General features: G+C 41.3%; 5 non-coding genes across 5 annotated transcripts; 2 read left to right on the top strand and 3 right to left on the bottom strand.

Annotated features, from left to right (window-relative positions):
* Nucleotides 1-905: 905 nt before the first annotated feature.
* Nucleotides 906-987, top strand: trnas-acu (transfer RNA serine (anticodon ACU)). Its single transcript has one exon. It is a non-coding gene; the product is annotated as a tRNA-Ser (tRNA).
* A 37,063-nt stretch (nt 988-38,050) lies between these two features.
* Nucleotides 38,051-38,124, bottom strand: trnav-cac (transfer RNA valine (anticodon CAC)). Its single transcript has one exon. It is a non-coding gene; the product is annotated as a tRNA-Val (tRNA).
* A 1,486-nt stretch (nt 38,125-39,610) lies between these two features.
* trnal-cag (transfer RNA leucine (anticodon CAG)) lies at nt 39,611-39,692 on the bottom strand. The gene has a single exon. It is a non-coding gene; the product is annotated as a tRNA-Leu (tRNA).
* Nucleotides 39,693-41,348: 1,656 nt separating this feature from the next.
* trnav-aac (transfer RNA valine (anticodon AAC)) lies at nt 41,349-41,421 on the bottom strand. Its single transcript has one exon. It is a non-coding gene; the product is annotated as a tRNA-Val (tRNA).
* A 31-nt stretch (nt 41,422-41,452) lies between these two features.
* On the top strand, nt 41,453-41,534 carry trnas-gcu (transfer RNA serine (anticodon GCU)). Its single transcript has one exon. It is a non-coding gene; the product is annotated as a tRNA-Ser (tRNA).
* The last annotated feature ends 30,555 nt before the right edge of the window (nt 41,535-72,089 follow it).

The following is a 72,089-nucleotide window of genomic DNA, read 5'->3' as shown; positions in this document are numbered from 1 at the left end:
CTTTAAAATTTCATCTTTAACAGACTCAATGACAGATCTCCATTGTGACTCTGGCATCAAATTCCAATTTGTAAACCCCCTCTGAATTCTTCCACCACAGTCCGTTGTTTGGGAAGTGTTCCTCTTGTGGGAAATGCACTTCCCCGTGTGTCAACTGCTGCTCCCAGCATTCTCTCTGGTACTGCACTCATTTTCCTTCTGACACTTGCTCACTGTGTTGCTGTGATCAGACAGTGACTTGTTGTAGCATGGCCCAGGAAAATGACACAGATCAAGGTTTTTTGCATTGTTGAATTCAATTGTCAGTTTAACCTCATTTAGGATTTTGAAGTTGTCTGTTCTGTACACAGGTGCGTGTCAAAAATATCTGAGCAGAAGAAAGGTGTTCCGAATAATGACATTGAGCACTATGCACTCTCCTCCAGTCCGGAAAACAATTCCTTACAGGCAATTTAATCGACAATAGACAATAGGTGCAGGAGTAGGCCATTCTACCCTTCCAGCCAGCACTACCATTCATTATGATTATGGATGATCATTCTCAATTAGTATCCTGTTCCTGCCTTATCCGCACAACACTTGATTACACTACCCTTATGAGCTCTATCCAACTCTTTCTTGAAAGAACACCTCCTGCTTTTTCAGGTTCTTCATTCCGTTGACTTCAAATATTCACAGATTTCAACAGACTTTGTTACATAGTCTTTTCTTCATTTTTGTTCAGATCACTGTGAGCAGAGTGTCACAGTGGGAATGCCGTTGCCCCACAACCCAGAGGTCAGACCATAGTCTTGGGACCGTACTGTGCTATTTAGCATTTCACTGGACCAGGGAGAAATATCTACTGTTCAGCATAATTTACGCAATTCACTTATTCATAAGTTCATACACATGCCAGCATATGTGACGAGGTGGCCGAGAGGTTAAGGTGATGGACTACTAATCCATTGCGCTCTGCGCGCGTGGGTTAGAATTCCACTCTCGTCGCTGTTTTCAATGTTGCTATTTTTGTATGTTGACACCTGTCTTATTGAAATTGGAACTCCAATGGTCAATTTATATGCATCGACGCTATCATAAAATCTCAAAGAATAATTTGAGTCAGTTGCCTAAACTGCATTGAAACGTAGATCACATCGGGATAATGAAAAGCAACGCGATTTTCTTTTTCAAGTCGAGCAGCTGGGACCTTTTATCGTATGAAAGAGATCCAGGAAAACCAAAATACAAGAGATGTGAAGGGCGTGTTTATGTAATGGGATTCTTAATGACTGTTTTGTCAAATGAAATCTGGAACAGGTTGAGTAAAAGTGATTCATCTTGGTGAGAAGAGCACAGAAAAACTGCACAAAATAATGGAAATATTTCAAAAGGGGCAGGGCGTGGGTGTTGGGGCACCGAGAACTGACTATAAATGCACAGTAGAGAATTGCAGATGTGGGTGCCATGCAGAAGTACGGAAAGACTTACACATTGGTCTCTTCCTCGCCCGTTGCTCTCGCCATTGATGAAGGCTGGGAACAAGGCACAGATAAACACAAGATGTGGGAATCAAGCTCCAAAACGTTATGCACACACTGGATGCATCACATTGAACTATGAACAACTGGAGAAGTCAGCATGTTGACTGTAGGGACTGAACCTAAACTGTGGATCAATAATCGCAAATTCATGCAGAATTAGCACGAAAAATTATTTAATGTGCCTTTATATGCATGTCATTAATAGACGTTTCTTTCTAATACCCGTGTGGTTGAAAGAAGAGGACACCACATGTCAAGATGGATGACAACGTAGTTCACCCATGAATGCCCTCTGACTCAGTTCACGGTGAATTAAGAATGAATAACAGATCCTCTTCAGACCAATGATTACAATCCCTGGGAGAATAAGGAAGAATAAAAATACATGGATAATGCGGAAAATGGGAATCGTGCCTTTGTGGACTCGAATTCAATTGATTATCAAACTAAACAGACACAAGAATACCCGCAGTACCAAGCAGTCAGGGCCATGGGGTGTCTGCAGGAAGGGATTCAATTACCTGCTCATGTTAAAACTCACTTGCTCAGTCACAATACACACAGGTCATTCACCACTCTCATACGTGAGAAGTGATCACTCTGGAGACCAACTGACGGAGTCACGAGCAAGTTTACAAATGACAGCAGGAATTAAATTCTACTGTTATTGCAGCTGTTAATCCCAACCAGCAATGAACCCTGTTTGGATGGGTGTTTCCAGTGGAGTTCCACAGTTTTCTGATGTAGACCAAATATTTAGTCTTAGTTATAGGAGCCATGGTTCAGAGGTTTGCTGACGATGCAACAATTGGTCGCGTAGTTGACTATTATGAAGAATGTCAGAGAATGCAGGGATGCATCAATCAGGTGGAAAGGAAAAAAGTCGAACAGAATTGAATCCAGACCAATGAGTGTTAAAGAAATTTGGGAGAAGAAACAATAACAGTGAGTATCCTATGTGGTGTAGACAGACAAAGAGATCTTGGAATGGACATTCATGATCACTGAAGATCAATGGACAGGGGAATCAGTTGTACTGAAGTGCGTACTGTAGATGCTGGAGATCAGAGTCAAGATTAGAGTGGTGCTGAAGAAGCACAGCAGGTCAGGCAGCATCCGAGTTGCAGAAAGAAATGACGTTTTGGGCAAAAGCCTTCATCAGGAATAAAGCTGGGAGCCTCGAGGTTGGAGAGATAAATGGGAGGGCTGGGGTTTGGGAGAATTTGGCTGACAGTGCAATAGGTGGATAGAGGAGGGGATAAGAGTGTTAGGTCGGAGAAGAGGGTGGAGCGGATAGGTGGGAATGAAAATAGACAGGTGAGACAGGTCAGCAGGACGGTGCCAAGCTGGAAGGTTGGAACTAAGGAGAGGTGAAGGAGAGGAAATGAGGAAACTGGAGAAATCCACATTGATGCAATGGGGTTGAAGTGTCATAAGGCAGAAGATGAGACATTCTTCCACCAGGCGTCGGGTGGTGAGGGAGTGGTGGTGGAGGATGCCCAGGACCTGCATGTCCTCGGGAGAGTGGCGGGGGAGTTGAAATGTTCAGTCACGGGCATTGGGGTTGATTGTTGCCGGTGTCCTGGAGATGTTCTCTGAAGCGCTCTGTGAGAAGGTGTCTGGCGGCCCCACTCTAGAGGAAACTGCATCGATAACAACGATTGCAATAAATGACATGTGTGGAAGTGCAGGTGAAATTTTGATGGATGTGGAAGGCTTCTTTGGGGCATTTGGCGGAGGTGGAGGGTGCGTGGGCTCAGGGTTTGCAATTCTTGTGGTGACAGAGGAAGGTGTTGGGAGGGAGGTTGGGTCATTAAAGGGCGTGGACTTGACTAGGTAGTCGTGGAGGGAACTGTCTTGTCGGAAAGTGGATGGGGTGAGGAGGGAAAAATATCTTTGGAGGTCAGTGTTACTGATTTCTTTTGCAAAGCCACTGACTCCCACAGCTATCTGGATTACACCACCTCCCAAACCACCTACTGCATAAATACTATCCTGTGTTCAGAACTCCTCCACCTCAACCGTATCTGCTCCCAGAAGACCAGTTCCAACCTAGAACACACCTGATGGCCTCCTTCTTTAAGGAGCGGAACGTCCCCTCCCATGTGTTTGAAGATGTTCTCTAACGCATCCCAGCCATGCCCTGCACCTCCATCCATGAACCCCACACCTCAAAACACGGCCAGGACAGAACAAGGACAGAGGAAGGGCCTCACCTTCCATTCCACCAACCTCCGCATAAATCAATTATCGCCCGATATTTTCACCACCTCTAAATTGACCCCACCAGCCGGGATATATTTCCCTTCCCCAAACCTATCCACTTTCCTCAAAGACCTTTCCAATGGACGACCATTTCCTCCCGGCACCTTTCTCTGCCACCGCAGGAATGCAAAACCTGAGTCCACATCTTGCCCCTCACCTCTGTCCAAGGCTCCAATGGAGACTTCCACATCCATCAAAAGTTCACCTGTACTTCCACACATATCACTCGATACACCTGCTGCTCCAGATGCGGTCTCCTCTAAATTGGGTAGAGCGATGTATTCTAACAGAGCACTTCAGAGAACATCTGCAGAACACCTGCAAGAATCAATTCCACTGCCCCATGGTCAAACATTTCAACTCCCCTTCCCTCTCCCCTGAGGACTCGCAGATCCTGGACCACCTCCATCGCCATTCCCTCACCACCTGACACCTGGTGGAAGAACGCCTCATCTTCTTCCTCGGGATCCTTCAACCCCATGGCATCAATGTGGACTTCATCATTTTCCTCAATTCCTCTCACCCATTTTACCCCAGTTCTAAACTTCTAGCTCAGCACCGTCCTCCTGACCTGTCCCACCTGTGTATCTTCATTCTTACCTATCCGCTCTACCCTCCTCTCTGACATATCACCTTCACCTACTCCTCTATCTACCTACTGCACTCTCAGCGACCTTCTCCCCAGACCTAGGCCCTCCCATTTATCTCTCCACCCCTAGGCTCACAGTCTTGTTCCTGATGAAGGGCATCTGCCTGAAACATTGAATTTTCCTCAGATGCTGCTGGACCTGTTGGAGATCTCCAGCACCACTTTCATTTTGAGGAGAATCAGTTGAATGAGATGTTTTTTGGATATTTTCGATGGTTGACCACAGGTTGAGGACGATAGTAGAATTTAGCACACACCAGTATAGCGAATAGCTGAAGGACTGAGCACAAGTCTGGTCACTGCATTAATCAACATTTATTAAATTTTAAGATAAAAGATGGAGGTCTGAAGTATGCAACTTTTCCCATCAAGACTGCTTTACTATTCAATGAGTTTATCACTGATTTCTATCCAAGTCAGGGTGCTATGGGCCTTGGAGGGGAACTTTCAAATGGTAGTGGTTCGTTGCATCTTCCAACCTTGTCCTTCGAGTCAGTACTGTTGTTGAGCTTTGAAGGTTCTGTCAAAAATGCCCGGATGACTTACGCCAGTGCATTGTGTAGTTGGTGCATTCTCTGCAATTGTGCCTTAGCGGTGAAAGGACTAAATATTCAGGTATTGGAGAGGGTACAATCAAGTGACTGCATTGTCGTCGATGGTGCCTAGTACCTTAAGTGTTATTGAAGTTACACCCATCTAGGCAAATAGAGAGAGTTATGTTCCACATCTCATTTGTGCCTTATAAACGATGTAGGATTCATGGAGCAATGAGTTAGAACGTAGAGCATAGAACAAGGAACAATACAGCACAGAACAGGCCCTTCGGCACACGATGTTGTGCCAAACAATTGTCTTAGCGTAAGCATCTATCCATGTACCTATCCAATTGCCGCTTAACGGTCACCAGTAATGCTGACTTGGCCACTCTCACAGGCAGGGCATTCCATGCCCCCATCACTCTCTGGGTAAAGAAACTACCCCTGACATCTCCCCATACCTTCAATCCTTCACCTAAAATATATGTCCCCTTGTTACACTCTATTGTACCCGGGAAAAAAGTCTCTGACTGTCTACTCTATCTATTTCCCTGATCATCTTATAAACCTCTATCAAGTCATTCCTCATCCTTCGCCGTTCCAATGAGAAAAAGCCTAGCACTCTCACCTATCCTCGTACAACCTATTCTCCATTCCAGGCAACATATTGTTAAATCTCCTCTGCACCCTCTCTAAAGCTTCCACATCTTTCCGAAAGTGAGGCGACGATAACTGCACATAGTACTCCAAGTGTGGCCTTACTAAGGTCCTGTACAGCTGCAGCATCACCTCACGACTCTTGAATTCAATCCCTCTGCTAATGAACGCTAATACACCATAGGCCTTCTTACAAACTCTATCCACTTGAGTGGCAACTTTCAAAAAGCTATGAACATAGACCCCAAGATCCCTCTGCTCCTCCACCTTACTAAGAACCCTACTGTTAACCCTGTATTCTGCATTCTTATTTGTCGTTCCAAAATGGACAACCTCACACTTGACAGGGTTGCACTCCATCTGTCTCTCCTCAGCCCAGCTCTGCATCATATCTAAGTCTCTTTGAAGCCGACAACAGCCCTACTCACTATCCACAACTCCACCAATCTTCGTATCGTCTGCAAATTTATTGACCCACCCTTCGACTCCCTCTTCCAAGTCATTAATAAAAATTACAAACAGCAGAGGACCCATAACTGAACCCTTCGGAACTCCACTTGTAACTGGACCTCAGGCTGAATATTTACCATCTACCACCACTCTGACTTCGACTGGTTAGCCAGTTCTCTATCCAACTGGCCAAATTTCCCACTCTCCTCGGCCTCCTGACTTTCCACAAGCCACCATAGGGAACCTTATTAAATGCCTTATTAAAATCCATGTACACTACATCCACTGCTCTACCCTCATCCACATGCTTGCTCACCTCCTCAAAAAAATCAATAAGTTGAGTTTATAATCAAAAACTGGCTATCAACGAACATGTTTTTTGGTGACAGAGCGTTTATGTGGAGTAATAGAGTCATAGAGATGTACAGCATGGAAACATACCCTTCGGTCCAATCCATCCATGCCAAACAGATATCCCTAACCAATTTAATTACACCTGCCTGCACCCAGCCCATATCGCTCCAAACCCTTCCTATTCATATACCCATCCAAATGCCTCTGAAAGTTGCAATTGTCCCAGCCTCCACCACGTCGTCCGGCAGAGCACTCCATAAACATCCTACCCTCTGCGTGAAAACGTTGCCCCTTAGGTCTCTTTTATATCTTTCCCCCACCCTAAACCTATGCCCTCTAGTTCTGGATTCCCCAACACGAGGGGAAAAACCTTGTCTTTTTATCTTATCCATGCCCCACATAATTGTGTAAACCTCTATAAGGTCCCCTCCCCCCCGTTAGCTCTGACGCTCCAGGGAAAACAGCCCCAGCCTGTTCAGCCTCTCCCTGTAGCTCAAATCCTCCAACCCTGGCAACATCCTTGCAAATCTTTTCTGAACCCTTTCAAGTTTCACAACATCTTTCAGATAGGAAGGAGACAAGGAATGCACGCAATATTCCAACAGTGGCCTAACCAATGTCCTGTGCAGCCGCAACATGACCTTGCAACTCCTGTACTCAGTACTCTGACCAATAAAGAAAGCATACCAAATGCCTTCTTCACTATCGTATCTACCGGCGATTCCACTTTCAAGGAGCTATGAACCTGCACTCCAAAGTCTCTTTGTTATGCAACACTCCCTAGGACCTTACCATTAAGTGTATAAGTCCTGCTAAGATTTGCTTTCCCAAAATGCAGCACCTCACATTTATCTGAATGAAACTCCATCTGCCACTTCTCAGCCCATTGGCCCATCTGGCCCAGATCCTATTGTAATCTGAGGTAACCCTCTTCACTGTCCACGACACCTCCAATTTTGGTTTCATCTGAAAACTTTCTATCTGTACCTCTGATGCTCGCATAAAAATCATTTATGTAAATGACAAAACATAGAGGATCCAGCACCCATGCTTGTGGCACTCCACTGGTCACAGGCCTCCAGTCTGAAAAACAACCCTCCACCACCACCCTCTGTCTTCAACCTTTGAGGCAGTTCTGTATCCAAGTGGCTAGTTCTCTCTGTATTCTGTGAGATCTAACCTTGCTAATCAGTCTCCATGCGGACTCTAGTCGAACGCCTTACTGAAGTCCATATAGATCACATCTACTGCTCAGCCCTCATCAATATTCTTTGTTAATTAGTCAAAAAACTGAATCAAGTTTGTGAAACATGATTTCCCACGCACAAAGCTATGTTGACTATCCCAAATCAGTCCTTACCTTTCCAAATACATGTATATCCTGTCCCTCAGGATTCCCTCCAACAACTTGCCCACCATCGAGGTTAGGCTAATAGCCAGTCTCAATCCCTTTTTCCTAAATACTAGCTCCGTGGACGATTACTCAGGGGAACTGGGTTACAGTAAAACCATTGAGTGCCAATGGGATACGATTAGGTTCTCATTTGTCAGAGTTATCATTACTCTATTTCATCCTTGTGTGGACAAATCTGATTCCAATCGCTGTCTGATTTCAATTTCCAACTCCCTCTGTGCTTGAAATTTCAACCGTTGCCTTACATAACTGTCTCCACCTGCCTTAATAATATATAAGGCCGCTGCAGGGGACAGCAGAGATTTACGAGGATGTTGTCAACACCGGAGAAAATGGAGCTCAGTGGAATTTTTTTTAGGCTGGGATTATTCTCCTTGAAGCAAAGGAGGCGGAGGGGAGCTCTATAAACACATAATTACGTTTATAAACATTCAATATTCGTGGGACCTTGACAGGGTAGATATGGGCAGGTGGTTTACCCTCAGGTATGAAGCGCACCAGAGGACATGAATTCAGAATTAGTTATTGCCTATTTAGTTCAGAAATGAGGATTAATTTCTTTGCTCAGGGGCCAGTGAATCGGTGGAACTCCTAACCAAAACTGTTGTTGAGGCTGAGTTTTCTGTATTTCCAAACTGTACCAGACTGATATTTAACCAGAAAGACGATGAAGCTCTGTCGAGGTAAGGCAGGAGAATGGAGTTGAGGATTATCAGATCAGCCATGAATTCATTGAATGGTGGAGCAGACTCGATGGGCTCAATGGCCGACTTGCAATTCTACATCATTTTGTCTAACACATTATTTAGTGATAAGTTTAGAATTCTGTGGTGATGGGATGTAGTGATAGAAAAGTTTTCTCAAACTGATCAGACAGATCAGCAACGAGGCTCATAAGCTGATGAACAAGAAATGTGCTGTCGCCTGGAAACAACAAATGGCATTGTGCACACCACAGATGGGTATGTGCAGAAGGTGTGATTGCTGATAAAATTGGGGGAATCTAATGTTGTTGGCAAGATGGTGATCATGCTGGATGATGGATCGCGGTATGAATCACACAGCAATAGTTTGTGAAAGAATGTAAAATTTGTTTCATTAAAGAAGTTTTCTGCAGTTCCAATTCCACTTGACTGTTTAAAATACTGATCAGACCTTTATGTGGAATGTTACATCAAAATATTCATTCACAACACCACTGGATAAACTATTGATCTAATCTCTCCTTATTTGTTTCATTTGATGTAAATTCAGAGAAAGTCAAGATGGAATGAAAGGATGAACGGAATGTTGCACTCAATTTTATTATCCCAATTTAACTTACAACAGAAATAAATTGCTTTATTTCGACTTTGATGTGGTATAGATTTATCACAAATCTCCGGTGCAATGAAGGGCAAGAGCAAATTTCTCCATCCAATGTCTACTAAAGATGCAAGGCACGGAGGGAAACCACAGCTGCGTTTGATAGAAGTAACAGCCAGAGTAGGATTCAAATCCATACATGCATAAAAAAATGCAACCATCGCTTTAACCTTTGGGCCACTTTAGCCCGTGGCAAAGGGCGAATCCACATCATTATGTTTCTGCTTTCAGCGGGACAATAGTACCAGCAAAATCCAATGAATTTACATCGTCCTTGGAAGGAATACCTGTCCTTGATTCTTTCCGATTCGGAATTGTCTCAGAATGAACCAGCGAACAAGAAATTCCCGTCACATTCACACGCACATTTAGTTTTGACTCATAATTTCTTCACATAGTTTCTCTCTCACGTGAAGAAGTATATATGGAGAGAGAAGTGAAGGTGATGTATTAGCTCGATAGTCTTTCTCATATGACTGAACCCGGACTGGGTAAAATTCCCAGAAAAGCAGTTTTGTTCATTTCATTTTATTAATTTTGCTGCAACCTCACTCTGTTCATTGCAATGATCGGAAGTGAATTGGATTTCTATCATTGGAACGTTTAATGTTGTATTCAATTTTGCTCCGAAAATATTTCAGTTGAAATGAAATACTGATGAGAAAAACAGAAGGTTGAACTACAAAAAAAGATATCAGTTTTGATGCTTAATTACTTTGGCAGATTTCAGTGGGTATCAAATGAACCCAACATCACGGCGAATATCCTCCATTTAAGGCATATGATTAAAGCAGGAAATCGATAATCAAGAGACGAGTCACTTCCTGTTCATTATTGAAGATCTTCCCTTGACAATATACCAAATCGGCTCTGTTGCATTTATAATACTTCATGGGGAATATTAATTTAAATCTTTCAAAACTCTTAATTTTTTTGCTGAATCTTTTTTAGCTGCATACGTTTCCGATTTTTCTTTACATCTAAAGTTATCCAAAGTAGACTTTGTTTCCTCGCACCTTCCATCCTCCACACCCCTCTTTTACACTTTTACCTGGCCACAGGCTGTCTCTCTCTCCTGGTGAAACTCACTGCTTGTGTGTCTCGAAATATGCCTTTCTAAATATTTTGGAAACGGATTCTCAGAGTGAAAGAAATTCTATTCCCATCATTTCTTTGTCCTACATCGATATTCTTGAAAGAGTGACGTTCAGATATTTACCGAATTGAAATAGAGAATTTACCACCTATTTCCTCTCTCCAAACCTCACATACTCTGGAAAACTTACATTCGGTTTTATTTTGTTCAGTTTCAAATTTTCAAACACACAAATAAATAAAATTCTATCCCCACTAAACGCTGTCAGCATAATATCTAATGTCTTTGTACCCCAGTAAGCGCTGGCATTGTCCTCTCTCTGATAGAATCACGGATTCCCTACAATGAAGAAAGTACAATTCAGCCAATCGAGTCTGTAAGGACACTCTGAAGAAAATCTCAACCAGACCTAGCTCCAGTCTCTATCCCCGCATACCTCTGGCTTGTTATTTCAAATAAACCTACTGAAATAAAAACCTGGCATCGTGTGACTTTATCACTGCGTTCCCTATGACTAATTCACTTAACTTATTGAATTCACTCCCTGGACACATCAGCGCAATTTAACATGGCCAATCCACCTAACCTACAGACTTAACAGCAGAGTGAAATACTGAGCAAAGGTACCATCACATTGAACACTATCTGTATCATGTTTAATGGCTTTACACACTGGTAACTCAGCCTAGTGAAAGCAAGCTGCGCCCATCGACCCGAATTCAATGCATCCAAACGCGGTTCTACGCTGTACAACCTCATTAGTGCTGCTGGAAATGATTCTGCACTCAGATCTGAATGGGTTTACTCTGTTTTCTTCCTCAGATTCCTGCTTTAAATAAACATATCAGTCAGGAACAACTCTATATAATGGTTTTCATTGCAGCACAAACACAATGTGCAGTTTGCAGAAGTTACGTGTTAGCACTTTCACTGACACACTCTCTCCCCAGGAGCTGCAGTCCTTCCCCAGCTGATTCTGACAGCACTGTCCTTCCTGTGACACGTCCCACCGAGAATGGAAGGCCAGGCATTAATAACCTTCACTGGATAACAGAGTGACGGATTTAAAACATTTTCGATGCCCCCAGCGGAGAATTGAGTCCTGAGACAGGAGGGGACACTAACCACGATACTGTGGAGGACAACAACATCGAAGGAAGCCCTTCAGCCTGTTGTGCCCGCACTTGTCCAACACAACTGCTCAACGACCTCAATCAAGTTTTCCATCGTTTCGCCCATAGACTTACATTCCTTGTCATCACAAATTCACATCTGAATTTTTTTCAGGTTAAAAATGTTTCCGCCTCTCTGACCCTTTCCGCACATATAATCAAACCTTTCTGCCTTTTCCCGAAATCTCTTGGCCCCAGTGTTCGATCCCTCCATCAATAACAAACGCTTCTTTCAGTCTATCCTATCCATATCCGTCATTATTTTGTACATCTCAGTTATGTCTTCTCCAATCTCCTCTGCTCGGCGACAAACAACCCCAGTCTGTTCAATCTCTCCTCATAAGTGAAACTCTTCTGCCCAGACAATATCCCATTGAATCTTTCCTGCAACGTTCGCAGTGACATCACATCATTGCTATACTGTGAGTTGCAGAACTGCACACAGGAATCTAGCGAGAGCTAAATTAACTTTTTTCCTATTCTGTTACAGAATGAGGGCGTGACTGTCTCGGGAGTATTGATTGCGGTCCCTAATTGCACAGCGGGTAGTCGAGACTCAACGGTATAGCAGTGAGTCTGGAGTCACATCGAGGCCTGACCAGGTAAGAATAGCAGGTTCCTTCCTCAAAGGACGTCAGTGAACACGATGGTTTTGTTTTTTTCAACAATTGGCCATGTATTTATAGGTGTTATTAAATTCGTAATTCCAGATATGTATTGTATCCCAATTCTAACACCTGGCATGGTTGGAGTCAAACCCGGGTCTCTGGTCCATTTGCTCTGTATCTGAGTTAACAGTTCCGTGGTAACAGTGCTCGGCCATTGCGGAAAACCCGTGAAACTAATCTGTCTGAAAGAAGTCGCTTTTCCTCGATATTGTCCTGTGTCATTTTCCTGAGCTTGACCGCCCATAATCGCAAGTCCATATCAGTAAAAGCTGCTACCTGAGGATTGGCCTCACAACAGCCGTAACCAAATGGATCAGCTGATCTGCAGGTCCTGATGGTGGGGTTGGGGCATGTTCACCCAGCAACGGTGACCGCAGCAGCGCAGACTGAACACTATCAATGTGAGAGTCTGTGTTCGAATCTGCAGTGCCTTAATGAAATAGGAAATGATTCCGCAACCACATGATGAAAGAGCAGTGCTCCGAAAACTAGTGCTCAGTTAAACCTGTTAGACTCCAACCTGGCGTTGTATGGTTTTTAACTTTTTACACCATAGTCCAACACCGGCATCTCTAAATTAATGTAATGGGGCTGTGGGATGAAAAGTTCAGTTAGTGATCGTAGGAAGGAGTGAAATCTCTGAGAACGGGTGGATTTGAATTCTGACATATGAAATACAGAGATGTGAGCGAGCAGAATTTGAAGGGAAAAGATCATCACGTAACCCAAACAACTGATACCTTTGCGTTTCCCAAGAGATGCAGCAGATAGAGGAATTACTGCCGTGAGTCGGATTCGAACCGAGGTTGCTGCGGCCACAACGCAGAGTACTAACCACTATACGATCACGGCATCCCACAGATGAGAGCGCTGATAAAATGTAATAAATACAGTCTCATAGGACATATTAGGCAGCGCAAATAATGCACAATATCAGTGCTAAGCGAACAGTGGCAGATATGTGGGAACTCAGAATGGGCTGACCGTTTAATATCGGTTCCCCCAGAGGCTGTGGTGAGTCAATCATTAATATGCTGAAGGCTGAGATAAGTAGATTTCTCCAAAACATCAAAAACTCCGGGGACAGTACAGGTGTTGTTGAAATGTATGCTTCAATCGTAATGCAGTTTAACATTGGCTACTTCACCAGTTTCCCCACACAAGGCAGTAACCACTGCTGCCACATAGTCCCAATTCCCAGCCCCAGATTCAGAGGAACTGCGTAGCGCAGTCGCGAAGATGTACAAAAAAGCTTTATCAGCCAGTGGGTGGTTGGAATTTGGAATATACTATCTGCATTGTCAGAGCGACAGAAACCCTTACAACCTGAATAAATATTCAGATGTGAGCTTGTGATGCCAAGACATATAAGTCTGTGGAGTAAGAATTGAGAAATGTGATTCAGTTCATTAGGCAGTTGTATTTGAGAAGTGTGGCCACATTTGGTTGAAGGGCCTCCTTTGACACTCTTGTTCTCGGTAGTATAGTAGTTAGTATCCCCGCCTGTCACAGGGCTCAATTCTCCGCTGGCGACAGTGTAAATATTTTAAAACTGTCGCTCCATTCCCAAGTGCGGGTATTGATACCTGTCCTTCTATTCTAGATGGGGCATGTCACAGGAAGGACAGTGCTGCCTGAATAAAGGTGGGGAAGGACAGCAGCTCTCAGGAAGGCTGTGTGTCAGTGAACGGCCAAACACGTGCCTTCTGCAAACTTCACCTTGTGACTGTGTTGGAATGAAAAGTATTTGACAGACTTGTTCCGGATTGATTTACTAGAAGCAGGAAGCTGAGGAAGAAACAACGTAAACACATTCAAATATGAGTGCAGAAGCATTTCCCGCAGCACGAATGAAACTGTATAGGACAGAGTACCGTTTCGATACATTGAATTTGGGTTCATTTATTCTGATGAGGCTGTTACCAGGGTATAAAACTATTACAAAATGATACAGCATTTAATCAGTATGATGGAACATTGTCTCAGTAATTCGCACTGGTGTTCAGAGGGAGGGTTGGGTTGATTGGCAAAGTTAAGTTGCCCTCTCGTGTCCAGGGAGTGAATTAAGTAAGTTAAGTGAATTAGCCATGGGAAATGTGGGGATAAGGTCAGAAATCACGGGACGTCAGATTATACTCCAACAGGTTTATTTGAAATCATAAGGGGGGAGGGATTCCCCTTCTTCAGGTGAAATATATGGAAATAGGGAGGGGAGGTGGGTCTAGGTGAGATGCTCTTCAGAGAGTCGATACCGGCCCGATTAACTGAAATGCTCTTTACGCACTGTAGGGTTCTGTGATTCCATGAATTGATAATGACGGGGTTTACTGGGGTGTAAAGCCATTAGAGAAGATGCTGATGGGGGTGTACTGAAGATGAGATTTTATTCACTTGTCTTCTTGGAAAACTGAGAACAGTTATCCTTTAACCAAGGAAGACTTAATGTTTTTTTTTGTAGGTTATGAAATGTTTGGTCAGAGTAAATAGGTGGAAAATTCCATCTTTCAAGTAAGTAAACATCTAGATATCAGGTGTTCAATACCTTTAATCAAACCTTTGAAGGAGAAAGAAATGATGAGAACAGAATCACTGCCACTCCGAGAATCTGGTTTTCAAAACATTTGGAAAGACACTTTTGTTGACATACAAGGAATAAATTTCACAAGGAGAGACACAGCGTGTGGGTAGGTAAAGGTGTAGGGATGGGGTGTAGTCGGTCGGAAGTTGTGGGGAAACAATGTCTAGGTTAGTTGACTTTAAATGTAAAGAAATTCCTTTAATGTGTGCAGCTGAATAAGATTCGGTTCCAAAACTCTGCATTTTGAAAGATTTGGCATAATATTCCACCTTAAGCATTGTAAATGGAACTGAGTGGATTTTTATTTATTGTGAAGGGAAGATATTACATAATGAATAGGAAGTGAGCAGTTGCTTGGAGAACGACTTCCTGCTTTCATCACATGCGGTCAGGATGTGAGAACAAACACCATGATGTTTGATCCATGTAGTACTCTGTGAAATTTGTCAAAGCAACGAGCAACAAACCTGGTGGGTTTTCTTTTGCACTTTAACCCTCTGTTTTTCTTAGCAGTATTTCCTTAAGCTGAAATAAAGTCAGAGCAAATTTGAATACAACATTAATCGTTCCAATGAGATATATCTAATTCACTTCTGATTATTAATGAACATTGTGAGGTTTCAACAAAATTAAAACGAAACGAACAAATCAGCGGTTCTTGCGATTTAATCCAATTCAGGTTCAGACAAATGAGAAAGGCCATTGAGCGACAACATCGTCCTTATTTCCCTTTCCATGGCTGCTTCTTCACGTGAGAGAGATAGTGACGGAAGAAATTATGAGTCAAATGTACGTGTAAATATGAAAGAAAATTTTTTTCCTATTTCATTCTGACTCAGTTCTGACTCAGAATGTATCAATGACAGTTATTCATTCTGACCAGCATGGCTATTTATTGGAATTTGCTGTTATTATAATTCTGGTGAAGGCAGAAGCACAATGGTGTGGTCATATGTCACCCCTCTACAAAATGTGCAGAGGGGACCGAGGGATTATGGTGGTGGGTAATTATACCGCTGTGATCCACATTCACAGGTTCGAGTCACACCCTGTCTGCTAACTTTATGTACCGCTCTGGCAGTTTTTATTTGCAGCTCACACTCTGGTATACACTGGATCGAGAATCTTGTTCTTGCCCTTCACTGCACGGGAGATTCACAAATAATCGACACCACATTAAAGTCGAAATGAAGAGTGAGAGCAGCCATTCTATTCAATTGTAGATGAAATTGATGAAATGAGAAAGAACCCATTTTTCTTTCCGCCCTACATTCCATCTTGTCTTTCTATGAATTTACATCGAAAGAAAGAAAAAAAAACCTACAGATCGGAAGCACAGGCTTATCCAGTGGGGTTGTTCATGAGTATTTTAACCTAACACTTCACACAAAAATCTGATCAGTATTTCAAACAGTCAATCGGAATTGGAACTACAGAAAATGTCTCCAATGAAACAAACATTTCATTCTTCCACAAATTTCTGCTGTGTGTGAATCATGCAACGATCCATCATCCAGCGTGATCACTGACTTGCCAACTGTATAAAATCTAGCAACTTCCTTCAGCAATCACAGCTTCTGGACACAGCCACCTGTGCTGGGCCCAGTGTCATTTGTTGCCCCAGGCCACAGCATATTTCTTCTTCCTGAGTTGATGAGCATTGTTCCTGCTGTGTCTGATCTGTTCAATAAACCTTTTATGTCTCTTCATCCCATCCCCTCACAATTCTGAACTTATGAATAAAATAAGGCGTTAGACGAAATATTAAACCAAGTGTAAGTATGCTATTCAGCGCAAGGAGTCTGCTCAACCATTCAACGAACTCATGGTTGATCTGATTTGGAAATGCTGGTGTTGGACCGAGGTGGACAAATTTAAAAACCACACAACACCAGTTTATAGTCCAACAGGGTTAATTGGAAAAACACTCTCTTTCGGAGCGATCACCTGATGAAGGAGCGTCGCTCCGAAAGCTAGTGTGCTTCCAATTAAACCTGTTGGACGATAACCTGGTGTTGTGTGATTTTTAACTTTGTACACCCCAGTCTAACACCGGCATCTCCCAATCATATTTTACCTGTCCAGTAACGTCAAGTGACCTGTCGCACATAATTGAACATTCTAAATATTCCTACAGCTGGAGAAATCGGAGCTAAAAAGGCCAAACTAAAGCAAACATTAGACAAAATAATCAGCTCCAGAAAATTGTGGAAAGACCAGTCAAAGAGGTCACAAAGGTTCGAGAGATCCAGTCATAACCAGCCCGAGAGTTGTGCTTTGAAGAGTTTTATGCAGACTTCCTGGCACCTTGACTTGCAGCCAGTGCCTGAGCGTTATACACCTCGCTTGAGAATGACGACAAGTGAAGGGTGTTTTCATGAAACCCATTGAATGCTTAGAATCCAGAATTTTGGTAAAATGTTGTAAAATATTTCTCAGATCATGGAAATCAGCTCAACATTATTAAAATCAAAGTACTCGTAATGGTCTTCAAAGCCACCAAATTACTGTTCGGTGAAATACGCTTTGTACGTGCCTTATTGTTCTCAGGATGAATAATCACAGCAAACATTCAGGTCTCACCAGACACAAACATATGGAAGAGAAACCTTATTATAATTTACACACTATATCTTTCCCAGACCCATGATGACACCTTATTTCTTATGACTGAGATACTACACGTAACATGTATCGAGATGAAGCAAGTCCTGAATATAGGATTTTTTTCTGATAGATTTCCAAGCCAAAAATTATGATAAAAATTTAATTGTGGCTCATTACATTGTCAAAAGATCCCCATTAAATGTATTTACCTGTTTACTCAGAGACAACATTGAAACAAATACATTGATAAATGCTGTTGACTGTATGCTTCTGTGAAAATAAATCTCCCTTATGACTTACTTTCCTTATAATATTGACTCAAATGTCTAAATATTGATGAGATGAAAAATTGCATGCATTAAGTACAATGCAGAATTTGTTCTTATTATATATTATATTTCTTCAGAAGAAAAGTAGAGAAACCAAGTGTAGAGATTTTGAAGATCTGAGAATTTTGAATGACAAACCATTTCTGATCAATGTTCACTGAATGTCTAATGTCTTTCCATATCATCATGCCGGAATTTGCATTCTCGGCTGACAGATTAAGAAATATCTAGTCAACATCAGAGCAAATCCATTTAGACATATTGAATCATTTACTTTGCCAAAGTTCTAAAATTAATTAACAATTCATTGTCATTCCAAAAATCACACAGTTTAGGTTTTGTAACAAACATCGTCAAATTCACATTTTAATTTAATCCAGTATTTCTTAGTGTCATTATTTTTTTTAAAAAGTTCTCTTATTCCAGGATAACACAAATACAAACTAATTAATGATTCCTAATCCAACACTCACAGGTAATATCTGTTCCCTTCTCGTTTGAATGTTCACAGAAATCCAGAAGTATACAATGCCAGAAGTATAAGGAATAAGGTAGGTGAACTTGCAGCGTGGGTTGGTACCTGGGACTTCGATGTTGTGGCCATTACAGAGACGTGGGTAGAACAGGGACAAGAATGGCTGTTGCACGTTCCAGGGTTCAAATGTTTTAGTAGGATCAGACATGGGGGTAAAAAAGGGGGAGGCGTGGCATTACTTGTCAAAGACAGTATCACAGCAGTGGAATGGACGATGGAAGAGGACTTGCCATCTGAGGTAGTTTGGGCTGAGGTTAGAAATAGGAAAGGTGAGGTCACCCTGTTAGGTGTTTTCTACAGGCCTCCTAATAGTCCTAGAGAAGTAGAGGATAATATTGCGAGGATGATTCAGGAAAAGAGTGAAGGTAGCAGGGTGGTTGTTATGGGGGACTTTAACTTCCCAGATATTGACTGGGAGAGCTATAGCTCGAGTTCATTAGATGGGTCGGTGTTTGTACAATGTGTGCAGGAGGGTTTCCTGACACAATATGTCGACAGGCCAACAAGAGGGGAGGCTATATTGGATTTGGTTCTAGGTAATGAACCAGGCCAGGTGTTGGACTTGGAGGTAGGTGAGCACTTCGGGGACAGTGACCACAACTCGGTGACTTTTACTTTAGTGATGGAGAGGGATAATCGTGTGCCGCAGGGCAAGAGCTATAGCTGGGGGCAGGGAAATTATGATGCAGTGAGGCATGACTTAGGATGTGTGGACTGGAAAAACAGGCTTCAAGAGAAGAACACTAATGAGATGTGGGGAGTGTTCAAGGAGCAGCTACTGCGTGTCCTCGATAGGTATGTACCAGTCAGGCATGGTGTAAAGGGCCTTGTGAGGCAGCCGTGGTTTAGTAAGGAATTGGAGTCCCTTGTGAAAGGGAAGAAGGCGGCATATGTAAAGATGAGGCGTGAAGGTTCAGTAGGGGCGATTGAGAGTTATAAGGTAGCCAGGAAGGAGCTAAAGAGGGAGTTAAGAAAAGTGAGAAGGGGACATGAAAAGTCTTTAGCTGGTAGGATTAGGGAAAACCCAAAGGCTTTCTATAGGTATGTCAGGAATAAAAGGATGACTAGGGTAGGTATCGGTCCAGTCAAGGATAGTAGTGGGAGGTTGTGTGTGGAGGCGGAGGAGATTGGAGAGACATTAAATCAGTACTTTTCATCAGTATTCACTCAGGAACAGGACACTGTTGCTGATGTGAATATGGAATCACAAATAATTAGAATGGATGCCCTGGAAATATGCAGGGAAGAGGTTTTGGGAATATTGGAAAGGATGAATATAGATAAGTCTCCTGGGCCTGATGGCATTTACCCCAGGATCCTATGGGAAGCTAGGGAGGAGATAGCCGAGCCATTGGCCTGGATTTTTATGTCATCGTTGTCAACAGGAATAGTACCAGAGGACTGGAGGATAGCGAATGTGGTCCCATTGTTCAAGAAAGGGAGTAGGGATAGCCCTAGCAACTATAGGCCAGTGAGTCTGACTTCAGTGGTGGGCAAAGTCTTAGAGAGAATGGTAAGGGATAAGATTTATGAACATCTGGGTAGGAATAACGTGATCAGGGATAGCCAGCATGGTTTTGTGAAGGGCAGGTCGTGCCTCACAAACCTTATTGAGTTCTTTGAGAAGGTGACCAAGGAAGTGGATGAGGGTAAAGCAGTAGATGTTGTGTATATGGATTTTAGTAAGGCGTTCGATAAGGTTCCCCATGGTAGGCTAATGCTAAAACTACGGAGGTATGGCATTGAGGATACATTAGAGGTTTGGATTAGGAATTGGCTGGCTGGAAGGAGACAGAGGGTAGTAGTTGATGGATTATGTTCATCTTGGAGCGCAGTTACTAGCGGTGTACCACAAGGATCTGTTTTGGGACCATTGCTTTTTGTTATCTTTATAAATGATCTAGAGGAAGGACTTGAAAGCTGGGTAAGCAAGTTTGCGGATGACACAAAAGTCGGTGGAGTTGTGGATAGTGAGGAAGGAAGTGGTAGGTTACAGCGGGATATAGATAAGTTGCAGAGCTGGGCGGAAATGTGGCAAATGGAATTCAATGTAGCTAAGTGCGAAGTCGTTCACTTTGGTAGGAATAACAAGATGATGGATTACTGGGCTAATGGTAGGCTACTTGGTAGTGTGGATGAGCAGAGGGATCTTGGTGTCCATGTACACAGATCTCTGAAAGTTGCCACCCAGGTAAATAGTGCTGTGAGGAAGGCATATGGTGTACTGGGCTTTATTGGCAGAGGAATTGAGTTCCGGAGTCCTGAGGTCATGTTGCAGTTGTATAAGACTCTGGTGCGGCCTCATCTGGAGTATTGTGTGCAGTTTTGGTCGCCATACTATAGGAAGGATGTGGAAGCTTTAGAACGAGTGCAGAGGAGGTTTACCAGGATGTTGCCTGGAATGGTAGGAAAATCTTATGAGGAAAGGCTGAGGCACTTGGGGCTGTTCTCATTGGAGAAGAGAAGGTTTAGGGGAGATCTGATAGAAGTGTATAAGATGATTAGGGGTTTAGATAGGGTAGATACTAAGAACCTTTTACCGCTAATGGAGTCAGGTGTTACTAGGGGACATAGCTTTAAATTAAGGGGTGGTAGGTATAGGACAGATGTTAGGGGTAGATTCTTCACACAGCGGGTTGTGAGTTCATGGAATGCCCTGCCCGTATCAGTGGTGAACTCTCCTTCTTTATGGTCATTTAAGCGGGCATTGGATAGGCATTTGGAAGTTATTGGGCTAGTATAGGTTAGGTAGGATTCGGTCGGCGCAACATCGAGGGCCGAAGGGCCTGTACTGCGCTGTATCCTTCTATGTTCTATGTTCTATGTTCTAAATCATTGGATTAATATTCATCCTGACATATTAAGAGAGGTCTGATTATTTTACCCTCCAATAAATGCTGTTCATTTTTACATATGACAGGCAGCTATATGAGATTTCTAATCATTTTGAAATTCGCTATGAAATGTTTTTAAGATTAATTGTTGCTTATATCTAATAGTTAAGAATTGACCAAATCCAGTGTATCTAGTTTTAAGTGTGTAGTTAAGGCTCAGTAACATGAACGCATTGCATTTTACAGATACCAATGGTAGCGAATGGTGATTTTTATTTCAATACTTGAATCTTAGTTGATTTGCTGTTCTGGGCTGCCCCCACTTGGAATAGAATGGTCCATATCGGCTCATACAAAATGCCTGACTTTCAAAAACAGGCAGCCTACCTCAGAACTAAAATACAAGGTGTCAGGGGGCGATAAACTAGACTAACATTCTGTTCCAGCCTTAAATTAAAAGAAAGCACACTACCAATGGACCGAGTCCAACGCCGGGACTACAACATGCCAGACATTTCTGCATAAGAGCATGCCGACATACAGTCAAATGACCAATCCTGACCTTCATAAATGAAAGGATAATTGTCCCAATAAATGAATAAACAGAAGCTGCAGGGTGCAGCCCAGTTAACTTACAAAGCAGCTATTATGACAACAGAAGAGTTCATTTGTCAGATATAGTTATTATTTTACAGTTACTCAGAACATTAAACAAAGGTTCTAATTACAGATTCTTGAGTATAATAGGGGAAATTTGCAACATAAGTTTGATACATGTAACCAATGCCTACTACAAACATCATAGCAAAGCATTTAGACTGAGATTTGAAGTTACTTAGTTTTAGGAATTAACGTCACGGTATGATGTTGATTGCCCATTAATTATGAAGTCCTGACAGAAAGAGTAGCTGTACAATTTTACACAATATAAGGAACTTTATAACGCAAGTCATATTACTAATCTTATAGCAAGTAAGCTAAAATTAACTGTCTTTTCTATTTCTTTGTACATACATAATTAAGACAGTGAAAAATATAAGGAGTAATTGGCTTTGATAAAATAAAATATAATGACTAGCAGAATTCAAAATTTCCCAACTGGTAAGGTATCCTGAGAGGCCCGAGGGAGTTCAGGAATAACTTTGGAATCTATGTCAATAAGATGCATGGAAGTTTCCCAGTTGGAATCTGGGGATGTCCATGAGAATGCCCATCTGCGATTATGTGATTCAATTGAGTGTTTGGATGAGGAGTGAAGGGCGGTAACCACATTGCATGTGGCCATTGTGATGCAGAAAGTCCGTAAAATGCTGCTTTTTACTGTATATGTTACAGTGTGTCATGAATCTCCCTTCCGTGATTGGCCTCGGGGGATGATCCCTTCATTAACTGATTGCTGCACATGCCTCAGCTCAACCTGCCTCCTGAGTCTTCATTCCCTGTCAGGGGGAAAACACTTCTACAGCTATGATGACATTTCAATTCAACATAAACATTTATTGTGTGTGAAATGATTACATTCAGAGCGATATAATTTTCAGGATAAAATTGCTTTACATTTACTTTTTTCGTGTACAAGAAAACATTTTGATTTTATCAATTTATTCTTTTGTTCAACCAACACGAAGTTTTAAATTATTGTAAAGACTACAATGGGGGAAACGGGAACGAGTTTTCAGCTCAAATGTCAAATGAAATGACTGTTTCCTTTTTTCAAACAAATTGCCCTCCAAAATGATTTTTATTTTCATTTCACTATAAGAAAAATATTGCTTGGAAATGTTGACAATTCTCCTTTTCCCACCATATGAGATGTCAGTGACCAATGATCACACAATTATGAGAATTCCTTTCCAGATGAAATGTCATTGACTCTATGTTTTGTTCACAGTAATAGTCCCTTCCATGGCCAAATTCTTTCCCTCCTAATTCTGAAATAAATATCAAAACATTTATTGTGATAAAAATTACATCAATAAAATTGACATGACTCTTCAAAAAACTATTGGAAGCACATAAATCTTGCAATGCCTGCATTTTTAAACAAAATCATTTTTTTCAATTGCTGCTGAATGACTTTTTTCACATCATAGAGCGTAGTTTTATGCTTTAATTTTCAGTTCCCTAATCTTAATGAATATCCAATCAACATCAGAGAAAAGTGTTTTCAAAAATATTAAGTCAATTTATCTGTTAGGATTCTAAAAGCAATTATCAATTACAGTAATTGAAAAGCAATTTAACATAGACTATGTAAAAATGCGGTGTTTAAAAAAAATCAATCATTATTTCTGATTGTCAATGCTACTATATTAATACCTATTTGTTCAGGCCCATGCACATACCAAACGACCAAGAATTTCCCTGGCAACATTCATTGTAAATGTCTGATTTTTGCTCAGGTGAAATATAACAATTATCTCAGCCTTTGAAATTCAGAGAGCTCCAATTACGTTTCCCTACAATATTACTCTTCATTTCTACATATTACTCAGTCTAATATCAAGATGGGATATCTCATTATTCTCAAATTCACGAATATGTATTTTTAAATCCCTTTATTGCTAATATATCTTATATCTAATAATTTTGTAATCCAGTAAGGGCTGCAAATGTGGAATTATGCTTATGTGCAATAAATACTGCAAGGACATTGCAATGTCCAATCTCTCAATCATTGTGAATATTGCATTTATTTTAAACTTGGAAACATTTTTGAATTGATTTGATTGTAATTTACTTCGATGCTGACACTTACTGTATTTCCAGTCACAATGTCTGTAGATTATTTGGAGGTATAATCGTCCATTCCAATAATCACAGTATCTGCTATATACTTTCTTCTGGTCACTCATAGCAAAATGTATCCATCTACACTCAATCAATATTCCTCAAAAAATATTTGAGAATGTTGCAGTCATAAAGCTTAAATATACAAAGTCATGATAGTCATTAATTTTCTCTTGTTCTGTAGATCTTAATTAAAACAACATAGAAATTTATGCTCCAGTGCTATGAGGAAAGATCAATGACTTCTCAGTAAAATAAACAAATGCCACTTGCTATTATTTATCAATTTTTAATTACTGATCAGTTTATCAATTGTGTGAGATTTGTTTTTAGCTTTCCAGTCATCTAGTTATATTGAATATGATACTGAAATGGTGTGAAAATATCAGGGTGTGCTCATTTGAAAATTCAATTTGCATACCTCTTACTTATCCCGTTAATTGCATGATGGTTTAAGAACGTTTCACTCAGCAATCCTCGTAAATATTAAAAATTGTCTGATTTTAAATCAGATCATTCGCACGCAATTATTGATCTGTTCCTAATTCATGTAAATATCTCAATTTTATCGAACCCAATGTTCACACTAAACAATACACATAAAGCAACACAAAGACTTCCATCACCATCTGATTATTGTTCAGTAAAATACCTTATTGCTCCTGAAACCAATGACAACAGTAACCATTTGTTTACTATTCCATGCAACACGTGCAATTGATATCTTCTATTTCAGTTCAGTAGTTAAAGATGATTTATGTTGCTTAAAACAATGCTTCTACTTTATCACAGATATTGACTGTAACACAATCATGCAAACAACAAACGTTTTGTCATTCTAATAATCTTTAAGTTTACTTATTTTAAATTTGTGTGCAAGAGATATTTCAAATTACAACCATTTTTGTTGTATATTTCAGCAGACCTAAATTTTGAATTTGGGAAAGACTCCATTTTTGCAGAATGGAAGTAGTTTTCAGTTTACATAACACATGAAATGACTGCTTTTTTAAAATCACGTGCTGTGCAAAATGATTATTGGTTTCATTTAATTGTATGAAAAGAACTGCTTTGAACATATTGATTCTTTTTTGTCTTTTCTATTCCAACATTATTCATCACTGTACAATAATGAACAATTTTTATAATTCCTTTATGTACCAAATATCATTGACTGCATCATTTGTTCACTTTCATGCTCACTTTCATTATCTATTAACTTTCTTCCGAATTCTGACACAAATGTCTGAACTCTGATCATAATATTAATCATCTAAATTAAAATAACATGTCTCCATGAGGAAACCATTTGATAGAAATTCATATTTCTTGTGTTACCTGCATTTTTTAGTCAAGAAAGAAAAATATTGTTCTATAATCACTGGTTCAGTTTTTCTTCAATTCATAAAGCTAGGTACTATATTCTATTCCACAATTTACCAATTTTAATAAATATCCAATCAACATCACAGCAATGTGTTTTTGAAATATTGAATCATCTTCATTGCTCATATTGCAACATTAATTATCACGTCATTGTCATGATAATACTTGCACAATTGTTTAAGAAAGTCTTTTGAACAAATAAAATGAGATTCAGATTTTAATTTGACAATTGTTTCTGAGTACCAACACTGCAATATGAAACTTGACTTTCAGGTCAAGTTTCCCACAATGGATCCAAGGACTTCCCATCCAACATTAATTGTGACTGTCTAATGTTTGCTTATTTGAATGATCTCCACAGTCACAGACTTTAAATTCACAGACCTGCAATTACTTTTCACTGCAATAATTCCTGTTTGTTTGCAAATATTCCTCAGTCACATAGCAAAATGAGATTTCTCATTATTTCTAAATTCATTGATGGAATTTTATATTCAGTTGTTGCTCATACCTAATAATTATTCAATCCAGCATTTGCCGTAAATGTGGAATTATGGCTCTTTACATTAATAACTAAATATATTGTAGTTTATAATCTCAATCATTATTAATATGAATTCTTACTTTACTCGCGGAAACATAGTTGAATTAATTTAAATATATTTCACTTCAATGCGAACATTTGTTGTATTTCTGATCACAATAAGATTTAAGTATTTTTCACGCAACAAAATCATGTAACATTCCAGCGTTTTGTTAAGTCAAATGAAAAAGAATTAACATCTCTGTTTTGTCTCATTAAACAATGACAATACATTTTGAATTTTTCGAAGTTGAGCATTTTGCAAAGAAGGGATGTTGTCTTCAGCAGAATAATCGCATTGACTGACTAATTCACAGAATCTGCTGTTTATTCTGTTTGTGTTCCCATGAAATCAAAGTGACTAATTCTGCTTGTTCTAAATTCCTGGAAAGTATTTGATAATGTTTGAGTCTTAAGGATGAATAAGTCGATGGAATTGCATTGATTTTTTTTTGAAAAGAGCTTACTTCAAACATTTCAGGCACATTAACCAGTTTTCTGCAGTGTTGCAAAGATGAAAAGCAAGTCAATTTCTCCATCAGTGAAACAAACAAATGTCACTGCCCATTATTCATTAGTTAACTCATTCCCAAATTTGTTGTTAAACAATGAAATTCACCTGAATATTGTTGTGTCATTTGATCATATTAATTTTCTAATTATTGCTCATTCATGATTTGTTAGTGATTTTTATTTTGCACGTATCTCACTTTTTCACTTCTTGCATGGGAATTGGGCATTGAGAACAGAGGATCAGTGGTTAGCACTCGTGTCTTACAGTGTTATGCACTTGGGTTTGATTCCATCCTCGGACACATGTATGTGTGGAGTTTGTATGTTCTGGTTTTCTCCCACAATCCGAATATATGCAGGTTAGGTTGATTGGCCATGCTTAGCTGCACGTTCTGTTCAGGGATGTGTAGGTTATGTGCATTAGTCAGGGGTAAATGTCCAGTAATCTGCGAGAAGAATGGTGCTGAGTGGATTATTCTTAGGAACGTCAGTGTAGACTTGTTGGGCTAAATGGCCTGTTTCCACACAGTAAGGATTCGATAAACTTAGAATTGTGTTTCGCTATCCAAAACTAACAATTTTTTTAAAACGTTGCATTTAAAACTTACCTTTAAGTGTCAATTGTTAATCTTGTAAAATATCTCAATGTTACCGAAATCGATGTTCAAACAAAACACTGCACATAAAGCCACAAAAAGATCTTCATGGCCATCTAATTAATGTTCAGTGGAATAATCACAGTAAAATTTTATTGTCGAGGAGATCAATCACCACTATTACAGTAAGGATCTGGTTATCATTCCCTCCAATAAATACAATCGGTGTCCTCTGGTATTTCAGTTCAGTCGTTATACAGCACATTGGTTGTTCAAAGCATGGTTATTCTTTATTATGAATGGCCAAGGATTCTAACGGCAAGAGATGTTGTTCGATCGAATTCTCTGCATGTTCTCAAACAGGTTTTCACTATAAATATTGGAAAAAATGTGTCAATTTGGTCTTGTTCAACTGCTGATGCTAACATTTTCAGTTCATGTTCATTAAACATATTTGTAGAAGGTGAGGAAAGCTGTAGCATTGGAAAAGGGAAGGCACATTCAAAGAGCAGGAGTATCGGCCTGTCGGGCATTCGGCCATCATCAAAAAAGATTCCTGATGAAGGGCTCATGGCCAAAACGTCGATTCTGCTCCTCGCATGCTGCCTGACCATGCTCTTTTGACATTAGAAATATTTGTCTGAATATTCAGTGGTAATACTAAAGGTTGCTTCTGTCAATTTAGTTTACTGTGCTTTCTGTTCACTACAGTTTTCATGTTAATTTCTCGTCTTTTTATTCTTAAGTCTGATGCAAATACAGAACACATTAAAATTCACATGAATTATAAGTTTGATTTCTCGACAAGAAAACCAATGGAACACAATATAGAATTCTTGAACAGCCGACACGTTTGAATGAAAAAGCAATTCCTTCCAAAATATGATTGCCCGTCTGTATCTCTCTTTCAATTCAATAATCCTGCAAATAGTTTATAATTGCCAGTTGATCTCTCTGAATGAGTACCTAATCAATGTCAATGTAACCAGCTGAAACATTAACAACAGATTGATAATTGGGTGTTACAGATCTTATTTGAAGTGAACAAATGTTTGGAAGTTACTTGAATTCCACCAGGAAACATTCTTGAATCATAATACAAGAAATGAGATATGTGAGAGATGTGCAAACCTTATTTTTAAATGAACAAACTCCAATATTTTCAAAGTATTTCAACCTTACGGTCAAAATGAACAGGTGAATGGAAAAATAAAAACAAGTTTGTGGCAATTCATAAACTGAACAACAATTACAAATTCACTTTGATCAAAGGACAGAGTAACATTTATATGAATCACAATATTTAGTTACAAAGTCGGCAATCAGCTGACTGACAAGTAATAGGTGAGAGCATTTGTTAGTTTACTGAAGAAGATATCAACTTTATTTCCAATTTATAGCACGAGAAAATAATGTTTAATGTGTTTCAAATGTTTGGACTTGCCCCTTTGCAACAAAAAAACAGATCAGTCTCATTACTTGGAATGTTGAATTCTGCAACATTTTCAAATATTCTCCAGGAACTTATAAGCGACAGAATTAGATACAGGTATCCCTACTATCCGAAAGTAAAGCATTATTATGAAACCTTTCATAAGCTGAAAAGGCGTTGGTTGAAGAAGCATTAATTTATATGGGAAACAGCTCCACTTTTTTCGTAAAAGTGAAAATCCTCTTCAGATTTCTTACAGTTAGAGAAAACAGGGACAGATGTCAGTCTTTTGTAAAAGCAACGTGGCAAAAATGAATTTTCCAACACATATTTCTTGGTAACCTGACTCAAGTAAGTATCAGATTTTGTGATTATTGATGTAATAGTCAAAAGCAGATCGAATATTAGATTGAAAAGCAATTCAATCTGTGCTTAGGTACTCTCTAATCAACATTCAGAGCAGCTCTTCATATATTTCTGTTGAAGGTGTGATTTGAAACCTTCCCTCGGGTCTAGTAATAGAGACACTGCCACAGCTCCACAAGCTCCTTTCATAATGTTCCCACTCAGGCCGGCAGGACTGTAATATTATGTTTAATGTGGTTACTCAAATGAAAACTAATCAACTCTTTATTGCAGTAATTTGAATGGGAATTGATTAGTTAGTTTCTGTGTGTAATGGACTGGAAATTAAACAATATTTTACAATAACAAAGAATAAAGGAATAATAGACTTAAATAAACAGGAATCTCATGACAATTCTTTGAAATACAAATTGACAAAACTGTATGATTATTGTACTTTGATTTGTAAAATACATCAGTCATTCAATGTGAATGTTCAGCTGAAGACAATTCCCCTTCCTTTCAACAATGTACACCTTCCACAAATTCAAAATGAACAGTCATTGAAAAAGGAAGGTACAAGCAGATGTTAATTCTATTTTCTGTACGGAAGCATGCGATTAATTTTAATTAAGTTTTATATATGTAAAAAGGAAACTCTTATTGTGGTTCAAAATACAATAAATGTTAGCGTGAAGTGAAATATAATCAAATCAATTCAACTTTTTTCTCAGTTAAAATATAGTTCAATATTCAAAGTAATCGAGTAATTGTACACTGCAATATCTTTACATTAATTCAGTGCTGAGACATAATTCCACATTTATACCCCTAATAGCGAAGCAAACTTGTGCCAGGAGTCAGAGGAGGTCGGGGAGGTCCTTAATGAGTACTTTGCTTCAGTATTCATGAGTGAGTTGTATGTTGTTCTTTGTGAGGACAATGGGAAACAGGCTGATATGGTCAAACCAATCCATGTTAAGACGGAGAATGTGATGAACATATTGAAAACTCATGGGGGTAGAGAAGGGCCCTGGGCCAGAAAGGACATAACTTAGGTTGTTAGGGGAAGCGAGGGAAGGGATTACTGTGTTTTGGCAATGATCTTTGCATCCTCACTATCCACTAGAGTCATACCAGATGATTGGAGGGTTGCAAACATTATTCCGTTTTTCAACAAAGGCAATCAAGATAATCCTGGGAATCATTGATGAGTCAGTCTTACATCAGTTGTGGAGAAATTATTGGAGAGGATTCTGAGAGACAGGATTTATTTGGAAAAGCATAGATTGATTAGAGATGGCCAGCATGGCTTTGTATGCGTCAGGTTATGCCTCAAAACCTTATTGAATTATTTGAGGATGTGACAAACATGTTTGTGAGGATAGAGTAACGGATGTGGTGTATATTGATTTCAGCAATGTGTTTGATAACGTTCTCCATGGAAGGCTTATTCAGAAAGTGGTGAGACACGGGGTACAGGGTTATCCTGGTATCATGATTCAAAGTTGAGACATTTGTGTCAGAGACTGCAAGGGGGTGAGTGAGAGAGAAATAAATAAGATAAAAGCAGAAAGGAAAGGAACTGGTGAGCAGAAGAGCTCCAAATGTAGTTTCGCACCCTGCCTGCATCGTATTGGGTGAGCCGGAACACAGACTGTCAACCAACGGCCTTACACATTCAGAATCATTCCTTACAATGTCCCAGACACCACCATCACCATCCCTGTATGTCCTGTCCCACCAGCAGGACATGGATGTAACTTAAATGCTGGAACATGCAGGGCTATGGACCAAAGTCTGCAGAATAGGATCAATGTGATTTATTTGTCATTTCTCCAGAATATTAAACTCCAATCCAATTTGAAAATGTATTAACGTCATCAGACTTGAACTCCAAATGTCAGATAAAAATATCAGAAACTTACAGCACAGATCACGGCCACTTGGCCCATCCTATGTATGTTGCTGTAATAGAGCTACCCAGGCTTTACAATGTTCTGTACTCACCAATGAGAGCAACAATTTCAGACTGTGAAATCTGCCCTCTATGTTGTTATAATCTGTTTTTCCAAATTATTTGACAGCTGCATACCTTGTTTCCTGGTTTCTTTCCCAGCCCTAATTCCATTCCATCTGACCTTGAGGGACTACCATTTCTGCTGTTTAATCTCGCTTTTCTTCCCCCGTGTGACAGACTGTCTTTTTGTCCTTGTCTGATCCCCACCTTTCTCACAATCTATTACATTTCTGATGTTTCCCAGGCCTCTTTAACATTCATTGTGGCCCCTGGGTCAGTGGCACAAGTTTTGATTTCTCTTCCTCCAGAGATAATTGGAAATCTTTCTGGTTGCAGTTTCACCCAGATTCTATTTTTTAAAAACAGAACATTTGTGTCAGAGTCAAATATTCGCGAGCCTTCATCCACAATTCCAAGCATTTGGATGTAATTAGATTACTTACAATGTGGAAACAGGCCCTTCGGCCCAACAAGTCCACACCGACCCGCCGAAGCGCAACCCACCCATACCCCTACATTTACCCCTTACCTAACACTACGGGCAATTTAGTATGGCCAATTCACCTGACCCGCACATCTTTGGACTGTGGGAGGAAACCGGAGCACCTGGAGGAAACCCACGCAGACACGGGGAGAATGTGCAAACTCCACACAGTCAGTCGCCTGAGTCGGGAATTGAACCCGGGTCTCAGGCGCTGTGAGGCAGCAGTGCTAACCACTGTGCCACCGTGCCACCCAAAATCTGCGACCCTCCCACAGATGTGCAGGCTTGCTCTATTGGCCGTGCTCACATGTCCTGTAGTGTGCAGGTTCAGGCCGGTTGGGTTAGCCATGGTAAATGTGGGGCTATGGAGGTAGGGTGGGAGAGCAGTTCATTGTAGGCTCGATGGACTGAATAGCCTCTTTCTGCACTGACAGGATTCTGTGATTCTAACTAGTTGTGATTGTCGTCACATTTTTCTAATGCCAGGTTCATTCAGTTCATGTACACACGCTGCCTTTGTATTTATGGGGGTTCTCACTCAATCCTTTCCTTCTGTTTTACAGCAATTTCACAGTGTATATGAGGGTGAGAATGAATTTGTAAAACAAATACTCCAACCTAAACCCGCACAGGTCAGCTGGCATAACTCACAAGGAACAGAACAATAATAAAGGATTCGTCACAAATCTTACAGGAAAATAGAGTTTTTAATCACCAGGAAAGGCTGAACAATTCAAAATGTTTTTTTCTCACGAAAAGAGGAGGCTGAGGACAAACTGACATAAGGAGGAAGCTTTGTTTTTGTGGGATCAGAGATTTGAGTTTGGAATCGTTGGGTCTGAAACATGTTTCATTACCCCAGGTCAAAGTTGCTATCTAAATGTCTTTTGTCTTTCTGTCTGAGTTAACAATCAGATGGGTAGGTCAGTGTCTGAGTGCTTTCCCAAATCCCTGATTGAATCTGCCTCCCCCACAATCTCAGGCGCCTCACCACTCATTGGGTCACAGAGAAACACTGCCGTTACAATGAGAACTGTCTTTGCTGTCGCCTCTCCTCGAGTTTCTGCCTAATCCCCACTTCCTTTCATTAAATCCCAGCTGTCTGTAGTCCACCCACATAGACATGTTGAAGAGCATGACAGGAGAATAGATTGAAACAGAGAGTTCAATAACCAGAATGAGAGAGGGAGGAAATAAATGGGGTTTGTGGATCCCAGAGGATACAGACTCCAGGCTGAGTCCTTTGTGGACATTCCCGCAGTAATACAAGACAGCATTCCATGATGAGAGTTAATACCGGGTGGCAAGACAGGGAGCCACTGATCTTCAGCAGGTTTAGTTCAAACACAGGAGGTTTGTTCAGTCAGTAATGGTGAGTAGACATGGATGTGAAGTGAACAGTGAGGGGAAATGTTACCAAAAGCCGCAGATGGACAACTTTCATTGGAACATGTGGAGACCATTCAGCCCTTCAAACCTGCTCTGCCATTCAATAGATCATGGCTGATTTGTGGCCTAACTTGCAATTTTCAAAACTCTCCAAATTCATCAATAAACTCCTCTGAAAAAGACAAGATGAATATTGAACAATGAACCATCTGCAAACCAGAAACAAAAACAGACATTGCTGGAAAAATTCAACAGATCTGGCAGCATCTGTGGAGAGTGAACCTTTCGGCTCCAGTGACCGGTCAGGTGACCAGCTGCAGCTGACCATTCTGCCTGTTCTGTAACACTCTTTGGAACAGGTTCTGGTGCGAGGGGAATGAGATTGTCAATAATAACTGAGAGAAAAAGGAGGACCTTGGATGCTGCCTGAACTGCTGCATTTTTCCAGCAACAAATTTTTCAGCCCTTATCTCCAGCATCTGCAGTCCTCACTTCCTCAGTGAGAATAAAACCCATTTTGAAAAATGTGTTGCTGGAAAAGCGCAGCAGGTCAGGTACCATCCATGGAGCAGGAGAATCGACATTTCGGGCATGAACCCTTCTTCAGGACTGCAGATGCTGGAGATCAGAGTCAAAAGGTGTGGTGCTAGAAAAGCACAGCCCTGAAGAAGGGCTCATGCCTGAAACATCGATTCTCCTACTCCTTGGATGCTGCCTGAACTGCTGCATTTTTCCAGCAACAAATTTTTCAGCTCTTATCTCCAGCATCTGCAGTCCTCACTTCCTCATAAAACCCATTTTGGTCTTACACTTCTAATTCAACTGCAAACATTTTTCATTATTATTTCCAAAATCGGATATTAGACCAGAAATCAACTCCTCATGTCATTGGGCCCGTGAAACGGTTAATTCTGGCCTGGTCCAGCCGACATGTGAATCCAGACTCTGAATAATGTAGTTGACTCTGAACCATCTCCTGGGCAGTCAGAATGGATGACAAATGCTGCCCCAGCAAGTGACGCTGTGATCCCATGCAATTTCTTTCATTGCTGTTGCTGATTGAATGAGTCACTAACGAGCGAACTGATCCAAGCCATGATTCAGCACCTCTGCTGCCAATTCTCGCACTTTGAATAACGACAGACAGCTTCCAAATGAGGTCTTTCAGATCCGACTTTGGGGTACATTTGACAGACAGACTAGTTCAGGAATCTGTGGTGTACTGTGACACCAGCGCGTCAGCTTCTTCCCTGTCTTTGAATCGGACCGCCTGCACAAGGAATGCAAACGCGGTACTGCTTGTGGTGGAAGATTCAGAACGCGGTAACTACACTCTGAAGCAGAATGTCATATAATCAGACCAAGTTTGGAGAAAAAACTTTACAATGCTTTGCAAACTAATTTAATGGAATTGCATCACATTTCACAAAGAGAGCAGATTTGTTCGAGCATTTTCGAAGGCAGGTTTGCAGATGGGAGAGCAAGCAAGAAAGCTCCGTTCTTGTCCGTGTAAAAGGCTACAAATGAAGAACAAAGCAGCTTCTGCCCGGTTTCGTACTGGGGACCTTTCGCGTGTTAGGCGAATGTGATGACCACGACACTACAGAAACGATTATCAGCCAGGCGCGCTGTGGTCCTGTGGCATTCAGCACTGAAAGTTGAAGCCATTCTACGTTTCACCTTTCTTTAACCAATAGCTCGTTGTTATCCAGGGAAATTGACATTTTGAAAAAGTTAAAAAATATAGACTGAAATTCAATAACATATGCATTGGAAAGATTTTCCCATTTGCCAGAAAGCCAAATAACGATGAATCGACTCACCGCCGGACTTTGTTTCACAACAGCGATGAAATAACAGTCTCCATTCGGTTCCAGTAAAACCTCAACTTGCCTGGAACGTTAACCAATCGCCGAACTATTTACGATTTTCTGCAGGGGAGGCGAACAATATCGTGACAACAGAAAGACCTCACAATGCGCAGCACATTTCTACAGTTAATCTCTCGGTAACATCAATGCAGCATTCTAACAGTGCTGCGGTGGTGGAGTTGATCAGCTGAAATGGCATCCGAACCCACGCCCCTTTCAGGGCTGGAAGCTAAATCCAGCTCCTTAGACCGCTCGGCCACACTACCAGACAGCCTGAGCATACATTTTCTTGCATTTCGAATTGTGCTCCTGCATAACCAGTTTCTGCCCTGTTTCGAACGGGGGACCTTTCGCGTGTGAAGCGAACGTGATGACTACTACACTACAGAAACGAGCTTCAGCCGAGCGCGTTGCGGCTCTGTGGCATCCAGCACTGAAAGTTGAAGCCATTCTACGTTTCACCTTTCTTTTTCCAATAGCTCGTTGTTATCCAGGGAAATTGACATCTTGAAAAAGTCAAAAAATATAGACTGAAATTAGTGACAAAATATAGACAAGGATGTCGTCAATGTTTGGACTGGAGTGTGAAGTGGAATAAGCTGGGACAACTTTCCCGGCAGCATAACGGCTGCGACATGGTTTTATGGAAGGGTTGTAAACTGAGTATTTACGTGTTTTACACAAGCTAGGATGAGTTGGAAACTCGAGAGCATAGGTTTAAGGTGAGTGGTCTGAAATTGACAAAGGACCCCGACGCACATTTTCCACTCACAAGGTTGTGGGTGTATGGAATGAGCTACCAGAGGGAGTGGAGGAGGCTATTGCACTCAGAAAATTGCAATGGTAATCGGATGAGTTTCTGGATAGGATGGGTTTAGAGGGATTGAGGAGAAATGCTGTGGAACGGGACTTGTTTAATTTTGGTGATGTGGTGAGCATGGATGAGATACACCGAAGTCTCTGTTTCCACGCGGTGTACCCCAATAACCTTGCGTTGCTTACACCGGTTTTAAAGGATTACTTTTCAGCGGAGCGTGCCGTCGCAGTCTGTAGCACAATCATTTAATCTGTTCGACTGCTCACGGGAAAGGTAGTATTGTGAAACACTGCAGAAACGAACGACTCCCTTACTTTTGCTCCGACTGACCATGCTTCGTGAAACTTTCCCAGATCCTCAGTTGAGGATTTTTGCTGCTGCAAGTTACCTCAGAACCCCTGTTAACTCGTAATGTATTGAGCGAATCGCAAACAGAAAGCATTTAACACGGAACACAAACAAAACTGGCATACCTAATGCATGTTCAGACACAGCGAAGCATGAATGCTAAATGTGAGACAGTCCGAGGGCATGAGGCATAAAGTAATCTCACAACTAACAACAGGGCAATTCCAAACTACTCTTTCAAACATACTGCAGCCTTAGTGCACCACCACTTCCCAGACAATGCTGAAAAGAGAGAAAGAAAGAATATAATAAGTATGGGCCATAAAAAAGTGAATTTCACCAATCACAGTCTCGATTAGATTACCTTTCCCTTCCGGTGTCTCCAGGACGGAAATGCAGGAAATGGGAGAAATGCAATAACATATGCATTGGAAAGATTTTCCCATTCGCCAGAAAGCCAAATAACGATGAATCGACTCACCGCCGGACTTTGTTTCACAACAGCGATGAAATAACAGTCTCCATTCGGTTCCAGTAAAACCTCAACTTGCCTGCAACATAAACCAATCGCTGCTTGCGATTTTCTGCAGGGGAGGCGAATAACATCATGGCAGCTGAGAGACCTGGCAACACACAGCACCTTTCCACAGTGAATTCTCTAAGAACATCAATGCAGCGGGGATCGAAGCAGGTCAGCTGAAATGGCAGTGGTGGGATTCGAACACACGCCCCTTTCCAGGCCGGAACTAGGATCCACCGACTTAGACCGCCCGGCCACACTACCAGACAGCCTGAACGTCCATTTTCTTGCATTTCGAATTGTGCTCCTGGATAACCACACATGCAGAGTCACATGAAAAGTGTTCCATGGTCCCTGTCCGACTCGCACAGCAGCTGGTATGTGCCCGGCTACAATGTCTATTTCGCAGCAGATAATGAAAGCCCATCAATCCAGACAAAAATCAATGGTAAGCTGTGTCTATCTTCTCAGACTCTTTTCAGCCAGAAATGTATCTTTGACTGCGTGAGAATATATGTTCGGTAATGATTTGGTCAAATCACCATGAGCTGCTTGACATTACTTCAATTTCGATTCTTGCTTTGCTGAATGATTTCACCGATTGCTCGAAACAGGACAACTTTCACGTTTACACGGAACACGAAACACACCGAACTACAGGGAAAATGCACAAAGCTGAGCAGGCCGTGTTCCACATCATACCGTGCACTATATTTTCAGTCACTGTGTCTGTTTTGCAAAGAATGTTCTCCACCCTAACACCGGAGGTAGCATTACAATCCGAGAACGACAGATCACCTTGTGAGGATGATATGACCTCGGGGCTGGTTCGAGATGCCACTTTCCTTGCCTTTTACCTTAACCGTGCAATTGGCTGCAGGGATATTCACACCTGGACATGAGCCACATCGATACCGACTGACTTGGAAACCTGTGTGGGAAGCGACGAGAAGCGACTCAATAAATCTTGCTAAATTCCGTGGTGCTCATTAGACATGCAGTTTCTGTTCACCTCAATTTAAAAGGCAGTTTCTGAACATAGTAACTGAAGTCAAAAGGTAATTATCTCACTCCACCCCAATTCCGGGAGAGGTGCTAACTGCACTTGATTGCTTTTTGTTCTCGATGTGAAGAGTTCTCAGGCATGAGTCACCTTCACGTCTCTTGGTGCTGAGTGACTTACAAAGAAGGAATTTCACCAGAGCTGCAACTGCCTCACTTTCCCACTCGCCCTGCCCGTTTACAGTTTCCTGCTCGTCAGTGATTTAAAGAAAACCAAAAGGTTGCGATGTTATTCTGCAGCCTCTCTGTCAATTCCTCCGTTTCAGTTCCAACATGGCTTAGATCTCGGGGCTCACCTTAATACTAGCGACGCTATGAAACCACAAGTCCAGAGGTTCCTCTGGGAGTGCAATTTCTTTCATTGCTGTTGCTGATTGAATGAGTCACTAACGTGCGAACTGATCCAAACCATGATTCAGCACCTCTGCTGCCAATTCTCGCACGTTGAATAACGACAGAGAGTTTCCAAATGAGGCCTTGCAGAGACGACTTTGGTTTACATTTGACAGACAGACTAGTTCAGGAATCAGTGGTGCGCTGATCAGTAGCACCAGCGCATCAGCTTCTTCCCTGTCTTTGAACCGGTCCGCCTGCGCAAGGAATGCAAATGCGGGACAGTTTTTCGTGGAAGGGATCAGAACGCGGTAACTACACTCTCAAACAGAATGACTTATGATCAGAACCAGGTTTTACAATGGTTCTGATCAGAACAAGCCTTTACAATGCTTTGCTCACTAATTAAATGGAAGTGCATCACATTTCACAAAGAGAGCAGATTTGTTCGAGCATTTTCGCAGATGGGAGAGCAAGCAAGAAAGCTCCGTTCTTGTCCGTGTAAAAGGCTGCAATTGAAGAACAAAGCAGTTTCTGCCCAGTTTCGAACTGGGAGACCTTTCGCGTGTGAGGCGAACGTGATGACCACTACACTACAGAAACGAGCTTCAGCCGAGCGCGTTGCGGCTCTGTGGCATCCAGCACTGAAAGTTGAAGCCATTCTACGTTTCACCTTTCTTTTTCCAATAGCTCGTTGTTATCCAGGGAAATTGACATCTTGAAAAAGTCAAAAAATATAGACTGAAATTAGTGACAAAATATAGACAAGGATGTCGTCAATGTTTGGACTGGAGTGTGAAGTGGAATAAGCTGGGACAACTTTCCCGGCAGCATAACGGCTGCGACATGGTTTTATGGAAGGGTTGTAAACTGAGTATTTACGTGTTTTACACAAGCTAGGATGAGTTGGAAACTCGAGAGCATAGGTTTAAGGTGAGTGGTCTGAAATTGACAAAGGACCCCGACGCACATTTTCCACTCACAAGGTTGTGGGTGTATGGAATGAGCTACCAGAGGGAGTGGAGGAGGCTATTGCACTCAGAAAATTGCAATGGTAATCGGATGAGTTTCTGGATAGGATGGGTTTAGAGGGATGGAGGCCAAATGCTGTGGAACGGGACTTGTTTAATTTTGGTGATGTGGTGAGCATGGATGAGATACACCGAAGTCTCTGTTTCCACGCGGTGTACCCCAATAACCTTGCGTTGCTTACACCGGTTTTAAAGGATTACTTTTCAGCGGAGCGTGCCGTCGCAGTCTGTAGCACAATCATTCAGACTGTTCGACTGCTCACGGGAAAGGTAGTATTGTGAAACACTGCAGAAACGAACGACTCCCTTACTTTTGCTCCGACTGACCATGCTTCGTGAAACTTTCCCAGATCCTCAGTTGAGGATTTTTGCTGCTGCAAGTTACCTCAGAACCCCTGTTAACTCGTAATGTATTGAGCGAATCGCAAACAGAAAGTATTTAACACGGAACACAAACAAAACTGGCATACCTAATGCATGTTCAGACACAGCGAAGCATGAATGCTAAATGTGAGACAGTCCGAGGGCATGAGGCATAAAGTAATCTCACAACTAACAACAGGGCAATTCCAAACTACTCTTTCAAACATACTGCAGCCTTAGTGCACCACCACTTCCCAGACAATGCTGAAAAGAGAGAAAGAAAGAATATAATAAGTATGGGCCATAAAAAAGTGAATTTCACCAATCACAGTCTCGATTAGATTACCTTTCCCTTCCGGTGTCTCCAGGACGGAAATGCAGGAAATGGGAGAAATGCAATAACATATGCATTGGAAAGATTTTCCCATTCGCCAGAAAGCCAAATAACGATGAATCGACTCACCGCCGGACTTTGTTTCACAACAGCGATGAAATAACAGTCTCCATTCGGTTCCAGTAAAACCTCAACTTGCCTGCAACATAAACCAATCGCTGCATGCGATTTTCTGCAGGGGAGGCGAATAACATCATGGCAGCTGAGAGACCTGGCAACACACAGCACCTTTCCACAGTGAATTCTCTAAGAACATCAATGCAGCGGGGATCGAAGCAGCATTCGAGCAGGTCAGCTGAAATGGCAGTGGTGGGATTCGAACCCACGCTCCTTGCAAGACTGGAACCTGGATCCAGCGCCTTAGACCGCTCGGCCACACTACCAGACAGCGCCGCCGCGCATTTTCTTGCATTTCGAAATGTGCTCCTGCATAACCACACATGCAAAGTCACATGAAAAGGGTTCCATGGTCCCACTCCGACTCGCACAGCTGCTGGGATGTGCCCAGCTACAATGACAATTTCGCAGCAGATAATGAAAGCCCATCAATCCAGGCAAAAATCAATGGTAAGCTGAGTCTATCTTCTCAGACTCTTTTCAACGAGAAATGTATCTTTGACTGCGTGAGAATATATGTTCGGTTATGATTTGGTCAAATCACCATGAGCTGCTTGACATTACTTCAATTTCGATTCTTGCTTTGCTGAATGATTTCACCGATTGCTCGAAACAGGACAACTTTCACGTTTACACGGAACATGAAACACACCGGACTACACGGAAAATGTACAAAGCTGAGCAGGCCGTGTTCCACATTATACCGTGCAGCATCGTTTCAGTCACTGTGTCTGTTTTGCAGAATAAGAGTCCCAAAGAATGTTCTCCACCCTAAAACCGGAGGTAGCATTACAACCCGAGAACGACAGATCACGTTGTGAGGATGCTCTGACCTCCGGGCCAGTTCGAGATGCCACTTTCCTTGCCTTTTACCTTAACCGTGCAATTGGCTGCAGGGATGTTCATACCTGGGCATGAGCCACATCGATGCCAACTGAGTTGGAAACCTGTGTGCGAATCGACGAGAAGCGAATCAATAAATTTTGCTAAATTCCATGTTGCTTATTAGAAATGCAGTTTCTGTTCACGTCAATTTAAAAGGCAGTTTCTGAACATAGTAACAGAACATAGAAACCCACCCCACCCCCACTGCGGAAGAGGTGCTAACTGCCCTTGAGTGCTTTTTGTTCTCAATGTGAAGAGCTCTCCCGCATGAGTCACCTTCACGTCTCTTGTTGCTGAGTGACTCACAAAGAAGGAGTTTCACCAGAGCTGCAACTGCCTCACTTTCCCACTCGCCCTCCCGTTTACATTTTCCTGCTCGTCAGTGATTTAAAGAAAACCAAAAGGTTGCGATGTCATTCTGTAGCCTCTCTGTCAATTCCTCCGTTTCAGTTCCAACATGGCTTAGATCTCGGGGCTCACCTTAATACTAGCGACGCTATGAAATCACAAGTCCAGAGGTTCCTCTGAGAGTGTAATTTCTTTCATTGCTGTTGCTGATTGAATGAGTCACTATAACGTGCGAACTGATCCAAACCATGATTCTGCACCTCTGCTGCCAATTCTCGCACGTTGAATAACGACAGGCAGCTTCCAAATGAGGCCTTGCAGAGACGACTTTGGGGTACATTTGTCAGACAGACCAGCTGAGGAATCCGTGGTGCACTGTGACGCCAGCTCATCAGCTTCTTCCCTGTCTTTGAACCGGCCCGCCTGCGCAAGGAATGCAAATGCGGTACTGCTTTTTGTGGAAGATTCAGAACGCGGTAACTACACTCTGAAACAGAATGGTATATGATCAGACCCAGCTTGGAGAAAACCTTTACAATGCTTTGCAAACTAATTTAATGGAATTGCATTACATTTCACAAAGAGAGCAGATTTGTTCGAGCGATTTCGAAGGCAGGTTTGCAGATGGGAAAGAAAGCAAGAAAGCTCCGTTCTTGTCCGTGTAAAAGGCTGCAATTGAAGAACAAAGCAGTTTCTGCTCAGTTTCGAACTGGGGGCCTTTCGCGTGTTAGGCGAATGTGATGACCACTACACTACAGAAACAAGTCTGTGCCATACCCGTGCTATTGTATGTGACGAGATGGCCGAGGGGTTAAGGCGATGGATTGCTAATCCATTGTGCTCTGTACGCGTGGGTTCGAATCCCACTCTCGTCGCTGTTTTCAAAGCTGCTACTTTTGTCTGCTCACACCTTTCTTATTGAAATTTGAACTCCAATGGTCAATTTATATGCATCGACGCGATTATAAAATCTCAAAGAATAATTTGAGTCAGTTGCTTAAACTGCATTGAAACGTAGATCGCATTGGGATAATGAAAAGTAACGCGATTTTCTTTTTCAAGTCAAACTGCTGTGACCTTTTATCATATGAAAGAGATCCAGGAAAAACAAAATACAAGAGATGCGAAGGGCATGTTTATGTAGTGGGATTCTTAATGACGGTTTTGTCAAATGAAATCTGGAGCAGGTTGAGTAGAAGGTATTCATCTTGGTGAGAAGAGTACAGCGAAACAACACAAAATAATGGAAATATTTCAAAAGGGGCGTGGCGTGGGTGTTGGGGTACAGAGAACTGGCTATAAATGCACAGTAGAGAATTGCAGATATGGGTGCCATGCATGGATACGGAGAGACTTACACAATGGTCTCTCCCTCGCCCGTTGCTCTCGCCATTGATGAAGGCTGGACACAAGACACAAATAAACACAAGATGTGGGAAGCAAGCTCCAAAACGTTATGCACACACTGGATGCATCACATTGAACCATGAACAACTGGAGAAGGAGCATGTTCACTGTAGGGAGTGAACATAACCTGTGGATCAATAATCGCAAATTCATGCAGCATTAGCACAAAAAATGATTTAATGTGTCTTTATACGCATGTCATTAATAGACGTTTCGTTCTAATTCCCGTGTGTTTGAAAGAAGAGGACACCACATGTCAAGATGGATGACAACGTAACCAAGTTTGCTTTGAAATTGAGATCCATTTATTCATTGTACACAGTGGACAAGTTCATTTTAAATAATACAAACCACATTCCCTCACCTGGAATAAAAGTGTGATTTCATTACAAACATTGCCCTTGCTAAGTAGCAGTTGCACAACATGAAAAATATGATGTAATTTTTATTGAGCATACATCAATTAGCACCATTATCTAACTTCGGATTGAATGCAATATGCACATGATAAACAATATTCAAGAAAGAATGTCTTTTGGAAGTAATGATTCGATGCTGAGGAAAAATAATATTAAATTCACATGATACGGATATTCCACCAATGGCTCCAATGGTGGAAATAGTCAGTGGGAACTATTTCTAAGTTGGTATAGAGGTGTGTGAGTTGCAAGGGTTGGGAGCTCCCACCTCATCTGGAGCAGCGTCTGCTCACATGGACCAGGGAGCATTGGGGCAGCAGGCTGGGAGTTCCCACCACACCTGGAGCAGCTTTTAGTTACTTAGAGTAGCAGGGAGCACTGGGGCAGCGGCTTGGGAGATCCAACTTCACCCGGAGCAGCTTCAAATGATGTGGAGCAGCAGGGAGCATTGGGACATCAGACTGGGAAATCCAGCCTCACCTGGAGCAGTCTCTATTGACATGAAGAAGCAGGGAGCATTGGAACATCAGACTGCGGGATCTTACCTAATTTGAAGCATCTTCAGTAGACATGGAGCAATACGCTTTGCGACATCCGTCTGGGAGCTCCACTCTCACTTGGAGCAGTTTTTAATGTCAAGTAGCAGCGGGAAGCATTGGGATATCAGAGTGATCGATCCAACCTCAACTGGACCGCTTGCATTGACATGGAGGAGGGAGCATTTGAACATCAGAGTGGGAGCACCAACCTCACAAGGACCAGCTCTTAATGACACGTAGCACCTGGGAGCATTTGGGCATGAGAGTGGTAGATCCAACCTCAACTGTACCGCTTCTATTGACATGCAGCAGGGAGCATTGAGGGATCGGACTGGGAGCCCCAACTTAAATTGGAGAAGCTGCTATTGACATGGAGGAGTAAGGAGCATTGGAATGTCAGGTTGGGAGCTCCAACCTCACCTGGAGCAGCTGGTATTTACATGGAAGAGAAGGGAGGATTGGGACATTAGGCTCGGGGAAAGGATATTCAACTATTTTAGTCTGAAGTAAAGTAGGTTTCAAAACTCAGATGTTAATTGATTTATGAATAAACTTTACCAGGAAAATAATTAATACTTTCGATACTAAAGACAGGTCCTGCAACAGAGAGAAATGGGAGCGATGTTTCATGTCTTTGTCTTTTCTTTTCTGGCCGACTCTGCACTGGATTACATCACCGGAAGAACGTTTTCACTCATTTCATATTGTTCAGTTTCCTGCAAATACAGACAGGTCATTAACGTAATCTAAATCTGAAAATTAATGGGAATATGCGATGTTATGATTAGGCTGGAGTTTACCTCTAATTATGGTGAAAACGCAGCAAAGTAAGTTGCAATTTTCTTGATCAGGAGCGACCTCATTGATTGGCTGCTCAAATTGTGAATGGTCGTTATTTTAAGACAATTTGAAGTGGATCATTGATGTTGATTATTTTTGTTCTTTGTTCACCTTGTGACTGTTACTGTTATTGCTCATGTCATTGTCAGCACCACAGCTCTGCAGCGTGTAAAATTTCAGCTGTGCATCTGGCCAGTGGTGCAGCCATTCGTATAGCTGGCTGCGGATCAGGCAGGTGCAGGGTCAACTTTTGCTTGGCGCAAGCGCATTGTGGAGAATCAGCACACATCCAAACTTTTTTTTGTTCCACTGAGGTGGATAATATTTGAATTTTTCATCTCCACGAACGAATATTCGTTTACTGTCTTCGATCAATTAAACATTACCAAGAGCTCTCAATGTTAAAAATCACATTGCATCAGATTGTACCGAACAAGCATATTTGAAGCGCCAGTGTTCCGTGCACTGTTTCTTCATCAGGTGGTTGTCAACTGTTGGACTCTAATCTGGCTTTGTATGATTTTTAAATTTGTCCACCCCAGTCCAACACCAACACATCTAAGTGATGGGTACCATCGACACCACGAACGGTCAGTTAAAGTCCAGATGATCTTCCAAAAGATCGCGCATATTGACACACACATCAGGTTTCTGCAGAAAGACACCCACCTGATGAAGGAGCGGCTCTCTGAAAGCTAGTGTTTCCAAATAAACCTGCTGGACTATGCCCTGACGTTGTGTCATTTTTAACTTTGTCTACCCAACTCAAACACTGGCACTTCCATATCATAGAGAACGTCAGTCATGTCCCAGCGCTGTCAGAGAAGGCAATCTTGGAATAGCCTCACTCATTGTTCAGAAGATACGTTTAATTTTCAGAAACCAACCCACTCAATCGTGAATTACTACAGATTGTTAATGTGCTGACCTGTTTGTTTTAGCTTTACATTAAATGGAAGCCGGTTAGCTCAGTCCGCTGGCTAACTGGTTTTTGGTATAGAGTGAGAATAACAACGTGGGATTAACTGTCGCACTGTCTCAGGGTGCCAGAAGGATCATCATCTCCTCTGCTTACGTGATCTTTAATACAATGTGACTCTAGTGAGTAGGAATGCACCTGTCGATGTCAAGCATCATCATCATTGCCATCGATTGCCTTGGTCATTTGGTCACAATGACCAGGAACGGGACTGAGTCCTTTTAATACTCACTGATTTAATGGGATAGAGAAAAACGTTGTGAAAATAGACTTGATTGAAAACTGGGTTGCCAAGGGTCGCTGCGTAGTTTACAGAAAATGTTACATTATCACAGGGCTTCTCACTCGGTCGGCTTCAGTTCGGCACAGAATTCGAATCAACCACACTTCACGAACATGCTTCTGTAAGATCCTACAGACAACATGAAACACACTGCACTCATCATTAATCTTCACCATGGCTTCATCCAAGGACATAATGCACAGTTTTCATGAATACTGAAGACATAAGTATGTCATGCAAGAGTAAATTGAATTTCAGTTTAAATTGTAAAGTGATAAGAATCTCGAGTAAGATACAGAACGCCCGAAATTCATGTTTATTACCGTGGTCAGAACTCTAGTCAGAAAAAGGGGAAATCTGTCCCTGAATCCCCAATATCTAACCGGCAGTTTGCTCCATGTGTCTAGTTGGAAACCTGTGTGAAGGAGCATGAAGCTTGAAAGAGCACCTGGGAGAATCCTCCACTGTCTTATCTGAATCTACAACAGGAGTTGTGAGAGCGGTGGGATAAAGGGGAGGACCTTGGTATTCCGTGGTGTAGATTCACATTGTCCTCATCATGCTATTGTTTAAAATCCTCTGTCAGAAACAGCACAGACTGAGAGGAATAGGAGGGGACCATTTTACCCGCCAGCGCTACCCCGCCATTTGACATAATTACGGCTGATCGAACAGGTCAATGTCTTTTCCCAGCCCATCTACATCAACCTAACACTCAAAGGGAAAAACACACTGAATAAATCGAAACACTCTGTGCAACCGTGGGAGGGAACTGTGTTGAAAGACAGTGGGTATCTGCAGTGGGTTTTGTGAATGAGCAGCCGATTGCTGGCTGATCATATTTCAAATGATATGATTTTCTTAAAACTCACCACCAAGAAAGCGAAGAACCTTCTCTGGTCAGTAGCAGGGACGAGAACTCCAGACGATGGGAACTGACGATGAAGCAGCAGAACAATCATTAAATCAGCTGAAATCTGAACTAAATTGCAATTCTGGCGGGAATCAAACCCACAAACTGTGAATCGCGATCTTAACAAATGCAGTAGATGTCCACCACGTCTTTCATTGTGCCACTGAGCTGCGCTAGCCTCCATTTTACTGCACCGAAAGTTACAGTATTCAAGTCTTTCAATAAATATCTGTTTATCTGCGCCCCACCTTCCAGTACCTGGTCCTTATCCGTGCATGCTCTAGCTCCTCAAGTGTTCGGCTAAATACTCCTGAAGCATTTGGATGACTCTTAGCTTTACCACACGTTCAAATAGTGAGTTCCAGACAAACAACCCTCTCTGGATGTAAACATTCTTCCTAAATCTTCACTGAAAATCCTCCCTGTAGCGTTTCATCTATAACCCTGGTTATTTACCCTTCCCATAAGAAGTTTATTCCTGTCAAACATATCTATTGCATTTCTGTGCACGTTAATCAATTTCTCTCTCAGCTTTCTCCGCTCTCAGATAAAGAGCCCCAGTCGAGCTCATCTATCTTTGCATTGGCGAGAGTGTAGTGCGTTAAAAGCACAGAACGTCTGGCAGCATCCGAGGAGCAGGAGAATCGATGTTTCGGGCATAAGCCCTTCATCAGGAATGAGGCTTTTGAGTCGGGATTGAGGGAGGGGAATGGGGTTGGTGGTCAGGTAGCTGGGAAACCGATAGATGGATGAAGAGAGGTAGAAGGTTGTAGTTCGGAGGGGAAATGATGGCCGGGTCCAGAGAGCAGTGCCTCGCTGGAGGCTTGGGATTGGGATAATGTTGGGGGAGGTGAAATGGGGAAGCTGTTGAAATACACATTTATCCCGTATGGTTGCAGGGTCCTAAGGTGGAACAAAAGATTTTCTTCCTCCAGGTATCGGCTGGCAATGGAATGTCGTTTCTTTTTTCCCGAAACATCGATTTTCCTACTCCTCAGACGCTGTCTGACGTGCTGGGCATTTCCAGCACTACACTCTCGACTCTGAGCTCCAGCACCTGCAGCCCTCACTTTCGCAGGGGGAATGGTCGAGCTCAGGTACCACGTTGATAAATCTCCTCTGACCACAATCCCGTCCAAACGCACGTTTCCTGAAGGCTGGCAATCACAACAGAATAAAGTTATCAAAAGAAGTGTAGAAACATCGGAACCAAATCAGCTGGTCTAGTGCATCTGGGGAGAAATTTTCGAGCCAAACAATCCGCCTTTGGAATGAATGGTATTTGTAGATGGGGCAGGAACATGAAAGAAGATATTCTGGGTCTAAAATGATTGAACTCCATGTTGGGTACTGAAGATTGCACTGTCTCTCATTCGGAAATGACGTGCCACTCTTCCAACTTGCACAGGCCATGCGGGAGCTCTGCAGCAGACCAAACTGACATGGAGGCATGGGAACACAGTGGGAATTTGCAGTGACAGGAATCTAGAAGCTCAAGTTCTTTTTCTGTTTGCAGACAGAACATAGGTGTACTCGCGTTTGTCACCCATTCTGTTTTTTTCTCCCCAGTCTTGACGAGATCACATTGTGAGCAGGAAATGCAGCTTGCTAAATTGAGTGAGAGGCAGATAAATCACTGGAACTTTAGACAGTGAGGAGAGACATCGTAAACAAGTAGCATTGCATCTTCTGAGATTTCGTGCAATTGTGCAATATGGGGAAGTGTTGGGGGCCAAAGAGGACTGGATAATGGTGCTCAGAGAGAAATTGTCCTACATAGTGGCGGTATTCCGTGGTATGGGCGAGTGGGGAATGGATAGTAGAATGTATATTTTCCTGAGCTACCTTCTATAAGTAAACACTTCACTACGAGCAAAACTACCTAATGATTTTCATTCCAACACTCTAGGTACAGCTTACAGAAGTCACGTGTTTGCACAGTCACTGTCATTGTGTCTCCCCGGGAGCAGCAGCACTCCCACACGCTGATTCAGACAACACAGTTCTTAGTCTGACATGTCCGTTCGAGAATGGAAGGACAGGTATTAATAACCACTCTTGTAACTGAGTACCTGTATTGCTCAATAATAATCGCTTAACTATCCGAACCCCTTTTTAAATCACTTGATACAGAGCCTTGAATGTCTTGGCATCACAAATGCACATCTGAATACTTCGGAAAGTTATGTGGATTTAGCCTCTCCGATCCTTGCATGCACTGTGTTTCAGATTTCAGCCACCCACTGCTTGCAAACGTATTTCCACGCATTCACTGTAATCTTTCCGCATCTGACCTTAACTCGATGCCTGCTCATGATGGAAATCGCCGTCAAAGTGAAACATGCATTTCAGTCTAAGCTATCCATACTCCTTTATATTTTGTACATCTTAATCATGCTCCCTCAATCTACTCTGCTCCACGAAATACAAATCCAGTTTGTTCAATATCTCTTCTTCAGCCCAGACAATATCCTGGGAAATCTCCCCAGCATCGTTTGCAGTGCGATCAGATCCCTGCTATAATGTGAACTGCATAACTACACAGAATAGTCTCGCCAGAGCCGAATGAACAAGTGAAATAAATGATGTGGAAGTCCACGGAACCTGGTGTTTTTTTTTTAACAAAGTTTATTTTCCTCAATGCGGCCCTGTGCCCTTTTCCTGTGACTGATGTTTCAATAATCGCTGGTCCATGTCAGTAAAAGCTGCTACATGAGGAGTTATCTCACAGCCGCGGTATAGAAATGGATCAACTGGGTTGAAGGTCCCGATAGTGAGATTTGCGCATGGTCACCCAGCAACAGTGAGCACAGCAGCACAGACAGAATGAGGTCAATGTGAAAGTGACTGTAAGGGAAATGGGAGGCGGTACTTAAAGAAGGTAAGTGATTGCAGGAGGGAGAGAAGGAAAGGGGTTTGATGGAAAAAAAATCATAATGTCTGAGAAAATGTCATGTAAAATCAACTAATTCCTTTCTGTGTTTCTTCAACATGAATCACAAGGAGGAAAATGCAGTAACTCGGATTCCAACGAGCTTCCTACGGCCACAATGCAGAATACTTTAAAATTCAAACCATAAATGAGTCATGCAGGGAAATACATTTAAAAAAAAACCCAGCAATTATCACAGTGACAGAGGATATGTTAGGTAGAGTAGCAGATGCACAATAGGAATATTAGGCGAGCGATAGTAGACATGTGGGAAATCAGAATTAGATGAATTTTAAATTCGATATGCCCAGACGCTGTGGTGGTTCCATCAAGTACTGCATGTTGAAGATTGACTTTGATAGATTTCTAGAAACAAAAATGTTCAGGGTAGAGTGCGGGATATTGGTGCATTGTATGTTTCAATAACAATGAGTTTGAAAACGGTTGCTTCCCAAACTTTTTCACACAAGGAGGTACCCATTGCTTCAGTTAGTCACACAACCCCAGTTCCAAGAACCGGAATTCGACAAACGTCGTGGCGCAGCCGCCAATACAAAACCGGAAGTGGGGTCGGAAATGAGCACGTGAAGCTATTCTGTTGCATCAGTGACATGATTGGTAAAGGCGCGATCATAGACTCATAGAGATGTACAGCATGGAAAGAGACTCTTCGGTCCAATCCGTCCATTCCGACCAGATGTCCCAATCCAATCTAATTCCTCCTGCCAGCATTCAGCTCATGTCCCTCCAAATCCTTCTTATTCATATACCCATCCAAATACCTTAGAAATGTTGCAATTGCACCAGCCTCCATTGATTCGTCTGGCAGCGTATTCCATACACGTGCCACCCTCTGTATGAAAAAGTTACCCCTTAGGTCTCGTTTATATCTTTCCCTTCTCAATCTAAATCTATGCCCTCGCGTTCTGGACTCCCCGACCTCAGGGAAAAAAAACCTGACTATCCAAGCACGTGAAATGATGAGGCTGGGTGTGATTCTGGTCAAAGGCGGGGTGGAAAGGTATATTCGTCTCAAATTATCATATTATTAACAATCAGCAGCAGCATTAACCCGCACTGAGGATTGGCTCAGAGGAAGTCTGAGAATTCGAATTAGATTGGATGACTTGCAGTGTGACCACACCGACCCGCCGAAGCAACCCACCCATACCCCTTCACCAAATATTACGGGTAGTTTTAGCATTGCCAATTCAACGAACCAGCACATTTTTGGACTGTGGGAGGGCACCCATGCAAACTTGGGGAGAACGTGCAAACTCCACATAGTCAGTCGCCTGAGTCGGGAATTGAACTCCGGTCTCTGGTACTGCATGGCAAACCACTGTGCCACCATGCCACCCACGGTGAAAGCATTCTCAAAGATTTTCCTTAACAAAGCGGCATTTTGTTATTTTAACAGTAAGAACTGATTTTGCTCACATCATCTCCACATCAATCTCTTGCTCCACTGAACAATCCAATCCAGTGTACATTGCTTCCATTCCAACATTGAAACGCGATCTGTTCTCTCTCCATCTGTGATAATCTGAATTGACAATGTCATTCTTTGAATGGAGAAATGCAGCAGGGACTTGTTAGTGCAGAGGCGATCTATTGGGATGGTAATATTTGGAGACTGGAACGTGGCAGTTGCTGATAGTTAAATTCGAAGAATAAAATCTGGAAAATAAAACCAATCTCAGGAACAGCGAAAATAACTTTATATAGCTGAAAATCCATTCATTCATGTCCCTTCGAAAGGGAAATCTGCCGACCGTAATGAATTCTGTCAACATGTGACTCCAGACCCACAACAATGTTGTTAATCCATGACTTAGTTCAAGGTGAATTAGAATTAACAACAAATGCTCTTCAATTCAATGATAGCCACATTCCGTGGAAGAATAAGGAGCTGTTAATCCCAACCAGCAATGAACCATGGCTGGATGCGTGTTTCCAGTGAAATGCCACTGTACTCTGATGTAGATCAATGGTATAGACTTAGTTGCAGGAGCCATGATTTAGAACTTTGCTGATGATGCAACAATTGGTCGTATAGTTGACTAAGGTTAAAATGCCAGGGACTGCTGGGATGTATCAATCAGGTGGAAAGGTAAAATGCTGAATGGAATTGAATTCAGACCAATGAGTGTAAATGAATTTGGGGAGAAGAAACAATGACAGTGAGCGTTCTGTGTGGTGTAGACAGACAAAGAGATCATGGAGTCGACATGCACGATCTCTGAAGATCAATGGTTAGGGAAATCAGTTGGACTGAAGTATGTACGGCAGGAGCTGGATTCAAATCAATATTAGAGTGGTATTGAAGAAGCATAGCAGGTCAGGCAGCATCCGAGTTGCAGAAAAAAGTGACTTTCCGGGCAAAGGACCTTCATCAGGAATAAGTCTGGGAGCCTCAAAGGTGGAGACATAAATAGGAGGACTGGGTCTGGGAAGAATTTAGCTGAGAGTGCAATAGATGGATGGAGATGGGGTTAAAGGTGGTAGGTCGGTGAAGAGGGTGGATCGGATAGGTAGGAAGGGAGGTAAACAGGTGGGACAGGTCAGTTGGATGGTGCCAAGCTGGAAGGTTTGAAGTCGGATAAGGTGGGCGTGAGGAGATGAGGAAACTGGTGAAGACCACATTGATGCCCTGGGGTTGAAGGGTCCCGACATGGGGGATGAGGCGTCGGGTGGTGAGGGAATGGTGGTGGAGGAGGCCCAGGATCTGCATGTTGTCGGGAGAGTGTGGAGGGGATTTGATGTGTTCGGTCTTGGGGCGCTCAGGTTGAATGTTGCGGGAGTCCTGGAAATGTTCACTGAAACGCTCTGCGAGAAGGTGTCTGTTGGTCCCAGTGTAGAGGAGGCCCAACCTCTTGAGCTACCAGTATCCTGTATTCCCAATTCCTCCACCTGCTTTGTATCAGCTCCCAAAGGAGAAGCACAGCAGTTCAGACTGCATACGAGGAGCAGTAAGATCGACGTTTCGGGCAATAGTTGAGCTGGGGAGGGGATGAAGGTGATAGGTCAGGGAAGAGGGTGGAGTGGATAGTTGGAAAGGAAGATTGGCAGGGCGGATAAGACATGGGGACAGGTGCTGAGCTGGAAGTTTGGAGCTGGTGTGAGGTGGGGAAAGGGGAAATGAGGAAACTGTTGAAGTCCACATTGATGCCCTGGTGTTGAAGTGTTCCGAGGCAGAAGATAAGGCGTTCTTCCTCCAGGCGTCGGGTGGTGAGGGAGGGACGGTGAAGGAGGTTCAGGACGTCCATGTCCTCGGCTGAGTTGGAGCGGGAGTTGAAATTTTGGGCGACAGGGCAGTGTGATTGATAGGTGTGGGTGTCCCAGAGATATTCCGTAAAGTGCTCTGCTCGGAGGCTTCAAGTCTCTCCAATGTGGAGGAGGTCATATCGGGAACCGTGGTTACAATAAATGATATTGGTGGATGTGGAAGGCTCCTTTGGGGCCTTGGATGGAGGTGAGGGAGGAGATGTGGGCGCAGGTTTTGCAATTCCTGCGATGGCAGGGGAAAGTGCCAGGACGGGGTTGGGGGTTGTTGGAGGCCGTGGACCTGACCAGGTTGTCACGGAGGGAACTGTCTTTGGGGAAGGCAGAAAGGAGTGGGGAGGAAAATATATCCCTGGTGGTGGGGTCCGTTTGGAGGTGGCGGAAATGTCGGTGGGTAATTTGGTTTATGCAAAGGTTGGTATGGTGGAAGATGAGCACCAGCGAGGTTCTGTCCTTGTTACGAGTTGGAGGGGTGGAGTCAGAGGGCGGAGGTGCGGGATGTAGACGAGATGCATCGGAGGGCATCTTTCACCACGTGGGAAGGGAAATGGCAGTCTCGAAAGAAGGAGGCCATCATGGTGTGTTCTGCACTCGGTACTTCATTCTCCCTACATCCACCCTCCTCTCATTTATCTCTCTAACCTTCAGGCACTCTGCCTTTATTCCTGATGAAGGGCTTTTGCCCGAAATGTCGATTTTACTGCTCCTTGGATGCTGCCTGAACTGCTGTGCTTTTCCAGCATCACTCTGATCTAACCTCTGGTTTCCAGCATCTGCAGTCATTGTTCTTTCCCTCTGCTCCCAAAGGACCATTTCCACCACATAACACACCAGATGGCCTCCTTCTTTAAAGACCAGACCGTCCCCTCCTATGTGGTTGAAGATGCCCTCCAACGCATTTCATCCATGTTCTGTACCTCCGCCCATGAACCCCACACCTCCAACTACAGCAAGGACAGAACCCCACTGCTCGTTATCTTCTATCCCACCAACCTCCGCATAAATCGCATCATCCGCTGACATGTTCATCATCTCTAAACGGATTCAACCACTAGGGATTTGTTCCCCTCCCCACCCTATCCACTTTCCGCCGAGGCCATTCGCTCTGTGACTGCCTAGTAAAGTCCACGGCCTCTACTGATCCACCCATCCCTCCTGGCACCTTTCCCTGTCACTGCAGGAATGGCAAAAAATGCACCCTCACCTACACCCTCATCTCTGTCTAAGGCTCCAATTGAGGCTTCCACATCCAACAAAGATTCACCTGCACTTCCGTACATGTCATTTCTTGTAACCGTTGCTTCTAATGCGGTCTACTCTAAATTGGGGAGACCGGATGCCTTCTCACAGAGCACATCAAAGAATATCTCCAGGACACCCGCAAGAATCAACCTCAGTGTCCTATGGCAAACATTTCAACTCCCCCTCCCACTCTCCCGAGGATATGCATGTCCTTGGTCTCCTCCATCGCCACTGCCTCAGCAACCGATGCCTGCAGGAAGAAATCCTCATCTTCCGCCTTGGGACACTTCAACCTCATGGCATCAATTTGGACTTCAACAGTTTTCTCATTTCTCCATTCTCTTCCTTACCCCAGTCCCCACCTTTCTGCTCAACACCGTCCTCCTGACCTGTCACACCTGCGCATCTTCATTCCCACCAATCCAATCCACCTTCTGTTCTGACACGCCCACCTCCATTCACCTACTGCACTCTCAGCTACCTTCTCCCCAACACCACCCTCCTCCCAGTTATCTCTCTATCCCATATGCTCCCAATCTCATTCCTGATAAAGGACCTTTCCTGAAATGTTCATTTTTCCTGCTCCTCAGATGTCCCGGACCTGCTGTGCTTCTCCAACACCACTCTAACCTGGGGGGAATCAGTTAATTGAGAGGTTTTTCGGACATTGTCTAATGTTGACTACAGGCTGTGGATGATAGTAGAAAATTAGCAAACACCAGATTAGGGAACAGCTGATGGACTGAGCACAAGTCCTGTCACCGCATAAATCAACACGTTTTAAAATTGTAAGATAAAAGATGGAAGGCTGAAGTATGCAACTTTTTCCATCACGACCGTTTCACCAATGAGTTTATCACTGATTCCTTTCCAAGTCAGGGTGCTATGGCCCTTGGAGGGGAACTTTCAAATGGTAGTGTTTCGTTGCATCTTCCAACCTTGTCCTTAGAGTCAGGACAGCTGTTGAGCTTTGAAGGTTCTGTCAAAAATGCCCAAATGACTTACTCCAGTGCATCTTGTAGATGCAATTGTGCCTTAGTGGTGAAGGGGAATGAATATTACAGGTATTGAAGAGGGTTCAATCAAGTGACTGCATTGTCATGGACTGTGTCCAGTTCCTTAAGTGGTATGGAAGTGACACGCATCGAAGCAAATAGAGTTATGTTCCACGTCTCATTTGTGCCTTGCAAACGATGTAGGGTTCACGGAGACACGAGTTGAGGTTATGATCATAAACATGTCTACCAAAGGACATGATTTTATTGTCAAAATGTTTATATCGCCAGTTTCTATCCTATTTTTCCCCCTTAAATACAAGCTCTGGGTAGTATTACCCCATGTAATCGTCCACGATTACACGGGGTAATTTGGTTTCAGTAAAGCCATTGAATGTCAGTGGGATATGATTAGATTCTCATTTGTCAGAGTTATCATTACTGTATTTCGACCTTGTGTGGACAAATCTGATTCCAGTCGCTGTCTGATTTCAAATTCCAGTTCCCATCTGTGCTTGAAATTTCAAACATTTCTTCGCATAAATTTCTCCACCTGCCTTCATAATATGTAAGGACGCTGCAGGGAGCAGCAGAGATTTATGGATATATTGTCAACACACGAGAAAACGGAGCTTCGTGGAATGATTGGTTCGGCTGGGATTATTCTCTTTGAAACAAAGGAGGCGGAGGGGACCTGTATAATCACATGATAACATTTATAAACGTTCAATATTCATGGGATCTTGACAGGGTAGTTACGGGCAGGTGGTTTACCCTCTGGTATGAATGGAACACCAGAGGACATGAACCCAGAATTAGATTTTGCCGATTTAATTCAGAAATGAGGAGTCATTTCTTTGCTCAGGGGCCAGTGAATCAGTGGAACTCCTTACCAAACTGTTGTTGAGGTTGCGTTGTTGTGCATTTTCAAACTGTGCCAGTCAGATCAGAAAGACGATAACGCTTTGTCGAGGCAATGCAAGAGAATGGAGTTGAAGATTATCAGATCAGCCATGAGTTCATTGAGTGTTCGAGCAGACTCGATGGTCTGAATGGCCGACTTCCAGTACTGCATCATTTGGTCTAATGCCTTACTTTGTTGATAAGTTTCGAATTTTGAGGGGATGGGATTAAGTGAGAGAAAAGGTTTCTCAAACTGATCAGACAGATCAGTAACTAGGCTCATAAGCTCATAAACAAGAAAGGTGCTGTGGCCTGGAGACAACAAATGGCACTGGGAACACCACAGATGGGTATGTGCAGACGTTGTGGTTGCTAAAGAAAATTGGTGGATCTAATATTGTTGCCAACTTGGTGATCACGCTGGATGACGGATCCCGGTATGATGCACACAGCAAAAGGTTGTGAAAGAATTAAAGGCTCATTTCATTGGAAAAGTTTTCTGCAGTTCCAATTCAATTGACTGTTTAAAATACTGATCAAAAGTTTGTGTGGTGTGTTACATTAAAATTCACAATCCAACTGGATAAAATATTGCACCTCATCTCTCCTTATTTGTATTGCTTTCATTCGATGTAAATTCATAGAAAGTCAGGATGGAATGAAAGGAGGAAAGAAACGTTTGCACTCCTTTTCATTATCCCAATATAACTTACAATGGAAACAAATTGCTTTATTTCGACTTTGATGAGGTTTCAATTTATCACAAATCTCCGGTGCAATGAAGGGCAAGAACAAGATTCTCCATCCAATGTATACTAAAGATGCCAGGCACAAACGAAAACCACAGCTGTTTTTGATAGAAGTAACAGCCAGAGTAGGATTCAAATGCACACATGCACAATGAAAGACCAACCCGTCGCCTTCACCTCTGGGCCACTCCAGCCCAATGCAAAGGGGCTCACATGTGATTACATATGGTGCACCCAGGGGATAAGAAAGTCCCTGAGAGGAATCGAATCCACACCATTATGTTTCTGCTTTCAGCGAATAATAATACCAGCAAAATCCAAAGAATTGTCCTCGTCCTTGGAAGGAATACCTGTCCTTGATTCATTCCGTGTCAGTACTGTCTCAGAATGAACCAGCAAACATGAAATTGCCGTCACATTCACACACATATTTAGTCTTGACGCATAATTTCTTCAGACAGTTTCTCTCTCACGTGAAGAAGTATATATGGAGAGAGAAGTGAAGGTGATGTTTTAGCTCGATGGGCTTTCTCATATGGCTGAACCTGAACTGGGTAAAATTCCCGGAAATGCAGTTTTCTTCATTTCATTTTATTAATTTTGCTGCAACTTCACTCTGTTCATTGCAATGATCGGACGTGAATTGGATTTATATCATTAGAACGTTTAATGTTGATTCAGTTTTGCTCCGAATTTATTTCAGCTTAAAGAAAATACTGTTGAGAAAAACAGAAAGTTAAACTACAAAACAAGATGCCAGTTTTGATGCTCAGTTACGTTGGCAGATTTCAGTGGGTATCAAATGAACCCAACATCATGCCGATTGTCCTTCCATCTTTAAGGCGTGGGATTAAAGCAGGAAATCGATCTCCAAGAGACAGGTCACTTCCTATTCATTATGGAATATCTTTCCTTGACAATATACAAAATCTGCTCAGTTCCATTTATAATGTTTCATGTAGAATATTAATATAAATCTTTCAAAACTCTGATGGTTCTTTGCTCAATATTATTCAGCTGCATACGTTTTCGATATTTCTTCACTTCTAAATTCGTCCAAATTAGACATTGTTTCCTCACACCTTCCACCGCCCACACCCCCCTCCCCCCCACACACACATCCCACATTTACACTTTTACCTGGCCACAGGCTGTCTCTCTCCTGGTGAAACTCACTCCTTCTGTGTCTCGAAATGTGTCTCTCCAAATATTTGGAAATGGATTCTCAGAGTGACAGAAATTCTTCTCTCATTATTTCTTTGCCCGACATCGGTAGTTTTGAAAGCCTGACGTTCAGAAATTTGCAAACTTGAAAGAGAGAATTTACCACCTATTTACTCTCTCAAAACCTCAAATACTCTGGAAAACTTCCATTCGGTTTTCCTTGGTTCAGTTTCAAATTTTCCAACACGCAAATAAATAAAATTTCATCCCCACGAAACGCCGTCAGCATCGTCTCTAATGTCTTAGCAGCCCAGTAAGCGCTGGCAGTGTCCTCTCTGATAGAATCACCGATTCCCAACAATGCACAAAGTACAATTTAGCCGATCAGGTCTGTCGGGACATTTGAAACAGCATCTCACCCAGACCTAGCTCCCGTCTCTATCCTGGCATGCCTCTTGCTTGTGATTTCAAATAAACCTGTTGGAATGAAACCTGGCATCGTGTGACTGCTGACTTTATCACTGCGTTGCCCATGGCTAACTCACTTAACTTACTGAATTCAGTCCCTGAACACATCAACGAATTTAACACGGCCAATCCACCTAACCTACAGACTTACCAGCAGTGCGAACCAATGAGCAAATGTACCATCATATTGAACACTATCCGTATCATGTTTCATAGCTTTATACACTGGCAACTCAGCCGAGTGAAAGCAAGCTGCGCCCACAAACCGAGCTCAATGCATCCAAACGCGGTTCTGCGCTGTACAACCTCATTAGTGCTGCTGGAAATGTTTCTGCACTCAGATCTGAATGGGTTTACTCTGTTTTCTTCCTCAGATTGCTGCTTTATATAAACACAGTCAGGAACAACTCTATATAATGGTTTTCATTGCAACACGAAACACAATGTGAAGTTTGCAGAAATTACGTGTTTGCACTTTCACTGACACACTCTCTCCCCAGGAGCTGCAGTCCTTCCCCAGCTGATTCTGACAGCACTGTCCGTCCTGTGACATAACCAATCGAGAATGGAAGGCCAGGCATTAATAACCTTCACGGTGGAACAGAGTGACAGGTTTAAACCATTTACGATCCCCCCAGCAGAGAATTGAGCCCAGTGACAGGCGGGGACACTAACCACGATACTGTGGAAGACAACAAAATCGAAGGAGGCCCTGCAGCCTGTTGTGGCCGCACTTGCCCAACACAAATGCTTAACGGCCTGAAACAAGATTTCCATTATTTAGCCCATAGTCTTATATGTCTTGGCATCACAAATTCACATCTGAATTTTTTTCAGATTAAAAGGGTTTCCGCCTCTCTGACCGTTTCTGCACATATAATCAAACCTTTTTGCCTTTTCCCAAAATCTCTTGACCCCAGTGTTCAATCCCTCCATCAATAACAAACGCTTCTTTCAGTCTATCCTATCCACATCCCTCATTATTTTGTACATCTCAGTCATGTCTTCTCCAATCTCCTCTGCTTGGTGACAAACAACCCCAGTCTATCCAATCTCTCCTCATAACTGAAACTCTTCAGCCCAGACAATATCCCATTGAATCTCTCCTGCAACGTTCGCAGTGCCATCACATCATTGCTACACTGTGAATTGCAGAACTGCACACAGTACTCTAGCTAGAGCTAAATTAACTTTTTTTCCTATTCTGTTACAGAATGGGGGCGTCGCTGTCTCGGCAGTATTGATTGCGATCCCTAATTGCACAGCGGGCAGTTGAGACTCAACCGTGTAGCAGTGAGTCGGCAGTCACATCGAGGCCTGACCAGGTAAGATTGACGTCAGTGAACACGATGGTTTTGTTTTTTTCAACAATTGCCCATGGGTTTATAGGTGTTATTAGATTCGTAATTCCAGATATGTATTGAATCTCAATTCTAACACCTGGCATGGTTGGAGTCAAACCCGGATCCCTGGTTCATTTGCTCTGTATCTGCGTGAATAGTCCAGTGGTAATAGCGCTCGGCCATTGCGGAAAACCCGTGAAACTAATCTTTCTGAAAGAAGTCGCTTTTCCTCGATATTGTCCTGTATCATTTTCCTGAGCTTGACCCCCCATAATCGCTTGTCCATATCAGTAAAAGCTGCTACCTGAGGATTGGCCTCACAACAGCCGTAACCAAATGGATCAACTGATCTGCAGGTCCCGATGGTGGGGTTGGGGCACGTTCACCCAGCAACGGTGACCGCAGCAGCACAGACTGAATGGTATCAATGTGAGAGACTGTGTTCGATTCCGCAGTGCCTTAATGAAAGAGGAAATGACTCCACAACCACATGATGAAAAAGCATAGCTCCGAAAACTATTGCTCAGTTAAATCTGTTAGACTCTAACCTGGTGTTGTGTGGTTTTTAACTTTTTATACCATAGTCCAACACCGGCATCTCTAAATTAATGTAATGGGGGTGTGGGATGAAAAGTTCAGTTAGTGATCGTAGGAGGGAGTGAAATCTCTGAGAACGGGTGGATTTGAATTCTGACATATGAAATACAGAGATGTGAGCGAGCAGAATTTGAAGGGAAAAGATCATCACCTTGGAAAAAATTACTTCATCCGAACAACTGATTCCTTTTTGTTTCCCAAGAGCTGGAGCAGATAGAGCAATTACTGCCGTGACTCGGATTCGAACCGGGGTTGCTGCGGCCACAACACAGAGTACCAACCACTATACAATCACAGCATTGCACAGATGAGTGCGCTGACAGAGTGCAATAAGTACAATCTCATAGGACATGTTAGGCAACGCACCAAATGCACAATATCAGTGCTAAGCGAACAGTGGCAGATATGTGGGAACTCAGAACGGGCTGACCGCTTAATATCAGTTCCCATAGTGGCTGTGGTGATTCCATCATTAATATGCTGAAAGCTGAGATAAGTAGATTTCTCCAAAACATCAAAAACTCCGGGGACAGTGCAGGTGTAGTTGAAATGTATGCTTCAATAGTAATGCAGTTTAACATTGGCTACTTCACCAGTTTCCCCACACAAGGCAGTAAACACTGCTGCCACATAGTCCCAATTCCCAGCCCCAGAATCAGAGGAATGGAGTGGCGCAGTCGTGAAGATGTGCGAAAAAGCTTTATCAGCCAGTGGGTGGTTGGAATTTGGAATATACTATCTGCATTGTTCAGACCGACAGAAACCCTTACAACCTGAATAAATATTCAGATGTGAGCTTGTGATGCCAAGACACATAAGGCTGTGGGGTAAGAATTGTGAAATGTGATTCAGTTCATTAGGCAGGTGTATTTGACAAGTGTGGGCACATTTGGTTGAAGGGCCTCCTTTGACACTCTTATCCTTGGTAGTATAATGGTTAGTGTCCCCGACTGACACAGGCCTCAATTCTCCGCTGGGGACAGTGTAACTATTTTAAAACTGTCGCCCCGTTCCCAAGTGCGGGTACTGATACCTGTCCTTCCATTCTAGATGGGGCATGTCACAGCAAGGACAGTGCTGCCTGAATAAAGGTGGGGAAGACTGCAGCTCTCAGGAAGGCTGTGTGTCAGTGAACGGCCAAACACGTGCCTTCTGCAAACTTCACCTTGTGACTGTGTTGGAATGAAAAGTATTTGACAGACTTGTTCCGGATTAAAGTGTTTACTAGAAGCAGGAAGCTGAGGAAGAAACAACGTAAACACATTCTAATATGAGTGCAGAAACATTTCCGCAGCACGAATGAAATTGTAAAGGACAGAGTAGCGTTTCGATACATTGAATTTGGGTGCATTTATTCTGATGAGGCTGTTACCAGGGTATAAAACCATTGCAAAATGATACAGCATTTACTCAGTATGATGGAACATTGTCTCAGTAATTCGCACTGGTTTTCAGAGGGAGGGTTGGGTTGATTGGCAAAGTTAAGTTGCCCTCTCCTGTCCAGGGAGTGAATTAAGTAAGTTAAGTGAATTAGCCATGGGAAATGTGGGGATAAGGTCAGGAATCACAGGACGTCAGATTATACTCCAACAGGTTTATTTGAAATCATAAGGGGGGAGGGGAGGGATTCCCCTTCTTCAGGTGAAATATATGGAAATAGGGAGGGGAGGTGGGTCTAGGTGAGATGCTCTTCAGAGAGTCGATGCCAGCCCGATACCGGCTATTTCTGCACTGTAGGATTCTGTGATTCAATGAATTGATAATGACGGGGTTTACTGGGGTGTAAAGCCATTAGAAAAGATGCTGATGGGGGTGTACTGAAGATGAGATTTTATTCATTTGTCTTCTTGGAAAACTGAGAACAGTTATCCTTGAACCAAGGAAGACTTAATGGTTTTTTTGCAGGTTATGAAATGTTTGGTCAGAGTAAATAGGTGGAATATTCCATCTTTCAAGTAAGTAAACATCTAGATATCAGGTGTTCAATACCTTTAATCAAACCTTTGAAGGAGAAAGAAATGGTGAGAACACAATCGCTGTCACTCCGAGAATCTGGTTTTCAAAATAATTGGAAAGGCACATTTGTTGATATGCAAGGAATAAATTTCACAAGGAGAGACACAGCGTGTGGGTAGGTAAAGCTGTAGGGATGGGGTGTAGTCGGTCGGTAGTTGTGGGGAAACGGTGTCTAAATTAGTTGACTTTAAATGTAAAGAAATTCTCTTAATGTGTGCAGCTGAATGAGATTCGGTTCCAAAAGTCTGCATTTTGAAAGATTTGGCATAATATTCCACCTAAAGCATTGTAAATTGAACTGAGTGGATTTTTATTTATTGTGAAGGGAAGATATTACATAATGAATAGGAAGTGACCAGTTGCTTGGAGAACGACTTCCTGATTTCATCACTTGCATTAAGGATGTGAGAACAAACACAATGATGTTTGGTCCATTTCGTACTCAGTGAAATTTGCCAAAGCAACGAGCAACAAAACTGGTGGGTTTTCTTTTGCACTTTAACCCTCTGTTTTTCAAAGCAGTATTTTCCTTAAGCTGAAATAAAGTCATAGCAAATTTGAATACAACATTATTCGTTCCAATGAGATATATGTAACTCACTTCTGATTATTACAATGAACATTGTGAGGTTTCAGCAAAATTAAATGAAACGAACAAATCATGAGTTCTTGCGATTTAATCCAATTTAGGTTCAGCCAAATGAGAAAGGCCATTGAGTGACAACATCGCCTTCATATCCCTCTCCATGGCTGCTTCTTCACGTGAGAGAGCATGTGACGGAAGAAATTATGAGTCAAATGTAGATTAAATATGACGGAAAATTCTTGTCCTGTTTCATTCTGACTCAGTTCTGACTCAGAATGTATCAATGACAGTTATTCATTCTGATCAGCATGACTATTTATTGGAATTTGCTGTTATTATAATTCTGGTGAAGGCAGAAGCACAATGGTGTGATCATATGTCACCCCTCTACAAAATGTGCAGAGGGGACCGAGGGATTATGGTGGTGGGTAATTATATCGCTGTGCTCCACATTCACTGGTTCGAGTCACACTCTGGTTGCTAACTTTATGTACCGCTCTAGCAGTTTTTATTTGCAACTCACACTCTGGTATACACTGGATCGAGAATCTTTTTCTTGCCCTTCACTGCACGGGAGATTCACAAATAATCGACACCACATTAAAGTCGAAATGAAGAGTGAGAGCAGCCATTCTATTCAATTGTAGATGAAATTGGTGAAATGAGAAAGAACCCATTTTTCTTTCCGCCCTACATTCCATCTTGTCTTTCTATGAATTTACATCGAAAGAAAGAAAAAAAAAACTACAGATCGGGAACACAGGCTTATCCAGTGGGATTGTTCATGAGTATTTTAACCTAACACTTCACACAAAAATCTGATCAGCATTTCAAACAGTCAATCGGAATTGGAACCACAGAAAATGTCTCCAATGAAACAAACATTTCGTTCTTTCACAAATTTCTGCTGTGTGTGAATCATACAACGATCCATCATCCAGCGTGATCACTGACTTGCCAACTGTAAAAGATCGAGCAACTTTCTTCAGCAATCACAGCTTCTGTGCACAGCCACCTGTGCTGGGCCCAGTGTCATTTGTTGCCCCCAGGTCACAGCATATTTCTTCTTCCTGAGTTTATGAGCCTTGTTCCTGCTGTGTCTGATCTGTTCAATAAACCTTTTATGTCACTTCATCCCATCCCCTCACAATTCTGAACTTATGAATAAAATAAGGCGTTAGACGAAATGTTAAACCAAGTGGAAGTATGCTATTCAGCGCAAGGAGTCTGCACAACCATTCAACGAACTCATGGTTGATCTGATTTGGAAATGCTGGTGTTGGACTGGGTGTACAAAGTTAAAAATCTCACAACACCAGGTTATAGTCCAACAGGTTTAATTGGAAACACACTAGCTTTCGGAGCGACGCTCCGTCATCAGGTGATCACCCGATGAAGGAGTGTCGCTCTGAAAGCTAGTGTGTTTCCAATTAAACCTGTTGGACTATAACCTGGTGTTATGTGATTTTTAACGTTGTACACCCCAGTCCAACACCGGCATCTCCCAATCATATTATACCTGTCCAGTAACGTCAAGTGACCTGTCGCACATAATTGAACATTCTAAATATTCCGACAGCTGGAGAAATCGGAGCTAAAAAGACCAAACTAAAGCAAACATTAGACAAAATAATCAGCTCCAGAAAATTGTGGAAAGACCAGTCAAAGAGGTCACAAAGGTTCGAGAGATCCAATCACAACCAGCCCGAGAGTTGTGCTTTGAAGAGTTTTATGCAGACTTCCTGGCACCTTGACTTGCAGCCAGTGCCTGAGCGTTATACACTTCGCTTGAGAATGACGACAAGTGAAGGGTGTTTTCATGAAACCCATTGAATGCTTAGAATCCAGAATTTTGGGAAAATGTTGTCAAATATTTCCCAGATCATGGAAATCAGCTCAACATTATTAAAATCAAAGTACTCGTAATGGTCTTCAAGACCACCAAATTACTGTTCGGTGAAATACGCTTTGTACGTGCCTTATTGTTCTCAGGATGAATAATCACAGCAAACATTCAGGTCTCACCAGATACAAACATATGGAAGAGAAACCGTATTATAATTTACACACTATATCTTTCCCAGACCCATGATGACAACTTATTTCTTATGACCGAGAATACTACACGTAACATGTATCGAGATGAAGCAAGTCCTGAATATAGGATTTTTTTCTGATAGATTTCCAAGCCAAAAATTATGATAAAAATTTAATTGTGGCTCATTACATTGTCAATAGATCCCCATTAAATGCATTTTCCTGTTTACTCAGAGACAACATTGAAACAAATACATTGATAAATGCTGTTGACTGCTTCTGTGAAAATAAATCTCCCTTATGACTTACTTTCTTTATAATTTTGACTCAAATGTCTAAATATTGATGAGATGAAAAATTGCATGAATTAAGTACAATGCAGAATTTGTTCTTATTATATATTTCTTCAGAAGAAAAGTAGAGAAACCAAGTATAGAAATTTTGAAGATCTGAGAATTTTGAATGACAAACCATTTCTGATCAATGTTCACTGAATGTCTAATGTCTTTCCATATCATCATGCCGGAATTTGCATTCTCGGCAGACAGATTAAGAAATATCTAGTCAACATCAGAGCAAATCCATTTAGACATATTGAATCATTTACTTTGCCAAAGTTCTAAAATTAATTATCAATTCATTGTCATTCCAAAAATAACACAGTTTAGGTTTTGTAACAAACATCGTCAAATTCACGTTTTAATTTAATCCAGTATTTCTTAGTGTCATTATTTTTTAAAAAAAAATGTTCTCTTATTCCAGGATAACACAAATACAAACTAATTAATGATTCCTTATCCAACACTCACAGGTAATATCTGTTCCCTTCTCATTTGAATGTTCACAGAAATCATTGGATTAATTTTCATCCTGACATTTTAAGAGTGGTCTGATTATTTTACACTCCAATAAATGCTGTTCATTTTTACACATGACGGGCAGCTATATGAGATTTCTAATCATTTTTAAATTTGCTATGAAATGTTTTTAAGATTAATTGTTGCTTATATCTAATAGTTAAGAATTGACCAAATCCATTGTATCTAGTTTTAAGTGTGTAGTTAAGGCTCAGTAACATGAACGCATTGCATTTTACAGATACCAATGGTAGCGAATGGTGATTTTTATTCCAATACTTGAATCTTAGTTGATTTGCTGTTCTGGGCTGCCCCCACCTGGAATAGAATGGTCCATATTGGCTCATACAAAATGCCTGACTTTCCATAACAGGCAGCCTACCTTAGAACTAAAATACAAGGTGTCAGGGGGTGATAAACTAGACTAACATTCTGTTCCAGCCTTAAATTAAAAGAAAGCACACTACCAATGGACCGAATCCAACGCCAGGACTACAACATTCCAGACATTTCTTTATAAGAGCATGCTGACATACAGACAAATGACCAATCCTGATCTTCATAAATGAAAGGATAATTGTCCCAATAAATGAATAAACAGAAGCTGCAGGGTGCAGCCCCATTAACTCACAAAGCAGCTATTATGACAACAGAAGAGTTCATTTGTCAGATATAGTTATTATTTTACAGTTAGTCAGAATATTAAACAAAGGTTAATTACAGATTCTTGAGTATAATAGGGGAAATTTGCAACATAAGTTTGATACATGTAACCAATGCCTACTACAAACATTTAGACTGAGATTTGAAGTTACTTAGTTTTAGGAATTAACTTCACGGTATGATGTTGATTGCCCATTAATTATGAAGTCCTGACAGAAAGAGTAGCTGTAAAATTTTACACAATATAACGAACTTTATAACGCAAGTCATATTACTAATCTTATAACAAATAAGCTAAAATTAACTGTCTTTTCTATTTCTTTGTACATACATAATTAAGACAGTGAAACATATAAGGAGTAATTGGCTTTGATAAAATAAAATATAATGACTAGCAGAATTCAAAATTTCCCAACTGATAAGGTATCCTGAGAGGCCCGAGAGAGTTCAGGAATAACTTTGGAATCTATGTCAATAAGACGCATGGAAAGTTCCCAATTGGAATCTGGGGATGTCCATGAGAATGCCCATCTGCGATTATGTGATTCAATTGGGTGTTTGGATGAGGAGGGAAGGGCTGTAACCACATTGCATGTGGCCACTGTGATGCAGAAAGTCCATAAAATGCTGCTTTTTTACTGTATATGTTACAGTGTGCCATGGATCTCCCTTCCGTGATTGTCCTCGGGGGATGATCCCTTCATTAACATGCCTCAGCTCAGCCTGCCTCCTGCATCCTCATTCCCTGTCAGGGGAAATCACTTCTACAGCTGTGATGACATTTCAATTCAACATAAACATTTATTGTGTGTGAAATGATTACATTCAGAGCGATATAATTTTCAGGATAAAATTGCTTTACATTTACTTTTTTAGTGTACAAGAAAACATTTTGATTTTATCAATTTGTTCTTTTGTTCAACCAACACGAAGTTTTAAATTATTGTAAAGACTACAATGGGGGAAACGGGAACGAGTCAAATGAAATGACTGTTTCCTTTTTCAAACAAATTGCCCTCCAAAATGATTTTTATTTTCAATTCACTATAAGAAAAATATTGCTTGGAAATGTTGACAATTCTCCTTTTCCTCCCATATTAGATGTCAGTGAACAATAATCACACAATTATGAGAATTCCTTTCCAGATGAAATTCATTGACTCTATGTTTTGTTCACAGTATTAGTCCCTTCCATGGCCAAATTCTTTCCCTCCTAATTCTGAAATAAATTTCAAAACATTTATTGTGATAAAAATTACATCAATAAAATTGACATGACTCTTCAAGAAAACAATTGGAAGCATATAAATCTTGCAATGCCTGCATTTTTAAACAAAATCATTTTTTTTCAATTGCTGCTGAATGATTTTTTCACATCATAGAGCGTAGTTTTATGCTTTAATTTTCAGTTCGCTAATCTTAATGAATATCCAATCAACATCAGAGAAAAGTGTTTTCAAAAATATTAAGTCAATTTATCTGTTAGGATTCTAAAAGCAATTATCAATTACAATAATTGAACAGCAATTTAATATAGACTTTTTAAAATGCGGTGTTTTTAAAAAAAATCAATCACTATTTCTGATTATCAATGCTACTATATTAATACCTGTTTGTTCAGGCCCATTCACATACAAAACGACCAAGAATATCCCTGGCAACACTCATTGTAAATGTCTAATTTTTGCTCAAGTGAAATATAACAATTATCTCAGCCTTTGAAATTCAGAGAGCTCCAATTACGTTTCCCTACAATATTACTCTTCATTTCTACATATTACTCAGTCTAATATCAAGATGGGATATCTCATTATTCTCAAATTCACGAATATGTATTTTTAACTCCCTTTATTACTAATATATCTTATATCTAATAATTGTGTAATCCAGTAAGGGCTACAAATGTGGAATTATGCTTATGTGCAATAAATACTGCAAGGACATTGCAATGTACAATCTCTCAATCATTGTGTATATTGCATTTATTTTAAACTTGGAAACATTTTTGAATTGATTTGATTGTAATTTACTTCGATGCTTACACGTACTGTATTTCCAGTCACAATGTCTGTAGATTATTTGGAGGTATAATCGTCCATTCCTATAATCACAGTATCTGCGAGGAACTTTCTTCTGGTCACTCATAGGAAAATGTATCGAACTCCACTCAATCAATATTCCATAGAAAATATTTGAGAATGTTGCAGTCATAAAGCTTAAATATACAAAGTCATGATAGTCATTAATTTTCTCTTGTTCTGTAGATCTTAATTAAAACAACACAGAATTTTATGCTCCTGTGCAATGAGGAAAGATCAATGACTTCTCAGTAAAATAAACAAATGCCACTTGCTATTATTTATCAATTTTTAATTACTGGTCAGTTTATCAATTGTGTGAGATTTGTTTTTAGCTTTCCAGTCATCTAGTTATATTGAATATGATACTAAAATGGTGCGAAAATATCAGGGTGTGCTCATTTGAAAGTTCGATTTGCATACCTCTTACTTATCCCGTTAATTACATGATGGTTTAAGAACGTTTCACTCAGCAATCCTCGTAAATATTAAAAACTGTCTGATTTTAAATCAGATCATTCGCACCCAATTATCGATCTGTTCCTAATTCATGTAAATATCTCAATTTTATCGAACCCAATGTTCACACTAAACAATACACATAAAGCAACACAAAGACTTCCATCACCATCTGATTATTGTTCAGTAAAATACCTTATTGCTCCTGAAACCAATGACAACAGTAACCATTTGTTTACTATTCCATGCAACAAGTGCAATTGATATCTTCTATTTCAGTTCAGTAGTTAAAGATGATTTATGTTGCTTAAAACAATGCTTCTACTTTATCACAGATATTGACTGTAACACAATCATGCAAACAATAAACGTTTTGTCATTCTAATAATCTTTAAGTTTACATATTTTAAATTTGTGTGCAAGAGATATTACAAATTACAACCATTTTTGTTGTATAATTCAGCACACCTAAATTGTGAATTTGGGAAAGACTCCATGTTTGCAAAATGGAAGTAGTTTTCAGTTTACATAACACATGAAATGACTGTTTTTTAAAATCACGTGCTGTGCAAAATGATTATTGGTTTCATTTAATTGTAAGAAAAGAACTGCTTTGAACGTATTGATTCTTTTTTGTCTTTTCTATTCCAACATTATTCATCACTGTACAATAATGAACAATTTTTATAATTCCTTTATGTACCAAATATCATTGACTGCATCATTTGTTCACTTTCATGCTTTTTTTCATTATCTATTAACTTTCTTCCAAATTCTGACACAAATGTCTGAACTCTGATCATAATATTAATCATCTAAATTAAAATAACATGTCTCCATGAACAAACCATTTGATAGAAATTCATATTTCTTGTGTTATCTACATTTTTTAGTCAAGAAAGAAAAAAATGTTCTCTAATCACTGGTTCAGTTTTTCTTCAATTCATAAAGCTAGTTACTATATTCTATTGCACAATTTACCAATTTTAATAAATATCCAATCAACATCACAGCAATGTGTTTTTGAAATATTGAATCATCTTCATTGCTCATATTGCAACATTAATTATCACGTCATTGTCATGATAATACTTGCACAATTGTTTAAGAAAATCTTTTGAACAAGTAAAATGAGATTCAGATTTTAATTTGACCAATTGTTTCTGAGTACCAACACTACAATATGAAACTTGATTTTCAGGTCAAGTTTCCCACAATGGATCCAAGGACTTCGCATCCAACATTAATTGTGACTGTCTAATGTTTGCTTATTTGAATGATCTCCATAGTCACAAACTTTAAATTCACAGACCTGCAATTACTTTTCCCTGCAATAGTTCCTGTTTGTTTGCAAATATTCCTCAGTCACATAGCAAAATGAGATTTCTCATTATTTCTAAATTCATTGATCGAATTTTATATTCAGTTGTTGCTCATACCTAATAATTATTCAATCCAGTACTTGCCGTAAACGCGGAATTACGGCTCTTTCCATTAATAACTAAATATATTGTGGTGTATAATCTCAATCATTATTAACATGAATTCTTACTTTACTCGCGGAAGCATAGTTGAATTAATTAAAATATATTTCACTTCGATGCGAACATTTGTTGTATTTCTGATCACAATAAGATTTAAGTATTTTTCACGCAATAAAATCATGTAACATTGCTGCGTTTTGTTAAGTCAAATGAAAAAGAATTAACATCTCTGTATTGTCTCGTTAAACAATGACAATACATATTGAATTTTTCGAAGTTGAGCATTTTGCAAAGAAGGGATGTTGTCTTCAGCAGAATAATCGCATTGACTGACTAATTCACAGAATCTGCTGTTTATTCTGTTTGAGTTCCCAAGAAATCAAAGTGACTAATTCTGCTGGTTCTAAGTTTCTGGAAAGTATTTGATAATGTTTGAGTCTTAAGGATGAATAAGTCGATGGAATTGCATTGTTTTTTTTGTTGGAAAGAGCTTACTTCAAACATTTCAGGCACATACACCACTTTTCTGCAGTGTTGCAAAGATGAAAAGCAAGTCAATTTCTCCATCAGTGAAACAAACAAATGTTATTTCCCGTTATTCATTAGTTAGCTCATTCCCAAATTTGTTGTTAAACAATGAAATTCACCTGAATATTGTTGTGTCCTTTGATCATATTAATTTTCTAATTATTGCTCATTCATGATTTGTTAGTGATTTTTATTTTGCAAGTCTCTCACTTTTTCACTTCTTGCATGGGAATTAGGCATTGAGAACAGTGGATCAGTGGTTAGCACTCGTGTCTTACAGTGTTATGCACTTGGGTTTGATTCCATCCTCGGACACATGTATGTGTGGAGTTTGTATGTTCTGGTTTTCTCCCACAATCCGAAGATATGTAGGTTAGGTTGATTGGCCATGCTTAGCTGCACGTTCTGTTCATGGATGTGTAGGTTATGTGCATTAGTCAGGGTAAATGGCAGTAATCTGCGAGAAGAATGGTGCTTAGTGGATTATTCTTTGGAACGTCAGTGTAGACTTGTTGGGCTAAATGGCCTGTTTCCACACAGTAGGGATTCGATAAACTTAGAATTGTGTTTCGCTATCCAAAACTAACAATTTTTTTTTAAACGTTGCATTTAAAACTTACCTTTAAGTGTCAATTGTTAATCTTGTAAAATATCTCAATGTTACTGACATCGATGTTCAAACAAAACACTGTACATAAAGCCAAAAAAAGATTCTCATGACCATCTAATTACTGTTCAGTGGAATAATCACAGTAAAATTTTATTGTCCAGGAGATCAATCACCACTATCACAGTAGGGATCTGGTTATCATTCCCTGCAATAAATACAATCAGTGTCCTCTGGTATTTCAGTTCAGTCGTTATACACCATATTGATTGTTCAAAGCATGGTTATTCTTTATCATGAATGGCCAAGGATTCTAACGGCAAGAGATGTTGTTCGATCGAATTTTCTGCATGTTCTCAAACAGGGTTTCACTATAAATATTGCAAAAAATGTGGCAATTTGGTCTTGTTCAACTGCTGATGCTAACATTTTCAGTTCATGTTCATTAAACATATTTGTAGAAGGTGAGGAAAGCTGTAGCATTGGAAAAGGGAAGGCACGTTCAAAGAGCAGGAGTATCGGCCTGTCGGGCATTCGGCCATCATCAAAAAAGATTCCTGATGAAGGGCTCATGTCCAAAACGTCGATTCTGCTCCTCGCATGCTGCCTGACCATGCTCTTTTGACATTAGAAATATTTGTCTGAATATTCAGAGGTAATACTAAAGGTTGCATCTGTCAATTTAGTTTACTGTGCTTTCTATTCACTGAAGTTTTCATGTTAATTTCTCGTCTTTTTATTCTTAAATCTGATACAAATACAGAACACATTAAAATTCACATGAATTATAAATTTGATTTCTCGACAAGAAAACCAATGGAACACAATATAGAATTCTTGAACAGCCGACACGTTTGAATGAAAAAGCAATTCCTTCCAAAATATGATTGCCCGTCTGTATCTCTCTTTCAATTCAATAATCCTGCAAATAGTTTATAATTGCCAGTTGATCTCTCTGAATGAGTACCTAATCAATGTCAATGTAACCAGCTGAAACATTAACAACAGATTGATAATTGGGTATTACAGGTCTTATTTGAAGTGAACAAATGTTTGG

The sequence above is a fragment of the Hemiscyllium ocellatum genome, unplaced genomic scaffold (genome assembly GCF_020745735.1).
Source record: "Hemiscyllium ocellatum isolate sHemOce1 unplaced genomic scaffold, sHemOce1.pat.X.cur. scaffold_470_pat_ctg1, whole genome shotgun sequence".
Classification (NCBI taxonomy): Eukaryota; Metazoa; Chordata; class Chondrichthyes; order Orectolobiformes; family Hemiscylliidae; genus Hemiscyllium; species Hemiscyllium ocellatum.
The sequence above is the reverse complement of the archived record's forward strand: the minus strand, read 5'-3'. Positions and strand labels throughout refer to the sequence as shown.